Source organism: Pleurodeles waltl, chromosome 2_2, assembly GCF_031143425.1.
Source record: "Pleurodeles waltl isolate 20211129_DDA chromosome 2_2, aPleWal1.hap1.20221129, whole genome shotgun sequence".
Taxonomy (NCBI): Eukaryota; Metazoa; Chordata; class Amphibia; order Caudata; family Salamandridae; genus Pleurodeles; species Pleurodeles waltl.
The window spans coordinates 838,318,582-838,390,670 of NC_090439.1; positions in this window are offsets into that span (position 1 = coordinate 838,318,582).

Below are 72,089 nucleotides of genomic sequence, written 5' to 3' on the forward strand. Positions count from 1 at the left end.
AAATTGGGAAAATTAGAAGGATTTCAGCATAAGATATTATTGAAAAGGAGTATTCACCCTGAGGTACACAAAGGTAGGAGTATTCCCATGCCAGTAAGAGAACAAGTAAAGAAGACATTGGTAAGATATTGGACAATAATATTATAGCGATGGAATCAGTAGATTGGTTGGCACTTATTGTGATGGTGTGCAAATGGATTTATCAGTGAGAGTATGTATTGATTACTAATATCTTAATAATGCAATTTGGTTACACAGACGTCCCTTACTGATTATTGGATAGATAATGACAACATAAGGGAAAGCAAAATAGTTTCCTACCATAGATGTATCATCTGTGTATCATCAGATAGAGTTGCATCCATCATCACCTCAATACTTACCAGTTTAAATGCATGCGTTTCAGGCATGGATCAGCATCATCAGTTTTCCCAAAAATTATGCAGGCCTTGGCACAGTATATTGTTGGGGTCTATTATTTCCAAGACAACATCCTAATATATGCTGAAACAGAAAGTGGTCACAATATTAGGCTGCGCAAATTATTAAATATTTTATGGCATAAGGGTCTAACAAGAAAGGGAGAAAAATGCAAATTGAAAGTTGGTAGTATAACATATTTGGGACATTCCTTTGTTGAACAGCGCCTTAGTCCAAGAGACAAACTAGTGGAATCTATTATGGATATTGTGGAATCAACATGTAAAGATGAATTAAGATAATTTTTCAGTGTGATTGAGTTTCACACTAACTTTTACCGACAAGGCAAAAAATATGAAAGATTTTTAAAATAAAAAAATAATTTGGGAAAAAGAGTGTCAGAAACAATGTGATCAAATAAGAAAATAAATTTGTGATGCCCCTCAACATCATATGTCAGTGCCTATGGTTTAGCTTCTGTTTCAAACACAGAATAGAGATGAGGTTATCACTACATATGCACCATGCACTTAGTGTAAGACATAACAACAATATTCTATGATAGAAAGAGACACTTTGGTGGTGTTAAGGCCTTAAAAACATTTTAGGATGTATTTGTTGGGTGCACCTTTTAAGATTCATACAGATCATAAATTTCTAGAACATCTATTAACCGCTCAAAGTTTGTGTTTGGCATTTTCCTGAACAGCAGTATGGTTAGTTATTTTAGAGGAATTTCAGATTTTAGTAGAGCATGTATCAGGGAAAGACAACAGTTTAGCTGACAGTTTATCAAGAATTAAAGGGGAGGAAAGCACAAATAGGAAAAATAATTATGAACAGGATGAAGAATATGGATAGATAGCAGTCGTAGGGTACATAGGAAAGGAGGACATTTCCGAAAAATGTAGAAGCAGGAGTTTCGGAGAAAGAGAGCAATCTAATAGTCATTACTGAATGGTTAAGAGAAGATTAGCAAGTTAATGAAAAGTTTAAGAGATATGGGCATGAGTTTAGTTGAAGATGAATTGAGTGAAGACATATGGGGTATTATAAGAGGGACTGATTCCACCTTGTCGCAATAAAAGTAAAATTGCAGTAGTGCCCCATGAGGATCACATGGAAAGCATTAGACCAAAAAAGAGGATTTAAGATCTATTCTGGTGGCCTGGCATTGACTAAGATGTTGGGAAGGCAGTTAAACAATGTAAACTGTGTAGTAATAGTGATAAAATGTACAAGACATTGGAACTACCATTGCAACCAGTTGAATTTCCACTGAAACGTTGGACCAAGATAGCCATTGACATCATGGGATCATTTGATATTCTAAGTGAGCAGAATATATTTTGATTAGTTGTAGCTAATTATTTTTTAAAGTGGTTTAAAGTATAATTTGCACATGAAGTGTCGAGCCAATAGGTGATTAAGGTTTTGGAAAATATATTGTTAAGTGAAGGTTACCCTGAAGAGACAGTTTCCAATCCTGGGCTGCAATTTTTCAGAAATTAAGGAGTTCTTATTCAGAGGAAACATCAAATATAGCAAAATTGTAATCTATGATCTAGCGCAAATGATGTTTTGGAAAGGGTTAACAGAGTGATTAGAGAGAGAATTCAGTTATCTATATTCGAATGGTAAGCTGGTCATACAAAGTCTACATCAGATGATACAGGCTTATGGAACTATCATACATTTGATAACTGAGTCTGCTCCCATTTGGTCTTCAGGGAGGCAGAAAACTGACAATGGGTCTGACAATCGAAGATATCAGAGTGCCTGAAAAGTTGAAGGAAGTGAAGATGAAAAAGAAGATTGAAAAAACTCAGGAGTGGTATTGTTAGACCTGTTGGCCTTAGGATGGCTTCCCCCAGACAATTTGCCTCTCTTTCTCCATTTTTGCTGGACCTATTTGTGTTGGCCTTAAGACTCTGAGCACTTTACCACTGCTAACCAGTGCTATTGTGCATGTTCTCACTACTTAAAACCTGGTGATATTTATCAACAACGGACATGTTTAATTTACTTATAAGGCCCTAATAAAGGCCACTGCATGTGCCCAAGGCGTGCAAATTAATTGCTACTAGTGGGCCTGCAGCACTCATTATGCCATCCACTTAAGTAGCCCTTTAAACATGTGCCAGGCCTGCCCTTGCAGAACCTGTGTGAAGTTTCAACTGCCATGTAGACTTGGCATTTAAAGCTCATTGCCAAGCCTTAAACTCCCCTTTTCTCACATATAAGTCACCCCCAAGGTAGGCCCTAGGTAGCCTATAGGGCAGGGTGCAGTGTAATTAAAAGGAAGGACATGTACTTTTAAGTTTTACATGTCCTGGTAGTGAACAACTCCCAAATTAGTATCACTATCCTATCCTATGAGAGGCATACCCCTCTCATAGGATAACATTGGTGATTTCTTATTACATTTAATAAGCTGTAATTTCTGATTGAGAGGAGGTAGATTTGTCATGTTTAGTACATATGAAACTGAAATGATAAATCTTTTTTAATGGTAAAGTCAGATTTATTGTTAAAATTTTGAAAATGCCACTTTTAGAAAGTTTATATTTTTCTTTTCTTGTCCCTGTGTGTCTGCAGCCTGTCTCTAATACATGTCTGAGGTGGGATGGCATCTGGGCTTTGTGCATTCCCTCTAAACAGCCACACACAAAAAGGTGTGACTGATGGGCTATCCACATCCTGATGGGCCATCTTGGGCAGGATCGGAGGGAGGAGCTAGCCACAGCCTCACACTTACACCTGAATAGGCTTTGCTCTGTCCACACACAAAGGGCTTAACAGCCCTGTATTGTCACTCTAGCCAGTTTGGAGCCTGAGCCGGGGAGGAAGGTAATTACTTGCACTTCAAAGCCACTGTCTAGGAGCTTCTTCCACCTTCCAGAACAAGGGTACAAAAATATAAATACTGGACCACAGACACCACCACTTCAGTACACTTCTGGACCTGTGGATACTCTATCAGGAAGAAGGACTGCTACAAGGACTGACACACTGCTGAATTGCTGCTCTGCTGGACTCATTCATTGAATGCAGCTCTACTTTTCTAACCAGGTGTGGTAACGTATTGTGTAGTGTTTTCACCGTTTTACTGTTGCAAGAATTCTCAATACTTTGCCTTCTATGTTAAGTCTGACTGCTCTTTGCCAAACTACCATGGGGTGAGCACAGGTTAATTCAGGGTGTGCTTGTGACTTACCCTGACTAGGATTGTGGGTCCAGCTTGGAAAGGGTGCACACCTCTGCCAACCAGAAACCAAATTTGTAACAGGTATAAACAGAATTTTGCTAAGAAATGGATTGTGAAATGTATGAATGTATGAGTTGGACAGAGGATGAAAATGAAACACGCAGGGTACATATGCAAGGGTAGATCATTGTATTCAAATCCTATGTCAGTGAGGAGAGTGGGAAATAACTATTTTGAGGTGGAAGATTGTACAATATGGAACAAAAGCAGAGTTATGATATGTGATTCAATGACGGGTTTGAATAGTTTGAGAAATGTTTATGATACAGGTATATCTGATGGTGAAAGAAGACGAGGTAGTGCACAAGTACCTAAAAGTTTCACACCTACAGATTGTTTTAAAAGGTAGCCTTAACATATGTATTCAAATGCTTTGTCATTTGACGTCTTGCTAAATATGGTATTATTGCTTGATATGTGGCACTCAGCAAGTTGACTAGTGCATGTATATAGTTAATTTAGTGTTTTTTTCAAACACCGATGTGCATATACATGCACATATAACATAAAACATTAGTGCTGCTTATGACATTAAGGGCCAGATTTAATAAAAGTGGCACTACATTAGATGTAGTGCCACTTTTCTTGGGGTCCCTTGCACTCCCCTAACGCCACCATGTATGTGACATATTTAAAATATGGCGTTCCATGGTGCAGGGTACGGGACAATAGCATCAGAATTTCTGACGCTATTGATGTAATGTGCAGGATTACCACCAATATTTTGGCACTTACCCTGAACAGTACATAGGGGCCCACTGAAAACCATGGCATGCCCCCTTGTAACACCTGCTCCTTGAAGGCGGCAAAACGACAAAAAAATGACACAAAGAAATCTTTTAGATTTCTTTGTGCCATTTTTTTCAGCACCCTAACTGGGGAACACCCCCTTGCATACATTATGCCTAGCACAGGCATAATGTGGCGCAAAGGGTTACAAAGTGGTGCAATGGATGCATTGCGCCACTTTGTAAATTTGGCATGGCGATTTTGGTCTTGTTGGGCCATATTAGCTTAACCCCTTAGCTGCTGGGCCTTTCCCCCCCAGTGCTGAGCCCTTTTTTGGCTATTTGGGGTAGTTCGCGCTTAGGGCTTCATAACTTTTTGTCCACATAAGCTAACCACGCCAAATTTGCGTCCTTTTTTTCCAACATCCTAGGGATTCTAATGGTACCCAGAGTTGGTGGTTTCCCCTGGAGGAGACCAAGAAAATAGCCAAAATACAGTGAAAATTTTGTTTTTTCCAAAAAAATGGGAAAAAAGGGCTGCCGAAGAAGGCTTGTGGTTTTTTCCCTGAAAATGCCATCAACCAAGGGTTTCTGGTGCTGAAATCACTATCTTCCCACCTTTCAGGAACGGGCAGACTTGAATCAGAAAACCGAATTTTTCAACACAAATTTGGCATTTTACTGGGACATACCCCATTTCTACTATATTTGGTGCTTTCAGCCTCCTTCCAGTTAGTGACAGGAATGGGTGTGAAACCAATGCTGGATCCCGGAATGCTAAACATTTCTGAAAACTAGACAAAATTCTGAATTCAGCAAGGGGTCATTTGTGTAGATCCTACAAGGTTTTCCTACAGAAAATAACAGCTGAAATAAAAAAATATTGAAATTGAGCTGAAAACAACAGCCATTTTTCTTTATGTTTTACTCTGTAACTTTTTCCTGCGATGTCAGATTTCTGAAAGCTATATACTGTTTTGTCTGCTGGACTCTTCTGGTTGCGGGGATATAAAGGGCTTGTAGGTTCATCAAGAACCCTAGGTACCCAGAGCCAATAAATAAGCTGCACCCTGCAGTTGGTTTTCATTCTATACTGGGTATACAGCAATTCATTTGCTGAAATATGAAGAGTGAAAAAGAGGTATCAAGAAAACCTTTGCATTTCCAAAATGGGATCAAGATAAGGTTTTGAGGAGCAGTGGTTATTTGCACATCGCTGAATTCCGAGGTGCCCATACTAGCATGTGAATTGCAGGGCATTTCTCAAATAGACGTCTTTTTTACACACTCTCTTATATTTGGAAGGAAAAAATGTAGAGAAAGATAAGGGGCAATAACACTTGTTTTGCTATTCTGTGTTCCCCCAAGTCTCCCGATAAAAATGATACCTCACTTGTGTGGGTAGGCCTAGTGCCCGCGACAGGAAATGCCCCAAAACACAACATGGACACATCCTATTTTTTTTATAGAAAACACAGCTGTTTTTTCCAAAGTGCCTACCTGTAGATTTTGGCCTCTAGCTCAGCCGGCACATAGGGAAACCTACCAAACCTGTGCATTTCTGAAAACTAGAGACCTAGGGGAATCCAAGGAGGGGTGACTTGTGGGGCTCGGACCAGGTTCTGTTACCCAGAATCCTTTGCAAACCTCAAAAAGTGGCTAAAAAAACAAGTTTTCCTCAGATTTCGGTGACAGAAAGTTCTGGAATCTGAGAGGAGCCACAAATTCCCTTCCACCCGGCGTTCCCCCAAGTCTCCCGATAAAAATGATACCTCACTTGTGTGGGTAGGCCTAGCGCCCGCGACAGGAAACGCCCCAAAGCGCAACGTGGACACATCAAAATTTTTGGAAGAAAACAGAGGTGTTTTTTGAGAAGTGCCTACCTGTAGATTTTGGCCTCTAGCTCAGCCGGCACCTAGGGAAACCTACCAAACCTGTGCATTTCTGAAAACTAGAGACCTAGGGCAATCCAAGGAGGGGTGACTCGCGGGGCTCGGACCAGGTTCTGGTACCCAGAATCCTTTGCAAACCTCAAAAAGTGGCTAAAAAAACAAGTTTTCCTCAGATTTCGGTGACAGAAAGTTCTGGAATCTGAGAGGAGCCACATATTTCCTTCCACCCGGCGTTCCCCTAAGTCTCCCGATAAAAATGATACCTCACTTGTGTGGGTAGGCCTAGCGCCCGCGACAGGAAATGCCCCAAAGCGCAACGTGGACACATCAAAATTTTTGGAAGAAAACAGAGGTGTTTTTTGAGAAGTGCCTACCTGTAGATTTTGGCCTCTAGCTCAGCCGGCACCTAGGGAAACCTACCAAACCTGTGCATTTCTGAAAACTAGAGACCTAGGGCAATCCAAGGAGGGGTGACTCGCGGGGCTCGGACCAGGTTCTGTTACCCAGAATCCTTTGCAAACCTCAAAAAGTGGCTAAAAAAACAAGTTTTCCTCAGATTTCGGTGACAGAAAGTTCTGGAATCTGAGAGGAGCCACAAATTTCCTTCCACCCGGCGTTCCCCCAAGTCTCCCGATAAAAATGATACCTCACTTGTGTGGGTAGGCCTAGCGCCCGCGACAGGAAACGCCCCAAAGCGCAACGTGGACACATCAAAATTTTTGGAAGAAAACAGAGGTGTTTTTTGAGAAGTGCCTACCTGTAGATTTTGGCCTCTAGCTCAGCCGGCACCTAGGGAAACCTACCAAACCTGTGCATTTCTGAAAACTAGAGACCTAGGGCAATACAAGGAGGGGTGACTCGCGGGGCTCGGACCAGGTTCTGTTACCCAGAATCCTTTGCAAACCTCAAAAAGTGGCTAAAAAAACAAGTTTTCCTCAGATTACGGTGACAGAAAGTTCTGGAATCTGAGAGGAGCCACAAATTTCCTTCCACCCGGCGTTCCCCCAAGTCTCCCGATAAAAATGATACCTCACTTGTGTGGGTAGGCCTAGCGCCCGCGACAGGAAACGCCCCAAAGCGCAACGTGGACACATCAACATTTTTGGAAGAAAACAGAGGTGTTTTTTGAGAAGTGCCTACCTGTAGATTTTGGCCTCTAGCTCAGCCGGCACCTAGGGAAACCTACCAAACCTGTGCATTTCTGAAAACTAGAGACCTAGGGCAATACAAGGAGGGGTGACTCGCGGGGCTCGGACCAGGTTCTGTTACCCACAATCCTTTGCAAACCTCAAAAAGTGGCTAAAAAAACAAGTTTTCCTCACATTTCGGTGACAGAAAGTTCTGGAATCTGAGAGGAGCCACAAATTTTCTTCCACCCGGCGTTCCCCCAAGTCTCCCGATAAAAATGATACCTCACTTGTGTGGGTAGGCCTAGCGCCCGCGACAGGAAACGCCCCAAAGCGCAACATGGACACATCCAAATTTTTGGAAGAAAACAGAGGTGTTTTTTGAGAAGTGCCTACCTGTAGATTTTGGCCTCTAGCTCAGCCGGCACATAGGGAAACCTACCAAACCTGTGCATTTCTGAAAACTAAAGACCTAGGGGAATCCAAGGAGGGGTGACTTGCGGGGCTCGGACCAGGTTCTGTTACCCAGAATCCTTTGCAAACCTCAAAAAGTGGCCAAAAAAACAAGTTTTCCTCACATTTCGGTGACAGAAAGTTCTGGAATCTGAGAGGAGCCACAAATTTCCTTCCACCCGGCGTTCCCCTAAGTCTCCCGATAAAAATGATACCTCACTTGTGTGGGTAGGCCTAGCGCCCGCGACAGGAAATGCCCCAAAACAGAACGTGGACACATCACATTTTTTCATAGAAAACAGTGCCTACCTGTGGATTTTGGCCTCTAGCTCAGCCGGCACCTGGGGAAACCTAGCAAACCAGCACATTTTTGTAAACTAGAAACCCAGGGGAATCCAAGATGAGGTGACTTGTGGGGCTCGGACCAGGTTCTGTTACCCAGAATCCTTTGCAAACCTCAAAATGTGGCTAAAATACCACGTTTTCCACACATTTCGGTGACAGAAAGTTCTGGAATCTGAGGGGAGCCACAAATTTCCTTCCACCCAGCGTTCCCCCAAGTCTCCCGATAAATATGATACCTCACTTGTGTGGTTAGGCCTGGTGCCTGCGACAGGAATAGATCACACAACGGTCAATGTTGGTCCTTACGTGAGGCAGCTGTTGACCCTGGGGTGATCCATTCCTGACACAGGCACTAGGTGTAGGCATTCAAGTGGGGTAGTGTTTTTATCAGGACAGGTGAGGAGTCACTGGGTGATAGGAATGTTGTGGATCCCAGCATATTCCTGTAGTTTGTGTGACAGAAATGCGAGAAAAATAGAGTTTTTTCTCAACATTTCAGCTTTGCAGGGTATTCTGGGTAAGAAAACTTTGGGGAATCCACACAAGTCACACCTCTGTGGACTCCCCCGAATGTCTAGTTTCCAGAAATGTTTGGGTTTAGTGTGTTTCTCTATATGGCCGCCGAATCCAGGACCAAAAACACAGGTGCCTGCCTTACAAAACCAGTTTGTTTTGCCATAGACAATTTTGATGTCTCCACAATATGATTTGGGTGGTGGAATTTGGGGCTGAACTAAATTGGTGAGCTCCCAAGAGAGCACTCTCTCTCTGCTTGCCGCCGCATTCACCTGCTCTCTGGGTTGGCCTAACCCACTATTACCCAGTTGCACGAACAGCTTGCGAAGGGACAGCAGGACTGTCCTCATCACCTCCCTCATAATGTACTGGAAGAGGAGTTTTCGAATGGGACTCCTCTGACTGAAAAATCACTCCCAGAGTCTGCGCCGTTGTCCTATCCCTCAGATGCTGTCTCAGTATCTGATGTCTCAGTCTCTGATCCTATGTCAGAGCGGTCCTCTATAACCCGAGTGCAGGCAGCAGTCATCCATCAAGATGCCATCTCTGCTATTGGCTAAACTGTTGCTCTAAAACACTAGCCTACGTAGACAGTCACAAAATCGATGGTGTGTGTGAGATACGTGCAACAGTAGAGGCCACCTTACCTGCGCTTCTTCCCTCAATCAGCACGTACTTTCAAGACACTCAAAAAACACCTTGTCACACACCATTCGTCACAGTCTTTAGCACCTCCTGCGCCCAGTCCAACAATCATTATTGGTGCTCCCACTCCCTCCTCCTCGGATTCCCTCATTACCACCCAGCAAAAGTGCCCTTCATCTCTCCATAGACTTTACTAATGTACTCAGCTATTTACATAAAATACAGATGTGCTCTTTGCAGTAGGCATATAAACCTTCTGCGCTTCTTTATGGCACTAAAACTGCCACTAGACAAGTCGGACCCTTTTCCCCCCAGGGAAACCACACACATATTGACAAAAGTGATGTATATATGACAGCCAACCACCTGAAACTCAACTCAAGCAAAACCGAAATAATCCTCTTTGGCCCTCACCAAAAAAACCTGGGACCCCCCATGGTGGCCCACCACGCTAGGCCCTGCACCCACCCCCGCCAACTACGCACGCAACCTCAGCATCATCCTAGACTCCTCCCTCTCTATGACCCAACAAATCAATGCTCTTACCTCCTCATGCTTCAACAAACTCCGTATACTGAAAAACATTAAAATGGATCCCCACAGAGACCAGAAAAACTGTCACTCACGCACTCATCAGCAGCAGGCTTGATTACAGAAACGCCCTCTACGCCGGCACCACTCTAAAACTCAAGTGCAAACTACACGCATCCAGAACTCAGCAGCACGACTCATCCTCGACCTCCACCGACACGAACACATCTCTCCACACCTCAAATCCCTCCACTGGCTCCCCATTGACAAAAGGATCACCTTCAAGATCCTCATCCTCACACACAAATCACTCCACAACACAGGCCCTGCCTACCTCAACGAGAGTCACCTTCCACACCCCCACACGAAACGTCCGTTCAGCTGACCTCTCTCTCGCCTCTGACCCCCGCATCAAACACACCACCACCGGGGGCAGATCCTTCTCCTACATTGCACCCAAAACATGGAACGCACTCACAACCCACATTCGCAAGACCCAAAACCTACTTCTTTTCAGGAAGGGCCTCAAAACCTGGCTTTTTGAACAGTGAACCTCCTAGCCCCTTTCCCTCCCCCCCGTCCCCCCCCAGCGCCTTGAGACCCTCACAGGTGAGTAGCGCGCTTTATAAATCTCTTTGATACAGATCTACCTATATATATATATATAAATATATATCTACATAGATATATCTATAGATATATCCATGTACCTAGATATATCTATCTACATAGATATATATATATAGATATATACATATATTTTTTTTTAGTTGTTGTATGGTTTCCTTGGGGGCCAAAATGGCCCCCAGGGAAACCCTACAACATCTAAAAAAAAAATTGCCCCCACAGGGGGTCACCCTGCCCACGGGCGACCCCCTGTCATTTCATTTTTTTTTTTTTTTTTTTTTTTTTTTTAGATCGCGCCCCCCCCCCCCTCCCCAGGGGGCACCTACCTTTTTATTTTTTTAGGAAAATTATCCGGGGGGGGGGCGGCCCGTTTTCCGGGGGGGGGGGCTGCCCCCCAAAAGTGAAATCCCTGGTGTCTAGTGGGGTTTCCTGGCCCCCGATCGCAGCTGTGCAACCGTTTCAGAAGGCCTCATAAGAAAGTGGAGAGTCTCCCCTTTCTTACGAGGCCTTTTCAAAATATTTCCTGACCCCCCCGATCGCAGCTGTGCTGCGATCGGGGGAGCCAGGAAACCTGAAAGTGTTTCCTGGCCCCCGATCGCAGCACAGCTGCGACCGGGGGCCAGGAAACACTTTCAGGAAGGCCTCGTAAGAAAGGGGAGTGTCTCCCCTTTCTTACGAGGCCTTCCTGAAAGTGTTTCCTGGCCCCCGATCGCAGCTGTGCTGCGATCGGGGGCCAGGAAACACTTTCAGGAAGGCCTCGTAAGAAAGGGGAGACTCTCCCCTTTCTTACGAGGCCTTCCCGAACGTGAAAAAGGCCGTTTTCCCCATGAAAGCAGGAAGCGGCCGCAAGGCTGCTTCCTGCTTTCATGGGGAAAACACCTTTGCAACGTCAGCGCGCCTCGCGGCGCGCTGACGTCACAAAGGGGCGGGTGGGGGGTGGGGGGCGGGGGGAGACACGGTAGCTTCCGTGTCTCCGGGGGGGGGAAAAAAAATAAAAAATAAATCCTCGGGTGCGACGCACCCGAGGATTTATTAATGCCCTTCCTGGTGTCGGCCACTGGTCGTGACCCGCACCAGGGAGGGTGTGTGGGCGTCGGCCAGTGGCCGACGCCCGCATTTAAGAGGTTAAAAAAAAGATTACGCTATTGTGCCGCAAGGAGGCGCCAGGGGCTCTTAAATATGCCCCTATGTATTTTGAAAGGGAGCTGTGTATTGTAGTCTGATGCATTCAAAGTTCTATAGAATGTACTGAGGGAGTCAGAATGCTGGAGGCAGAAGTAGGGAAAGAAGAGATGTTTTTTCATGAAGGAAGATGTACCTGATGACTGCTCTGGGAAAATGAAATAAACCTTCATTATATTAATACAGTGTACAGCACTTATACTAATGCAGTGAGGAACGTACAGTAGGTAGCATAAAGGTTCCTTACAAATTACATCATAGCCATAGACTGTTAAAATATCTGCAGAATAAAATGCAAAAGAGTGAAGTGGGAAGCTGAGCTGTATCTTCTGGAATGAGCCACTGAGTGAGTAGAAAGTTGAACAAAATCTACATTTTCTGGGGCAATTCCAAAAAGAGCCCTTATCTCTTTTAATATAAAAGGGTATCTTTCTTTTGTTTTCACCATAAGAGTTGGACACAGGTTAACTTCCAAGACACTGAAATCCCTGCTCCTGACAGAACAGAAGTGGTGTAACTCTCCACTGGTGGCTACCCAAAGATGTGGGTTGTGCTGTATGTCACTGTAGACTCCAATGAAGGAGACCTTTAAGCAATCGAACACCGCAGTAGGGCCTCAAACAGGTAAAAATGCCCCTCAACTTGTTTTGCTGATTGTGCGCTTGGTCTCCATTGTGGTGGTTGAGGTATCACTTTCATACTGGTTATATACAGCAATTAACACTGTGGGCCCTTCTGTTTTACTTGACAGACTACTTTACATAGGGCATGTAGGCCAGGAGTCCATGCAGGCCCATCTACATTATTGCTTACAGGTAGTTCTTTGGGTCCTTTTCTCTCATAAGACATTGTTCCCACTTCTTGTGATCACAGGGTTCACCTTTGTCTCCTATGTTATTTCCTCTATTTATTCCTCGTCATTCAAGATTTGTGAGGAGTCACAAGTGCATGTGCAATCATAACCACGACACACACGTTTTTATTAAACGGACCCCAGATTGGTCTCCAAGAATGGTTTCATAAACTGGAAAAGAAAACGTTGTATAACTTTTTGCAGTTAAAACAATCAAGCAAGAGATAATCCTGTTTCGGGTTAAGCGGTTTTCTAACTTGACTCTTTCCCATCCCATTCCAGATTGGTTTGGTTATATATTCCTTACTTTAAAACCTTAAAAAAATCATGAGGCTTGGTTACTTTCTCAGATGAAATTAAATGCACAAATGGGCTCCTTTACTACCAGCTGCTTCTTCCAGCATACCTGTCATGTACTTCACCCTTTTCCTACACTTCCTACCCTTATTGCATTAATTTATTCATGTACTTATTATCATTTACATACATATTTTAAATGCGTGCTTTATAGTATAAAATACTTTGTTGTAAGTTACATCAATATTTGGAATGTTATGTATTTCATATATGACTTGCAGATGCAATAGGTTTAGTAAAATGTGTGGAAGAATTCACACATTTCTTTTCACCTCCTATAATCCAGAAGTCGTTGGTTATTGGTGCAGCAGTTAAGTCAAGGCTAGATTACTGCAACAGCCTGTATGCTGGACTCCTGGCTTTTCATGTCCTGCATCTACAGAGGGCACAGAACGAAGCTGCCATCCTGATTGAAGTCATGAAGAAAAGAGATCATGTCCCCCAAGCCGAAAGTCACCGATACATCCCAAAACAATCAGATACATCTCTACGAGCCCCCAGGCTTGTTTAAAGAGCTCATATGAACTCTTTATGCCTATTCCTCTAATAAAACACAAGAATATAAGCTGGTGGGACTCTTCTGTACAATGATTCAGCCTGTGGAATTATTTCTCTATGTGTTAACGGAAAACTCTTCCTGCGCAAACTTTTAGAAGGGTAAACCCTTTCTTAAGGTTCTTTATTTGCTCCCTATTGATAAATACACCAAATCCAAGATTCTGTGACAAGTACACAGGACCTACTAAAGCCAAGTCAACCCAGGTGTTATGGCATACTACAAAGATCTGTATAGCCTGTGTTTTGCCATTAGTGCAGCACAGCACTTCTTGAAGGATTTGTAATACCTTTGCACACTGGTCTCGAGGATGCTGTTTGAATTCTGGTTGCTTGAGATGCATTATTAGCAATGTGAGTGTGAATAATGTGTTGCTTTGATGTGTATGTGTGACTTAACAGTGGCTAGCAGAGTTAGACGTGCATACTAGGAGATATATAACAATTAGTGCAGCCCATCAGTTCATGCCACCTGTAAAAATGATATGTGCACAGCCCGGCTTCAAGCATCTAATTGATGTAATTGAGAGTTGGGTGCTTTATTAGGTCTTACAGTATCCATTTAACTAAACTAACTGTGTGGTGGTGGATAGATCATGATTTAGCAACATGATACTTTCTGGTGTTGAAGGGCAATAATTCAGAAACATATGCCTAGAGATACACACGTAGCACTGGCTACACCAGCAATGGTGAACATTTATAAACTTGTAAGTGAACTTAAGTAACTGTTATCTTGCACTCCATTTGCCATAATGCCTCTGGGGGAAAGTATGAACTGTCATGACAGGCTATGTGCTCCCCTATACCCTTGTATTGTTCATCTAACTAACGTGTCCTGTCTAGTGTTTCCTGTTGAATGTGAAAACTAGATGTCTAGATCATCCAAAAACTAAGCTCTGCTAAACGTAAGGTTCAGCAGAACTGGGGGAAGATATACATTTTATGTAGCATCAAATTAGAAAGGCCGCAAGGGAGTGCTCCGTGTGTTTACAACAAAAGGGCATCATTACAGATGGCCCAGTCACCCAAATGTTAAAACACAAGCCTGTGTAATTGCCAGTGGAGAAAGAGATGTAATACCAAAATTGCATTCCCAGACACATTTCTGGTATAAATATTGATTCCTAAATATCATTTACAAAAGTATCGCCACATTGGAGTAAATAGTGGAAAATCTACCCTAATTGGATTATATTTAAAAAAATATGTTTAGGACATATTAGTGTCAGGTGACATTTGTCTGTGGTATTTTATAATGTTGTAAGCTTTATTAAGTGCACTTTTCTGTTCATTTAACTGTTTTCATGAAAGCATTGCTTTAATACTGCATGCAGTAGTGCGAGGTAGCCATCTCCTTTGTTCTCCTCCCGCTGCTCATGAAGGTTCTATATTGTTCGGTTACTCAACGTTGGAACTACCAGGCGAGTCAGTGGTTGAGAGTCACCTTCGTGGATGCATGTCCTGCCTTTTGGGGACCACACTTCTTCAATAAAAGAAAACTTGCATCTGCGATGTTAATTGTTTCTCCTTAGACCAACCTCTATTGGTAAACTCCATTACCTGCAATAACTCCTCATCTTGTTGGGTAGCTTCCAACCAATGTTCTTTTGAAAATTTTCCAGACCACCCATCCAACACATCATCCAGAGTTGCAACCATACACTCTTCGCCATTTCCGGAAGATCAGCTGGGCAAGTTCCAAGCAATCTGGATAAGCAATCAGCATCGACATTGTATGACCCAAGAATATAGTTGGCAGTGAAGTTGTATTCATACATTTTGGAAAGAATTCTAACTAAATGTGCAGCCGCCTTTCCAGTGCCATTGCCTTTCAACAATGCTAACAAGGGTTTGTGATCAATCTTCACAATGACATTTTTACCCCACCAGTAAGTTTTAAAATGTTGAATACCCCATACACAGGCTAACGCCTCGAGCTCCATGGTGGAATATTTACTTTCTGCTACTGAGAGTGGTCTTGAAGCAAACGCAATAGTTTTAAAGTGTTATTGTGCTTTTTGACTTAAATGACACCCAAACCATCCAAACTTGCATCAACATTCAATATACACTGTTCTTTGTATTTAAAAGGTGACAAACGGGCAGCATATATAATGGACAATTTGATTTTTTTAAAGCATCCTGATGTTCCACTAACCATCTGAAATGTCCACCCTTCTTTAGTAACAATCTGAGTGATGCAGCAATTTGAGAACATTTGTTGACAATTCTGGAATAAAAGTCACAGAGACCCAGAAATTATCTTAATTAACCTTTGCCTTTGTGAGCAGGCATAATTTCAACTGAGAAAAGTAGTTTGCGCTTAGGACAGATACCTTTGCTAAAAATCAAATGTCCTAGATACTCTACTTTTCGGGTGAGAAACTCACATTTCTCCATTTTAAGAGTGATGCCTTTGTCATGTAAAACTTTTAAAACAGAGCATAACCTAGAATTATGTGTATCCACATCATTTTCAAAAATTAAAATGTCATCTTGTAATGCAATAACAATTCCTGGTGGAGTTTAAATAGACTTGCCAAAGTTCATAAAGATGTTCTGGACAAGAGTTCCATGCAAGACACTGGGTATTTTAAGAGTTTTGATTATTATTCTGGGTCATTCTCAAATTCTTCTCTTTCAGCTGATTTGATGATATCTCAGTCATTCTCCAGTGGGGAATCTTCTAAACAAAATTATTATACTGATATCAGGGCCCATATTTATACTTTTTTAGTGCCGCATTTGCGCCGCTTTTTGACTCAAAAATGGCGCAAACTTACAAAATACAAGTTTGCGCCGTTTTTGCGTCAAAAAGCAGCGCAAATGCAGCGCTAAAAAAGTATAAAAATGGGCCCAAGTATCTTCTGAAGCTAATGAGGATCTTCTTGATAAATTTGGACCTCTGGGTTTGGATGAGTCTAGTGAGAATGCCAGAGGTGTTGCTCATGATGCTATAAGTGAACCCCCTTCTTTGGAAATTACTGTCAGTTCAGAGCGACCACGGAGAAATTTTGTGATTTTCCTATGTTTTAATTAATTTGTGTATCATCCATTTTTTACTTCTTCTTTTCTTTTGTTATTTTCTTTATTTTTTTCCTCTTTATAGTAAAGGGAAGAGGTGTGTGGTGTCTTATAATGTAAGTTTTATTTAGTGTACTCTTCTGTTCATTTTACTGTTTTCATTAAAGCATTGCTTTAACACTGTGTGCAGTAGAGCGAGAAGCCCATCTGCTTTGTTCTCCTTACACTGCTCATGATGCTTTTATATTATTCAGTTACTTAACGTTGGAATTACCACACAAGTCAGTTGTTGAGACTCACCTTCGTGAATGCCTGTCCTGGCTGTTGGGGACCACATGTCTTCAATAAAATAATTATTTTCGTCATTTCATCGTCTACCTGATTACTTCATTCCCTATGTGACATTCTCACATATTTTCGAGTGATACAATGCCAAATGAGTGAAATAATAGTTGAAACAAAAATTTAAGCTGGCAACATGAGTAGGATCCATGCAGCTTTTTAGGAGCAGGGATTGAACCTCCTGTTGTACATTTACCTGCTGTGAGTGAGATAACAAGTGAAAGAGCAATCAAGGTAGGCAGACTAGTCATCTACATTCAACAATCTAACCAGAGGTGCATGAAGGGAGCAGTGTGTGTTTACACCAACAGGGTGATGACAGAAAGGCCCAGAAAGCAATATGGTAACATACACAAGGAAAGAATACTGAAAAATAAGTGGAATAAAACCAAATGATCAAACTAACATTTGGATCAGCAAACAAAGTTGGTGAAATGGACAAGAGCCATAAAACGATTTAAAGGAAGTCAGTGGGCCTAATAAAGTAAACATGTAATGTGAACCTAGCTAAAAAGCAGCAGAGCAGTATAATATTGTATCACAAGTGATATAGCAATTGGAAGACCCAAAAAAGTGGGAAAATTAAGCAGAAACTACACACATTTTTAAAAACCCAGATTTCAGCTACCTCTTGGACACGGTTTTGAGCAAGAGTTCATGTCCCAAGCCCTAGACAGAGTCACAGTGTGCAAACTCTAGGCAGGATATATTCCTGCACATGTGAGGGTAAGGCATGATATACATAGAAAAACAGAACAATACTGATCTGGACTGCTGAATGCTACTGTCTCTTTTGTCCTCAAATATGCATGCAAGTACAATACTTTATTTTAGATGTCAGAGAGCCATCTACTTTACACGAGGAGGAATCTCTCTGCCCTCCTGAAATTTCCTCCCATGACACTTACATTTTAGTAAGGAATGACCCTTGAGGGTGACCAAATGGAGACTTCCTGACAGAAGACAAGTTTGTGGCAACATGAGATTTACCCTTCTTACATTGGTTTGACACTGGCATGACATACATTTGACATAGGGCTCATTTATTTGCAAAAAAGCCTACAGTCGATCTAGTGCAATTAAATATCAATTCAGAAGATATTTACAGTCAAGAACTAGGTCAATGTAAAATACAGCCATTCAAGAGAAAATGATAAGGTGGGAGATACTTCACTACAAAGAAGCTGTGTGAGCTCTGACATTTCAGGAACACTTTCTTTTTGAATTGCTCTCTTTTTCAAGTAGCAAGTGCTGGCATGAACCTTGGACACCATTGACACTTTACAAATTACTATTCAACATTATTTTGAAACAACATGAATCTGCAGACATTTCCCTTCCATAAAGATTTTTGGGGGGTGCTTTCTCGAATAACGTATTAGCCATGGTTTGATGACCTCTACCTGCATTTTGTTTGGGTAGGAATCCTGGGTCCCCTTTCATGCTCTAGGGCATACTAAGTTTCCAACTTCTTCACTTCTTTTTATTGAAGAGTTTAGAAGAAGTTGCTGTGTCTCCTTTCAAATATTTCATGCTAGCAGAGAAGGAGACCAGTAATGGTAAAGAAGAGGGTAGTGGGGGGGGAGGGGCACACGTCCAATCAGTTAAGTAAGTCTGATATTTGTAATGCTTACCACACTTCTGTCCAGAGCTCAATTAAATAAATTGAATAGTTAATTTTCAAATATTCCATGAAACATATAGTTGGGCACAGATGTCATGCTGAGATTAAGAATGTTTCAAGGTCTCGGTTCTTGTGCACCCAGTTATCTGCCTACATGCTTCATCTGCTTGAAGAATACGTGGTTGATTTGATGAGCAGACCAACAGCAAAGGTCTCCGAATGGTATGTGATAAGATGCTAGTTTTTGCAGGAATAGGAGGCCCATTTTCACTTATACTTTATGGTGATGCACAAGACTGTAAACGTAATTCTAGCATCATCTGGCAGCTGATGGAGTGCTTTCAGTGTGGGTTTAATATACTTCTACTGCCATAGGATAAGGCACATTCTGGCTACTGAGTTCTGCTTTTTTTGGAGCCTGGGATTATATTATTGGGCTCAGGAAGTACAAAACATCTACTAGAGCCTTTTTATTTTTTTTGAAAGCATGAAGCATGTTATTCTTCATGTAACAATACAAAAACAAATAAAGTCAGAGAGGGGAACCAATACACCTATCACCTCATCAAATTTCATTACTTCAGCTTAGTCCTAGAGCAAGTTAATCAAATGCACTCCAAACCATTTTGAACTTCTTTATAGACCCATTTCACTTAGCATAGCATTAATCTAACTTCCTTATCTGATCCATTTACAATCAGATGTTTGACAAGTTCAGCCCAACATGCTTGCTTGTGTATTTGGTTCTGAGATAGTCTCTTTGCCAGTAGATGATTAAACAATACCCTGAGGGAGAAAATGGTTTTAGTTAAGAATATCTTAGAGAAATGAGTGAGGCCATCTTCACCTCAGGCATGTCCATCCAGATGCTCAGTCACCACTTTCAATATTTTGTTATACAGTATTGGTAGTACTAAATAATGAGTCTCTTCCTCAGCAAGCTTTATAATCAATAACCTAGCTATCTTTGTGTGAGATATTTTCTGATATGAATGGCAAACCCCTCTTTAATGCAGTAGGAAAACCCCTGCAATTTCCTCCAAACATGAGATAGTAGTCAGTTTTAGGACCTTTAATAGTGTGAATGTTGTTCTTTAGTCTCTTTACTCTAGCTCTCAAGGCCAACATGTTGCCAACATAGTCCCCTTAGTCATAGTATTTATGCCCTATTGAGTCAGTGTTAATTATGCTTTGCTATACTGTGCTTTATAGACCATAATATTCCGTCCATTCATCTTTTGATTGTTCTCAGTTGTTCTATCCTCCAGACTGAAGAAGTCTGTACTTGTACCACAGAGGATTGTAAATTTAAAAGAAAAGTCAACTGAATAGGAGATGTTCCTTTCGCTTAATTTAGAGTTGAAGCCTTCCAAGAGAAGATATATCTTCTTAGGTTCCACTCTCTGGACACACCTGAGGGATGAGTTATTTTATTCCTCAAGAAATTCAGTCTGCTATAGTGATAGCTTATCTAGTGCCCATCTTTTTGGAGTTATTGGCTTATTAATGTATACTGTGAGATGTAATATTATATTAGAGTGATTAGAAAAGCTAACCAGAAATCTGTTTATTGTGGTTTTTTGAAGACTTGATCTGTTCCGTATTTAGTTGAGACTCATGTGAATTCCTTTACCTCTAGCTTGGCTTGTCTCCATAAGTCAACTAACCCCCACTTCTGTAATGATGAAGATGATGGATTGAGGAGCTTAAGGTTTGTTTGTCCCCTGCTCTTTGTCGAAGAGTCTAAAGTATGTGTCAGTGTATAGTTAAAGTAACCTCCAACATTATTTCTACTCTTGCAGAAGCTAAATCCAGGTGAATATTGTAGAATGGGTTTTGAATGTCCTTAACAGGATACAAGTAGTTAAGAACTACTACTGTTCTCTTTCCCACCGGACTTGCTGATCTGCTCAAGAGGAAAGTATTTTTATATTATAGACCCATCTTGAAAAATATAGCAACTCTGCTCTATGTAACTGTTGCTGATGAAACAAAACAGAAGCCTTATTGATTTTGGATAAAAAGACCTGTTCTGTTGTTCAGTGGACTCCTTGCAAGAATGTGATTGATGGGATCTGATCTTTTACCCATGATAGTATGGACTTCTGTTTTCCCTTACTAATTAGCTCATTCACATTGTATGATATTATGCAATTAGATTCTTGGGGAGGAGTGTGAATAAGAAGTCTAAAGAAGAGACAGCTGCATATGCATAACTTGTGCTGCTCTATTCACTTGAGGTGTGAAACTGAGTTTGATATTACAAATAATCCCCATGCTCCTTGATTTTGATGCGATGTTATAACTTATGTGATAATAGGTGCTGTGCCTTCTGTGACAGTAGGACTTTTAGTGATAAACTCACTAGCTTCCATTGGACATTTTTGAACCTCACCTTAACAATTGCATATTGATATTTTGTTTTTCATGACCTATTTCAACTTCTAAGAGTCTGTGTTTAAATCAGGAGGCTCAGGGTTGCATTGATTAACACACCTCTGGGGGGTTTTCCCTGCACCTTACCGGAAAAAGGGCCTGATTTAGATCTCTGTGGAGGGGTTAGTCCGTCGCAACGGTGACGGATATCCTGTCCACCTAAATATATCTTTTGCATTCTCCGACTCGGACGCAATGTCTTTTCTTCCTGATTTGGCATAAAAATAATCACGAATATTTCCAAATACTGTCTTTTTGGACAAATTCTTTCCAGACGAGTGATCTGGCAAAATGACATTTGCGTTCCGTTGATCAGGTCAAAATGAATTACGATGCAACCAAAAGGATTACAGCAAGGTAACTAAGAATATGACATGGAGACATACCCATGCAAGGAGCCTTGAGGAAGTCCAGAATAGGACGAAACACGTGTCGGCTGGAGTATTTGGCTGTTTTTTTCTTTCTTCAAGCAGAGTGAATTATATGGTTACAAACGGAACTACTGATTATTGAATCTTATGATTGGATTCTAACAGGACCTTTTTTTGGATGGACTGACCATGGATATTATCTATATTTTGAATTATTAGATGAAAAGTAAACAATTTGTTTTCTATGTACCGCATCCCCTAATGTAGTCATTTATACTTTTCTTAAAATTGTATACAGTTGTCTGACTTCCATATATATATGACTGCTTCGGTCTCTTTTTTGTGACTACCCATAGATGACTATATTAATTGAATAGGAGTGCCTCACATATTTTTCTATTTGATCGCCTAAATATAAATACCATTATTTTCTATGGTATTTAGATTTCAGCGAACTGGATATCTTTTACCATTGAGACAGAGTAACCCCTCGGCTGAGATCTAAGTCAGGCACTATATCTGTCAGAATTAGTTGCAGGGAAAAATAGACCATTTGGTGTAGCTCTTCCTCAATACCATGGCAAATACATGGCTTCCCCATTCTGAGGTGCAAAATTTCAAAATGGAGTAATATATATGAGAGCAACCATATCTTTTTCAAAGCCATCATCAATCTAAAGCCTTGATTCCCAAGTCATGATCTGCAGGCCAACCATTAATTTATTTTGATCAGATTTATCTTGAATTTGATACATTCACCTCTTCTGTGAATAATTGTAGTGACAGATAAAAAACGTGCTGTCCCAGAAAAGTGTGTTCATAATTTGTTCATTACTTTTTACCAAACATTTACACTGTGTATCAAATATCTTAAGAGGAACTTTAACCAGAGTTGTTATTTCTGTCTCTTTGCCTTACATATGTCCATTAAATGTAATTTCTATCAGAAACAACCTTTTAGGAGAATAGGCTGGAAACACGGACAACTGATGAAGCTGGAAGAGAATTGGTTGAAGTGTGGAACAGTGAAGAAGTGAGAACATATACATAACTAAAATCCAAGTAGAAATAAGACATCCATAGCGGTTTCTTCATAACTGGGAGTGCAGGATTATTCCATCACTTACAGTGTAAGAGACACATTGCGTAATGGGCAGAAGCAAATTATGATTCACAGTAGAATAGCCCAATGAAACAAGAGGTCTGACCCTGAGTGCATATATGCATGTATTTCTAATTTTTTAATTATTTGCTTAAAAGAGTCTGATGGGAAAGCTATATCACGGTGTTAAGATGCCGATACAGGTTAGATTTAACCACAGCTTTATTCCAATACCACCAACCCAGGACAGAGCGGCTACACTCGACGCTCACTCTGTCCAACTGCCAAAGAACCTCCTTTGCTCATCACTCGCACAAGGAACACTGATGAAGTGAGGGTTCTAATATGTGCCTTACATTGACAGAATCATAACCAGGTAACTATAACACATCCCCCTTACCCCAAATAAACACTAAGAAAAGATAGGGAACATGTTTTAAAAGGAGAGAAAAATAATATTTACATACTAGGAAGGAAATATAACTTACTACATATTGCTAACAAGTTTCCCCTATGATCTACATGTTACTATACAGTACAGATTATATTATGTTGCAATTATAAGCAAGGCACCATGTGTTAAGCACAGTACCAATAAATTCTAATGCACAAAATCTTTTAACCATTTTGGTTCAGAGCGTAACCTGGAAGAAACCTTGGTTTGAACCCCGCCCTCGGACTCATGACTATTTTTCATTCCTTGGTTCTCTGGAGAAGTGGAATCTTTCACAATCCTGGACATACTCCACACATCTCCATTATCCAAAACGACAACATTTTTTCTTACTTCCTTAATACTGTAAGGACCCTTGAATCTCGATCTTCCCTTTGTTACAAAAGTAGGATCCTTTACCAGCACCATGTCACCAATCTTCCATTTAACATTAGAAACGCCCCATTTTGAGTCATAACGCAATTTGTATTTCCCTTGATAGTTCCTCTTACGGTCATACGCCTTATCGACCCTCTTAAAGTCAAAATGATCAAAATCCTCCAGCTCCAATCTATTTTTCATCCAAGCTGGAAACATTTTGGTGCACCCTGACCTGCCTCTCATATACTCAAAAGGAGCAATGTTGGTAATACTATTAGGGGTATTCCGATGTGCCCACCACAAGTCTCTGAGCAAACCGGCCAATGGAGCTCTGGTCACAACAGCCTCTTGTACACATGATTTAACCATTCTATTCATACGCTCTGCAAGACCGTTAGCTTGAGGTAAATAGAGAGCTGTCCTTAAATGTACCACAGCCAAAGATTCCAAGAAAAGTTTCATTTCTTGAGATGTCAGCTGTACCCCATTGTCCGTGACCAAATGACTTGGCACACCTTCCCGAGAAAATTCTTCCCTCAGAAACTCAATAACTGTTCTGGTGTCTATTGAACACACACACTTCGTTACCACCCATTTCGATGCATAATCAACCAACAACAATACATACCGTTCATTGGCAGGCAAAAGATGAAAAGGTCCCATGAAATCAAGACCCAATTTCAACCAGGGCATCTTGGGTGTTTCTACAGGGTACAGTGGAGCTTTCCTCATAACCTTACTTTTGTCACTGCATGCGCAAGATACACAATCCTTCACAACAGCCTCTGCATCTCGGTCAAGCCCAGGCCACCAGTACACAGCTCTCAATCTAGATTTGGTTAAACTTCTGCCCAGGTGTCCTTCATGAGCCAAGTTAATTATTTTACTTCTCAAAGCAACTGGAGGTATGGACTTAGAACCCCTAAATAATCCTTCTTCACTCAAACTCAGCTCATCTCTTACATTCCAATATTTCCTCAACGAATCAGAGATATCTTTATACTCTGGCCAACCTTTCATAATGAACTCTGCAAGAGATTTCCTGTCAGGATCCTGCTCTACTGCCACCTTCCACTCGTCTTGAGTTATAGCCATTTCTCTCACCCAATTGATCACCATCGATACATCAGAAGAATCATCAATGGAATCATCCTTACAGCTGACAGAAGCACGGGACAAGAAATCCGCTACCACATTCTTCGGACCAGGTATATATTCCACCAAAAAATTATATTCCATCAGCCCTTCCACCCATCTTCTTATCCTAGGTGTGAGGTCATCTCCTTTTTTTGCAGAAAAAATTTGGACAAGGGGTCTATGATCTGATCTGACCACAAAAGGTAAACCCCATAAGTAAAACCTAAAATGTTTGATTGCCCACATACACGCTAGTGCCTCTCTCTCTATAACTGAATAGTGTTGTTCAGCTTCTTTAAGAGAGCGAGACGCAAAGGCAATGACTTTTTCTTCCTGGTCTATCCTTTGAATCAAAACAGCTCCTAAACCCTTGACACTTGCATCCGTGTACAGGAAAGTTTTTGCAAAGGCATTAAAATGCCCCAAAGTGGGCATTTTACTGATACTATCTTTGACAGAGGTGAAAGCAGAAATGCAATCAGCAGTCCAATTAAACTCACACCCTTTCTTCAGGAGAGATCTTAGTGGTTGAGTTACACTAGAAAAGTTAGCAATGAACTTGGAGTAATATTCTGCCAATCCCAAAAAGGATCTGACGCCATCTTTATCCCTGGGCTCAGGTGCTCGGATGATGGAATCAACTAATTCTATCTTGGGCTTAATTCCATCACCTGATATGGTGTGACCAAGGTAAGCTACTGAAGTGACCCTGAATTTGCACTTCTCTTTCTTAACAGTGAGACCTGACTGGGCAAGCTTCCTCAACGCTTTCCTGAGAATTCCATCATGGTCACTTACAGTCTTACCATGGATCAAAATGTCGTCTTGGAAAAATAAAATCCCAGAGATCCCTTCAAGAGTCTTCTTCATAACCCTTTGAAAACATGCAGCTGCTGAAGCCAATCCAAATGGCATTCTTAAGAATTGATATGCTCCCACTGGTGTTACAAAGGAGGTGAGATGCCTAGATTCAGGATGTAAGAGAATCTGATGGTAAGCAGAGGATAAGTCTAACACACTGAAGATTCTCGACCCTCCCAACCGCGATAATTCCTCAGATATGTTCGGAAGAGGTTGGTGATCTACCCAAATATGTCTGTTCAGATCTCTAAGATCCACACACATGCGAATCTGTTTTCCATTATCCTTGGGAGCCAAAACCACAGGGGCAAGCCATTCTGAAGATTCTATCTCCTCAATTATTCCCGCATCCAACAACTTATTCAATTCAGCTTTGAGAGGCTCCATCATCAGTCTCGGAACCCTCCTTGCCTTGTGCACGGATGGGACTGCACCCCTTTTTAGTATTATTCTGTGCTTGAAATTGGTTAAACACCCTAACAAGTCACAGAAAACTTCAGGAAATTCTTTGAAAATCTCTAGGTCAGCATTATCATCACTCACCACTGAAACTTGAGAATCAGAGTTGGGATCCAATCTAATTCCCATGTCACGCTGGTGACGCCAACCCAGAAGATTATTCCCTCGCTTGGCTACATAGACTTTACCCATAGTGGATTTATTCTGAAACTGGATTTCCATAACCTTATAACCAATTACATCTATTTTCGTACCACCATAACTGACGGGGTTAATGTCCGATTCAATTAAGGAATTACAGTTCTCACCAAATACTGCTTGCCAATTCTTGTCAATTACCATGGTGTACGGGGAACCTGAGTCTGCTAAAACTTTAACAACCTTGCCATCAAGACGAATTGTGCATTCAGGCAAAATAATGGGCCCATCATCAACCATACCCATGCTAATTCCTACATGATTAATATTTGGCTCAACGCATAGAACCATCTTATTAATATTATCAGTAACAGCATCTACCGTACTCTGTTTGTCACTATTACAAATTCTTGCATAATGGCCTTTTTTCCCACATTTCCTACATGTTGAATTGCGTGCAAAACAGTTTGGGCTATTCGCTGAGTGCCCAGTATTGCCACAACGATAACACCGTAGTCCTGAATGTTTCTTCTTCTCCTGGGATGATACATCAAAACCAACTCTTGAAATCTCCTCCTGAACGCGTGACGCTTGTGCTAAGCACAAATTATCTCCTTCATAATTGTTCATTTCTTTGATCCAGCTATTGGTGCTCTCCATACCTTCTACGATCGCAATAGCCTCTCGCAAATTGGGATTCTTTGTTAAAAGCTTCTCCTGAACCCGCTTGCTGTTAGTACAGCGAACTAATTGGTCGCGGATAAGAGAATCAGAGATGTCTCCAAAGTCACAGGTACGTGCTAGAGTACGTAAGGCAGCAACAAAGTTCCCAACACTCTCCAATTTACCTTGAGATCTCGCAAAGAATTTGTGTCTCTCTAACACCACATTAAGTTTGGATTCAAAATGAGCTGCCAACATAGTTATAGACATGTCATAAATATCTCTTGGTTCACCTTCCGCTCCTCCAAAGGATAATGTTTCAAGACTGTCATAGATGTTCCTTCCTTCAATGCCCAAATTGTGTAAAAGAACAGCTTGTTTCCTAGCTGGGGAAAATTTTTCCCCACCTATTGCTATTAAATATGAGTCAAAAAGATTTTTCCAACGCTTCCAGGGTAAAATGGGCTCACCTTTATCCGAGAGAAAAGGAGGAGGTTGAGACATCGAGGTTGCAGACATCATTGTAACAGTCAGTAAAATTCCTAACAAATTCCAATAATAAAGAAGCTCACAGAGGTCAGCAGTCTAGTTCCTTTTTCCAGTCCCCTTGGTAACAGGAATACAGTATCAAACAGTTGAATGCAGAGACTCTGCAGTGATTCTTGGTGGTTGCTAGGCAACGCAAGTGCATCGGAAGCACACAGACAACCGTGTCACGAGACAGGATTGTGCGCAGTTGCCTCACGCGCAACAATCAACAGATGGCCCAAAAAAAAACTTCAATGTTCATGAAATGCCATGAAATGTCGGAAGGAGACGCCAACGCCACCACGGACGAACATATGGCCACAGGAAGAACTGCTTCAACTCGCGGCGGACGCACAGAAAGTCTTACCGCGAACCGCAGCAGTAAACCGCAGCGGCGTCTCTTCTCAGGCAGCAGGCAAGAAATGGATGGTCCCGCAGGGACAATCACGGACCGGAACGACGGCCCAACCGGAACGGCCCTACAGGACCCGCTCACATGCGGCCGCAAATACCGGAATGAAGCAAGGCAATTCCAACGGTGGGTCCAGGGTTGGTGGCAGCGCCGGTGACAACCAGGCCCTCGTCGCCAGTGTTAAGATGCCGATACAGGTTAGATTTAACCACAGCTTTATTCCAATACCACCAACCCAGGACAGAGCGGCTACACTCGACGCTCACTCTGTCCAACTGCCAAAGAACCTCCTTTGCTCATCACTCGCACAAGGAACCCTGATGAAGTGAGGGTTCTAATATGTGCCTTACATTGACAGAATCATAACCAGGTAACTATAACACACGGCTAGACCTAAGAATGATAGGATGGTTTTAGTTTTATGGATTGGACGTACTGATATGTGGCGTTTTTGATTATATGCATACTCCCTAACTCAAGCTTCATGTTACTAAACCCGTGACACTAAAAAATAGATCTAATTTTCAAAACCTGATTCTAAATCAATTGAAGGTATGACATTGGGTATGATGAGTTTGACAGTTGTTCCCAACGCTTCCATATCACAAACAAATCTGTGTTACTCTCTTGTGAATTCTGACTTATTGTATGTACATGTATGCCAAAAAGGGCCCAAAATGCAGTGCCAGGCAACTACTTCATTATTTTGCTCAACTTACGTACTTGCTTGCCTTCTATCTCACTTTCCTTCTTGCATTCTTTTTTTCTTTCTCAATTTCATTCTTATTTTTATTCATCCTTGTTTTAACTTTTTTTAGACACCTTTGTGTATTTAAACTGTGTTCAGGTTACTGTAATTCAAAGCCAATAGTAACTGTTTATGACAACAGTAAATATCCAATTTTCCTGTGATGTGCAGTAAAGCTAAAAAGGGTTCTGCCTGGTTTAAGTAAAACAACCCACTAGAAAGCACCTGTACTGTTCAATCATATGCAATTGTTAATTTATTTTTAAATTGTTAATTTTTATTACAAGCACATGTCCATCATGTTTAATGGCGGCATGCTCTTACATTTGTGGCATATGCTTGCATAAAAATAAGCATTGAGACAGTTTGTCAAAGCCTTACATTTTGGATTCAATAATACATGTATTTGAAGAGGTGAATATGTTTTGGTTAGTGATAGCGGTTACTAACTAGTCCCTACTTTTTTATTGTTTTTATGGACTCCCCTGTGAATCTGTATTAATTCACTCACCAGTCTCAGTTTCCCAATGAAGTTTCCCGTAAGGCTTCTTGGCTCAATAGTCATGATCATTGTGCTAGTGATTTTAGAGTAATTAGCGTGGCACAACTAATGATATACTATCAACATTTAAATATGTGGCAGACAAAATATTTCACCAAAATATCAGTAAGTATGTATCGGTAAGCATAAGTTTAGTTAACTCAACGTTTATGTATCTTGACAATATATATCATCAAAGTATGTAGATTTGAAGTTAACTATTATCAGACTTTACTTACCTATTGTAGCCAATATTTAAAGCCTTGATTTTTTGGCGAATTGATGTTTTATCCTCAATATTCTGACATATACCACTGCTCTCCTGATTACTCACTATGGAATTACATTTTATACAGTTTAAAAAATTAAATTATTGCTTTAGATACTGACTTATATGGTGCATGTAGATTCCAAGACCTGTCCAAAAGTAATCAGGGCCATGGGTGACAGGTGATAGCTCTGCAGTAGGAAATCCCCTCTGGCGAGAGTAACAGCCTGTCAAGCTTAGTTGGTGGGACGGAAAACCCTCTTCTTCTTGGCAAGTACCCCATGCAATCGAAGTCTTCCCAATCACTCACTCACCAGTAAAATCCAAGTGAGAATTATTTTGTGGAAGTCGAATAAGAAAACGTTACCTAAAATTAGACTGAAATTTAGCTGATTGACACATGAGTGGTGTGATCAGGGGTCAAATGCCCAGTCACCGAGGACCCTTAGGCCTGTGTGGCATTCCAGAGGACCCTCTCCAGGAGAGGTGAGAGATGCCCCCTCCTAGAGAGTTGCACCATATCTCTCCACCCACTGGTGGAGATAACTCCTCTTGAGAGTCAGGTCGCCTGTCAAGTGGCATGCACGTAAATTGGCAATTTAGCCCTGGTTAGCATTACTGGGTGCAGATAAATTAGCATTGTTAATCCATTTGCACTTTAGCATAGGCAGTGAGCTGTAAAATATATTAAACTCTGCATTTGACACATTTTTTAAACCTAAATGTTTTTTTTAGATGTTTCGGATTTTAGTGTATCTGTTTTATAATAATACATGGAATACTCCGACTAGGATTAATTTGTTGTAGGAAATTTGGCAGTTTTCTTTATAAAAAGAACTTGTATTATAGAATCTCCATCAAGGCATATGATCATCTGTTTCCTTTTTTAGGGGCGAGCGCAAAGCGCTCCGTCCCTCTTCTAATCTCTCTTTAGGGGGATTTTAAAAAACACCCATGTTACGTGAGTCACTTTCATTAGTTTGTGGGTGATAACACAGCTATACTAATTAGAAATTATTAATGAATGTTTAAGTAGGAGTAATTAATGTAGAAAAATAATCTGTACATTTAAAAATGTGCCCTCGAGAGTGGCTGCTACCACTCACGAATTATATTAAAAAGTGACTAAACATGTGAAATGTTGAAAATGCATAGAAAACAATGTAATAGTATGTCATATTGAGATATATAACATATGTTTTGCATTATATTGTAGAGCTAACTTAGCCGAAGTTGTGGCCTAGTTTTGCCAGGCTTTGTGCATAAGTCAAATATTAACGCGCAATGTAGAAAAAGTTAATGTGCTGGACTGACCATGAACCGCTCATTGTTTAATAAAATCTGCTCAGCTAAAATCCTATGCGTGAACCACGAACAGGAGATGATGGAATATTTTTTTTTATCTAAACTGGTGTAAAGAATACTGGAAGTACTTTTCCAGGACTTGAACAATGGAGACACTGACTGATGAAGAAGATGCAACATTTTCGATACCGGACGAGTCGGACGACATCGTACAGTGAACCAATCGACATCCTGAGAACTGTGCGATATTAGACTTCATAGATTTGGAAAATTAAGATAATTGGACGGAGTCATAACTGGTGATTATTTGACCAATTAGGAATTGGGGGATAGTCTGGGCGACTTTGATATAATGTTGAGACAAAGGGCGAAAACAGGAGATGTTGAGAGAGATGTTAGAGATTAGGTGTGGATGTTTGAAGAGATTCGACAGTCTGTCATTGGGTTTATTCTCTTGATGCTGATCGACTGATGACCTGAAGACAATGACTGATTTTCTTGCTGATCCATATTGTGGATAGGAAGCTATGACAATGTGACTGAATCACATTTTGAGCCTTTTCTTTCTAGGTACCAACTGCGCTGTTTTCATAAATGTTTCTCTTAGCTAGATGTTTTTCCAAAATTATGTTCTAAAACTATTTTTGCATGAAGTCCCACATGCAGATGCTAATCTGGGTTAGATGAGGTCCCTACCTTATGACATTGACAAACGCAGAGACAATTGACTGACAAACTGATTTGCTGAACTTCGTTATTCATGTTGACTTATTCATTCCTGATTCAATTATTGACTTATTCTACTGCTTTAGAATGTACTCTGATGCAAGTTTTGATTAGATTATGTTTTTGGCACCTTCTAATGAATTAATATGGATTTGCTTTAAATAAAGTTTGGATTAACCCCATGACTTAGTATTGTAACTAACAGGGAAATAAAATTGATAAAACTTATATTGAGTTGTGGTCCTTCATGACTGAACATCATGGGCAAGATGTTATTAACTGCTGATTGATGTTTTACACAATGGTTATTGATTTGTGTATTGATTATTGATGAACATTGGTTACACTGTAGCCAGGATACTCCATGAGAATCGAAAGGTTCATCGACCTATACGCATCCCCTTATAAGTTTACTTATTAAGGACCGGGCGCGCTAGCAGTTTTTGGTAGCAGTTTGATGGTTAGTTTCCTTGGAGAACAAGTTATGTGGTGACCAATGGATGTGGTGGTAGTTTGAATTTGGATTAGTTGTTCATTATGATTGTGATTTGGATTTTGTTTTTAGTAATGGCAATTGTAGCAAGAAGGATGTCCCCTTAAGCCCAGAAATGACTTTCCCAGATCCTGGATCCTGCAAGTAGAGTTGGATATGTTCTCAGTGTTTTAGTTATGGTGTGAAAGTGGTAGGTTGCGCTTGCAAGGCTTATGCAAATCGCAGGTGAATTGTGACGTATGTGAGGGAAATAGGGAGTCTGCGTACTACAGCTGAATTTTAGTAGGAGTGTGCATACTCCGCACTATGAGAATAAGGAAGTTGACGAACTTCACATGTGTGTGGTGCTTTGTGTTAAAAAATTGTCCAGGTAGTTGTTGGTGATGTACGGACCCTGCGTGGTCTAAGACTCTGGAATATATTGACAAGTGTAGGAGGCACTTGGTTATATGTTGTAATCTGTCTGGTTTAGTAGGTTGATCGGGCGTGGTCAACAAGTTGGTGTGTGAGTTATGTGAGTAAGAGAGAATTTTGACTGAGATTTAGCGAGTCCTATGTGCACCAGGACAGACCCATTGATCAGTTGAGAGTAAAATTTGCGGGTCGAATTTGAGGAATAGCTGCATGATTGAAAGGGCCATCAGTGAAAATCCGTAAGGTCTCTAAAGCAATTGTGTACCTTCCTGTAGTAAACCAGCAGGTTTGTTTATGGTTATTGTTTTTTGGTTAGTGCTCACAATAATTTGCATTAGTTTTGTGTGAACTGACGTTGAGGAGGACGAGCCGCAAGATTTTGTCAGCCACAGTGTGTGAGTGTGATGTCAGAGTGAGCCGCGCTGGGATAGGTTGGTTAGTAAGAAGAGTTGCGAGCGGATTGGCAGCCGTTCGTGAGAGACAATTGGTTGAGAAGGCGGGTGAAAGTAATCCTGGGAGTAAAAGTTATTTCCTTATTGAATCAAATAAATACAACAGAGAAAGATGAAGTTTTTCAAAGCGTTTAAAAGTGTCATGAAGGGTGATACATACATTAAGGTGACAGTGGAGGAGACTACCCCACCAGAAAATTCTCCGGCTTATTTTGTGATGGAGGACTAAGGTGTCGCGCCATGTCATTGGTTAAAGCAGTGGTGCAGATTGACCGAGAAACAGGGAGCTTTAGCGTTTCCAGAGCATGGAACGTTTAATTTGAGATTTCTGGATCAGTTGCAGATGACATTGTATGAGACAAAGCCTCTCCCAATACCAACACAGTTTGAGGCATTAGCGGTTTGGGAGCTCATAGCGAGACAGCAACAAGAAATCAAATTCCAGAGGAGAATAAGAAAGGTAGAGAAGTCTCTAGCAGAGGCAATATATGATTGGAATCAGGAGAGGTGAAGAACAGCGACATTGCAGGATGTTAAGTTGTTTCCTGCTATCACAGAGGAAGATGAGTCGGAAGGGAAAGAGGAGACTGGCAAAAGTGATAACAGTTTGTCAGGGAGTAAAATTAAGAAAGATTCTTACATAGTAGAAGAAGATTCAAATGTAGAGGATCTTATCACTCAGATGTTGAGGGACTGACCTCCGCCATATGCGGTGCATGAGGGGGGTCCAAGTACTAGTTCTGCTCCAACTGCCCCAGCTCGTGTCGGGGACAGCAGGACCAGTGCAAGCAGATATTGGACAGGTACAAGGGGTAATGCAGAGTACTCCTAATACAGTGACTACATCAGTAGTCCAGGCGCAGATGCACCCACCACCTGTTCAGAGAATTTACCCAGAGATACTGATTCTCGAGACAACCTCGAACTTAGTGGTACATACGGAGCAAGTGGTTCCAAGGCCGATGCTAGTTCAGACTGAGCTGACTCCAATATTGATGCCTCAGGCACAGCCACATGGTTTGCCGATGTTCATACCAATGACCAATGACAGGACACAGTCAGATGTGACACCAGTAATGAATCAGAGTATGGAAGTAGCCCTTCCACAAATGCGGGTGTCAGAGTGGCACCAGATGCCATATCGCTGCCAATTACTGTTGGTCCAGCGGTACCATTGTTTGCGCAGAAGAAGACGATTACAGGGGAACAGGGTGAAATGTCGCAGAGCCTCATGAGGAGAGGGGTGAGAGAGCATGTGCAGGTGGTTTCATCTATGGGTCAGACCTTTGATGGATCTAGACCATTAGTGGACTTTAGTCCCCTTGCTGCGCTTCTAGATGCTGTAAATGGCCCAAGTGTAAGTCAGAGCTTGAAACTTTTGACACTGCAAACTCCAGGTGCAGTGGAACAACAAGTGCCATTGCCGAACGCAAGTAATGTTTCATTAAAGGGACTGGCAACACAGCAGTTAAATAAGTGGTTAGATAGTCTGAATACCCCATGAAACACGTCCAAGGGTGAAGAGCAGATTGATTGTGTGATGCTTGCTATGGAAATGACTTAACTGGATGAGGGATCAATGAGAGTAAATAGGTTAGATTACTATACAGAAGAGGAGCTGAGATACTTGTGTCCGAGAATCACAAAAGGAGTGGGCAAGATACACCAGAAATTGGCAGATTTGGTAGAGAAGCATGACATAGAAATTGAGAAACCTAAGCATTTGTAAAGGAGTTACAGGTTCGATTTTGAAGCAAAGGATTTTGAGCACATGAGATCGGCAGGGATGAAAGCACATCTTAAAGAATTATTACAGAGTGCCCAGATCTGGGGAGCATTAGAGAAGTGGGAAGGCAGATGGGCAAAGAAGAAGATAAACAAAAATGAGATTCACAAGAAGGTTCTGAAAGTGGTCAGAAAGAAAAGGATCCAGTAAAATTTTTACCAATGAGGGAAATTCCAGAAGGACAATTTCTTCATGTTCCTTGGCACAGAAGTGATATTCTGTCACAAATGATTATCCAAAGCTGAGGGAGAAACCGGTTGAATGGTATCAGCAGACAGATAGATTTGTGAAGCTTTTGAAATGTCTGTGGGAAGACCTGAATACTCTGTTAGAGACAGTGCTAGCTGATTTGTGGGTTGAATGCAAGACAGCAGTAGATTGGCCGATGAGTGAACCGAAAAGAGATAGAGTTACAGGTGCACCATCACCCCAAGTGATGAAACATTATTATAAGGTGATTGAGTTCCTGAAGACGAGAATCTCGCCTATTTGATCTGTTTGCAAGCAAAGCCAATTGATGAGGTGCTGCAGTATGCAAAATACTGCAGTGATGAGATCGAGTTGAAGCAAAAAAAGTTGAAGGAGAAAGCAATGGTGATGCAGATTAAGGCAGTTCAAACAGGAGTGTAGGGCGCTTTAGTGCAGCAGATACCGCAGCAGCAGGGAACTGTTATGTTCAAACCCCAGGTGAGCGGTAGAGGACACGGAGTCAATATGAATTGTTGTCCAGATTTGAATACGGTAGTACAGTAGTGGTTCAAAATGATGTGCAAGGGATGAAGAAGATGTTACCATGTCATCTTTGCGGAAAAGTGGGACACTGGAAGCGGGAGTGTCCGATGATGGTGCAGGGTGGTGTTGTTCAGCAGAGTGGTGATGTCAATACATTGTTAACTGTAAAAGTTCCAAGAATGAGAGGATTTAATCCGAATTTCCAGAATAACATGAGCAAGTGCAAAATTTTCAACCCATGCAGCAGGTGCAAATGCCTCATACACAAATGACACAGTTGCAACCAATGCAGCAGCAGGTTCCTTTGGTACCTAGACAGCAAATGCAGATACCTCAAGCCCTGATGGAATTGCAACAGGCGAAGCTTACTCAGCAGGTCACAGGCCAGAGATAAGACAGAAGTAGTGACACACTGCACCAATTCCCATTACATAGTGAGAATGAAATAAACGATGAATAGATGTGTAATAGTTTGGATGAAGACCCATGCATGCTTGCAGCATCTTTAGAGGTAGATCAGAGAGGACCTTTTGTGAGAGGAAAAGTGATGGGTCATAGGGTCTCATTTCTAGTGGATACAGGAGCTACACGCTCTACAGTAAGAAGTGCAGAAGTTCCGAACTTACCTCTTTCAGGCAGAACAGTTCAGGGTGTGGGGGTAGCGAATAGACAATTTATAAATCCAATTACAGATCCAGTACAGGTTGAGAATGGCATCTTCCAGGCACTGCATAAGTTTTTAGTCTGTGATTCAAGTCCAGTGTCCCTACTGGGAAGGGACTTATTGTGCAAGACCAGATGTTCAACTAATTGTTCAACTGCTGGAATAGAGGTTCAGACGAATAGTGATGACGAGGAAGAACAAACTCTTGAAACTGAGAATGAAACCACTAATGAAGAGTACCCGTTGATTGAGTTTTTTCCGATGTTTACTGTGGAAGAATTACATGCAGACTTGCAGGGAACAGTGCTGCAAAATGTGTGAGACCTGCCAGGTAAAGAAGTGGGTTTGATTAAGGGAGTGGAGCCGCTTAAGTTCACTTTGAAGCCGAATGTAGTGTTCCTGCAGCTTCCACAGTATAACATGGCACAACATGTTCTGATGAAAGTGGCGCAGATATTTGGAGATTTTCTGAAACAAGGGTTTTTGAAAGAAGTGTTAACCAGTCCATGTAATTCACCGATAATGGGCTTGAAGAAACCTTGTGGGAAAGTACGAATTGTACAAGACTTGCGAAAAGTGAATGACATGGTGGTCAAGTGTTGTCCTGCGGTGCCAAACCCAGCGTAATATTGTTTCAGATTCCATGCGATGCAGAATGGTTCACAGTGGTTGATTTGTCACAAGCTTTCTTTTCTGTGCCTCTTCATGAGGATAGTCAGTTTCTTTTTAGTTTCAAATTCCTAGACAGAGTCTACAGCTGGTGCAGGCTTCCTCAAGGGTATACGGAGTCACCGTCCTTGTTCAATCAGATTTTGAAAAATAATTTGGAGTCATTGGAATTGCCATACCAATCTACTCTGGTGCAGTACATTGACGAATTACTGATTACATTCAAAACGAGGGACAAGTGTAAGTATGACTCGATTGCCCTGTTGAATCATTTGGGAAAATTCAGACATAAAGTGCCATCTTCGAAATTGCAGTATTGTCTGAAGTCAGTGAAATACTTGGGACACCAAATTGAGAAAGGGTCAATGAGAATTTCCAGAGAAAGGATTACAATGAATTTGTAGAGCAATGTGGATTCCAAATTTTGCTGAGGTTGCCAAACCATTGCAGCAGTTAACACATAAAGATGTCACAGATCCCATTACTTTAAACCAGGATCAGATGAAAGTGTTCACTGAGTTGAGAGAGAGTTTGTGCATGGCTCCAGCGTTGGGAATGCACAAAACCATTCACATTGTTTCGTCATGAACGTGATGTTTGTCTTTGTCTGTCTTGACACAGGTCCATGCAGGTGCTTATCGCCCCGTAGCTTATTTTTCAGCTACCTTGGACCCAGATGCAGCCACCTTACTGGGTTGTTTGCATGCAGTTGCCACAGTTGGTCAAAGCATTTCACAATGTGAGGGAGTAGTGATGGGATACCCTCTGACGGTAATGGTCCCTCTCTCTGTTGAGATCTTACTGACAAGGACAAATACACAGTATTTAACTGGTGCCAGACTGACAAGGTATGAGATGAGCATTCTAGGTGCACCAAATGTAACATTGAAAAGATGTACAGTGCTGAATCCAGCAACATTACTTCTAAGTGATACTATTGAAATTGAAAAAGAAGAAGACATTGAGCATGATTGTCTTGAGGTAACTGAGTTGTGCACAAAACCCAGACCTGATATCAGAGATACACGATTGGAAGAAAATTACCAAATTGTCATTGTTGGTGGCTCATGTCTCAGAAATGGTACAGGAACATTGAGAGCAGGATATGCTGTGTACAATTACAGATACTTTAGAAGCTTCTAGGCTTTGATGTGTATACTCTGCACAAGTAGCAGAATTGGTAGCTCTTACTAGAGCGTGCCATGTATCTGCAAGATTGAGAGTTACCATTTGCACAAATGTCCATGATTTTAGTCAGTTGTGGTCGCAAAGAGGTTTCCTAACCTCTACTGGTACACCAGTAAGAAATGGCGACAGAATAAAAGAGTTGCTGTGTGCAAAACAGCTACCTGAAGAAATTTCCGTGGTGAAATGCAGTGCACATCTAAAAACACAGGATTACGTGTCACTGGGAATTGGATATGCGGATCAAGTCGCAAGGTTTTGCGCATTGAAATGTATATTATTCAAAGACAAGTGGGAACTGATGTCAGAAGAAGATAATACATGTACAAGTTTTGCATTAAAAGTGATCGATACATTAGAAGAGTTGAAAACACTACAGAGTAATGTTGTCAAAGAAGAGAAATGACTTTGGTCCAAATTGAAATGTGTTCAAAGGCATGATGCGATATGGGTTTCCGAGGAAGCTCAGATGGTCCTGCCAAATAGTTTACTGTCACCAATGGCCAGGTACTACCATGGTCAGGCACTCATTGGGAGGGATGCCATGGTACGTCTCTTTAAAACTGACTGGTTCAATCCTAAGTTTAGACAGGCAGCAGAAGCAGTATGTCATCGCTGTATAATCTGTCAACAATTGAACGTGGGAAAAGGGACAGTGGTAAATTTGAGCCACATTAGAAGAGCAGGAGGTCCATTCAGCAGAATGCAATTGGATTTCATTGAGATGCCTGCGTGTGGAGGTTTGAAGTATATGTTGGTGAATGTGTGACTTTTTAGTCACTAGATTGAAGCATACCCCACAAGAAGGAATGACAGTCTCACAGTAGCAAAGTTGTTGCTTAGGGAGTTGATACCATGTTTTGGGTTTCCGATCTCTTTAGAATCAGATAGGGGAACTCACTTTAACAACGAGGTGATTAAACTCTTGTGTACAGCACTAAACATTGAGCAGAAGTTGCATTGTAGCTATCGCCCTGAAGCATCAGGACTAGTGGAACAGATGATTGGTACCTTGAAATCAAGAATTGCTAAGATGTGCGCAGCTATGAATCTGAAATGGCCAGATGCATTGCCTTTGGTGTTGATGTCGATGAGAAATACACCTGACAGGAAGACAGGGTTAATGCCCCATGAGATCCTCATGGGCAGAGCAATGAGATTACCAGCAGTTCCAGCCAATGCACTTGTGAATATTACAGATGATATGATGTTGGATTACTGCAAGGGTCTGGCTGATGTGGTTCGCTCTTTCTCTCAGCAGGTGGACGCCACTACTCTGCCACCCATCCACGATACAGGGCATGATCTGAGAGCCAGCGACTGGGTCGCTGTCCGAAAACATGTTTGCAAGTCATGTTTAGAGCCACGCTGGAGAGGGCCTTACCAGGTGGTCCTAATAACTACGACAGCTGTGAAAGGTGCAGGACTCCCGAACTGGATTCAGGCGAGTCATACAAAGAAATTGGCATGTCCACTGGATCATGAAGAAGCATTGTTGAGAGCACCAACAACAGTAAAACAGGTTGTGATACATGAAAGAGAAAAAGAACCAAGAGAGCCGTAAATTGAACAAGAGCTTGTGGAAGATGGTTCCATTACCACTGTAAGAGACGAAAGTGAAGAGTTATAGGACGGTGTGGAAGAATCAATCTCCACTGATACAGCAGGACAGTATAGCTCAGCAGGTGTTCTCCCAGAAGCAGGCGGTGCTGAGAAGCAGACAAAGCAAGTGCCAGACCATGAGAGGGAAGGAATTGAGACGGATCAAAGTCAAGGCGATCTGACTCCTCCTGAGCCTATTGCAGGTCCATCAAGAGAAAACACCATAGAGAAGGAGAAGGAAGAGAGTCCCATTCTGAAAAGAATATTAACAGAAGGATAGAGAAAAGGCGATAAGTGGCCTGAATCACAAGTAGAGAAAAGAAAGGAAATGGTCATAAATGAAACAATAGAGGAAGAAGTAGATACTACGAGGAAATACAAATTGAGTGAAGGAGAACTAAGTGGTGATCGAAAGTTGAAAAGAAAGAGGATAGCAAGTCGGCGTTATGCAGGCCCTGAATGGACATATGCAACTACTAATGAATAGCAACACAAATTTATGTTTTTTTCGTTTTGATAGAGAGGTTCTGAGTCAGTATTTTGATGTAATCTGTAGGTGAACAGGGAGCTGAATTGTTGAATCAATCTGAAAAACCTTAAAGAGATTGTTGAAAATAAACCGAATTGATAACCTGCTTTGACATTAAAACCCTGATGTGACAAGATCCGAATAAATTTTGACAAAGGAAAAGGGTTCCTGAATGTGAGTCTGATCTGTGAGAGAAGAATGTTTTCCTTATTTTTTATTTTTATTGCACTTATATACGAGTTGCTTCTGCTTTCTGATTCTTTACAGATCATGGCTGAGTTGAATAATCAAGTTAGGGATGGTAGGCGCTGTAGATATATGAGCATTGGATTGGGGATTATTTGTGGGATTTTGTTCATTGTATTGACTGTGGGTATGTCTGTTCTTGATGCAAGAGGATCCATCCGTACTTCTGCTCCTGAGACTACTACACTAACGGTTTTAGAGAAGTTTAAGTTAGATGAAAAGTATTTGCATGACTATACTAATGCTCAAGGAGAGCTTTCTTCCAATGTCTTCTATTGCATGTTGAGTGAATATGTTGAGACAATGTTTGCAAGTGATTGTCTTGTGTGTACGCAAATTCCTTTGTCATTAGAGGAAGGAGTTACGTACTACAGTCTTCCACTAACCTACAGAATAAGTTGCAGTCTGCTACTAACAAGGTTCTATAATCAAGAGTATATGCAGTATTTTTATTCTAATTATGACCTAGTGTTTTGTGTGTTCCTATTATTAGGTATTTGTGTAGAGTAGCTAAGGATCATGATATAGTATTGGTTAGAGGATTCTTTGAGCCTACACTAACATTTGGAACTGCTTACGCACATAGAAATAATCTCACATGCTTGCTTACACCTTTAGAGAAAAGCTTTTTATGGCATACTGATGATAGGAGAAAAGCATTAAAAGAAAAATTAGAAAAAGGCTTAGAGAAAAGGTCTTACAAGAATGATTATGCTTACACTGCAATTAAGACTCAAGGGAAATTAGCTTTAGATGCATTACATGTAGGGAAGCTTTGTATATATAGGCCAAAATCATGCACTGACACTTTATTTGTGGGAACGGGTGAATCTAGGCATGTGCTTTTGTTTCAGAGTAAATGGACCTTTATGTTGAATGGTCAGGACCCTGCGATTACTGGTATCTATTATATGTGTGGACTTAATGCTTATGTCAACACCAGGACAATGCACGCTCTACGGGCAACATAATGCAAAGAAACAAAACTTGTGCAATGTAATAATTCATGCATTGTGTGCTGATATTGCATATTAACTGTTTGCATTGCAGGTATTTATATTGATATGTCTTTAATACTGTTTGCAATGTTTTGTTCCTTTTCAAGCCTTTCCTGCAGCCTGACTAGGTGTGGCTGGGTGTGGCAGTGGGCGGGGCTTGGGTCTATTTAAGATACCCAGCCCAGCTCCACGTGCTCACTATTCAGAGGTCCCGTTGCAGAGCAGCAACAGTTTCCAGGGCTCCTGTTCTGGAGGCCTACTTGGAAATTTCCAGGCCCTGTTCTCATTACCTTGGTGATCCTCAAGCAGGCGGTAAGGCGGAGGTCGGGTTAGGCCCCTGACACCGTTTCTTGAGATTTTTCAAGTTTTGGTCTTTGGATTAAATCGCATGTGCAATTGTTTCCTGGCATGTGAATCTTGATTGTTGAATTGGCAGCAGTGTGCGTGATTCATTCTTGGCCTTTAACCCTTGCATTTCAGATCGGCAGAGTGCGCGATCATTTCCTGGCATTTGAATCTTGATGGTTGAATCAGCAGCAGTGTGCGCGATTCATTCTTGGCCTTTAGCCCTTGCATTTCAGATCGGCAGAGTGCGCGATCATTTCCTGGCATTTGAATCTTGATGGTTGAATCAGCAGCAGTGTGTGCGCAATTCATTCCTGGCCTTTAACCCTTGCATTTCAGATCGGCAGAGTGCGCAATCATCTCCTGGCATTTGAATCTTGATGGTTGAATCGGCAGCAGTGTGCGCAATTTATTCTTGCCATTTAATCCTTGCAGTTCAGATCGGCAGAGCGCGCGATCATTTCCTGACAATTAAATCTTGATGGTTGAATTGGTAGCAGTGTGCGCGATTCATTCTTGGCATTTAACCCTTGCAGTTTAGATCGGCAGAGTGCACAATCATTTCCTGACATTTGAATCTTGATGGTTGAATCAGCAGCATTGTGCGCAATTCATTCTTGACAATTAACCCTTGCAGTTCAGATCGCAGAGTGCGCGATCATTTCCCGGCATTGGAATCTTGATGTACAGTTTAGCAATAAGATGCATATTAATTCCTGGGCAATTGAATCCTGAAACACAAATCAAAACAGAGTGTGACTTTACAATATTATTCATGAATCTTTTGCTGTTCATGTTTTGGGAATGAATGTGTTAATTAACTTTTGTCATGCCATAGTTACTATTCGAAGAACTAACTTGAGAGAGTTCCATGGTCAGTGCATAAGGTGTTATTCTGGAAATGCTTAAATGAAAGTTTGCGTAATCCTTCTTTTACTTCCAGGTATCCAGAACTAAAAAGTCATGTCATTGAAAAGCTTTTGATCTCTCATGTTATCAAAGTATAGATATTTATTAACAAAGTTCATGAAGATTAATGTGAATAACTTTGCTATTGTGTCCCTAACTCTTGTTTCCACAGGTCTCCTTCCCCACTGTTCCCAACCTAAAACCCATCCCTCGCTTGGTCATTCTTTAACTCTGTGCTATAACGGCTAGTAGAGTTTGGAGCTGCCAAGAGGTGGACATATTGGGAACAGGCGCAAACCCCGAGGATCCGGTCTCGCTGACAGCTTATTACCATCTTCCAAGAGGATGGTATGGGACATGTTATTTGGGGATAGTTTTCCCAAAGATTTATCAAATAGATGACTTAAAGAAGTTTCCGAAATTGACTGAATTACATCATAAGTGACAGAGGATGGAATCCTCTTCTGCAGTTGTGGGAGATATATTTGGTGCGGTAATTCCTTCAATAGGAGTCATCCTGAACTCGATCAAGATATGAAAGTTGTCTACTATTGTGGATAACATGTTGACAAATTTTACAGAGGCAATACTCCTGATAGATACTGAATTGGCTGCGGAGAGAGCTATGACTCTTCAAAATCATCTTGCTTCAGACTACCTTCTAACGAAGGACGGCGGAGTCTGTAAAATGTTTAACTCTAGGCATTGATGCTCATACATACCGGATAACAGTAAAGAGATGGGAGACGTACTCACTAACCTGACTAACTCAAGTAAGGATTTTAAGGAATTGAAGGAACCAGGTGCATGGGAAAAGGTTGGAAAGGGATTTGCATCAGTGGGAAATTGGCTTAGTAACATTTGGAATGGGGTATTATTAAAAATCATACAGGGAATATTAATTGTGATTGCTTGTATATTAGGATTATGGGGTTCATGTAAATTGTGTCAAACAATTAAATTGAAAAAGTCTAAAAATAATCAGAGGAGGGAAGAACGAAACAGAGAAAGAATTTATAGGGAAGATTAGAGGGGAAGGCAAAATGCTGAAGAGACGGAGTTGTGAAACTGTTGAGGGTAGTGTGATGACATATTTAGTCATCAGAGGTGGGACTGATAACACAGATATACTAATTAGAAATTACTAATGAATGTTTAAGTAGTTTGAGTAATTTACATAGAAAAATAATGTGAACGTTTAAAAATGTGCCCTCAAAGAGTGGCTGCCACCACTCACAAATTATATTAAAAAGTGACTAAACATGTGAAATGTTGAAAATGCATAGAAAACAATGTAATAGTATGTCATAATGAGATATATAACGTAGACAAAAGTCTGATCCTTTTGTAGCAGAAACATAATCACAAGACTTACTTTACTTTTTTATTGCTGCCTAAAAGCTACAGTTGAAATGCGTCAGTTGAGGTATGCACATTGCTGTGAAGACGCAAGCTGCAACTGCAAGACAACTGGTGGCAAATATATATATATATGTATATATATATATATAAATATAGAGAGAGAGAGATCACTTTTGTATGTGGGTCTGGTTTTCCTGGGGGCCGATTGCAGCCCCCAGGGAAACCACACATGCATTGACAAAAGTGATCTAGATTTAGATCTATCTATAGATATATCCATGTAGATAGATATATCTATCTACATAGATTGACATATTTATATATATATAGATCTATATATATATATTTATATTTATATATATATATATATATATATATTTTTTAGTAGTTGTAGGGTTATCAAACTGGCCCCCATGGAAACCCTGCAACTTCTAAAAAAAAGTATTGCCCCCACAGGGGGCTTGCCCTGCCCACAGGCGACCCCCTGTCAATTTATTTATTTTATTTTATTTATTTTTTAAACTTAGCCCCTCGGGTGGTGCAATCGAGCGTGATCGCGCCCCCCCAGGGGACACCTACCTCCAAGTAAAAAAATATGCCCCCGGGGGGAGGTGGCCCGTTTTCCGATGGGGCTGACCCCCCCCAAGTGAAATCCCTGATGTCTAGTGGTGTTTCCTGGCCCTCGATTGCAGCCCTTTCATATGAGGCCTTCCCGAACATCAGGAAGGCCATTTGGGGCCATTATCCCCATCGGAGCAGGAAGCGGCCTTATGGCCGCTTCCTGCTCCGATGGGGAAAACAACAATGTGATGTCAGCGAGAGGTGCGGGTGGGGGCGGGGGAGACACGGAAGAGCTTCCGTGTCTCCCGGGGTTTAAAAAATAAACTTGACGCACCCGAGGATTTTTTAACCCTCGCCCTGATGTCGGCCACTGGTTGTGACCCGCACCAGTGAGGTAGTGCGGGTGTCGGCCAGTGGCTGACGCCCGCTCCTAATGGGTTAACGCGCAATGTAGAAAAAGCTAATGCGCTGGACTGACCATGAACCGATCATTGTTTAATAACATCTGCTCAGCTAAAATCCTATGCGTGAACCACGAACAGGAGATGACGGAATAAAAATTTGTATCTAAACCAGTGTAAAGCATACTGGATTTACTTTCCCAGGACTTGAACAATGGAGACACTGACTGGAGAAGAAGATGCAACATTTTTGATACCTGACGATATGTTTGAGGTTAGACGTGGATGTTCGAAGAGATTTGAGGTTTTGTCATTGGGTTTATTCTCTTGAGGGCCTGATGAGATGCTGATTGATTGATGACCTGAAGACGAAGACTGATTTTGTTGTTGATCCATATTGTGGATAGGTAGCTATGACAATGTGACTGAATTAACTTTTGTGCTTTTTCTTTCTAGGTACCAACTGCGCTGTTTTCATACGTTTTTCTGTTAGCTAGATGTTTTTCCAAAATTATGTTCTAAAACTATTTTCACATGAAGTCCCACATGCAGATGCTAATCTGGGTTAGATGAGGTCCCTACCTTATAACATTGACAAACGCATAGACAATTGATTGACAAATTGATTTGCTGAACTTTGTTATTCATGTTGACTTATTCATTCATGATTCAGTTTTTGACTTATGCTACTGCTTTAGAATGTACTCTGATGCAAGTTTTTATTAGATTATGTTTTTGGCGCCTTCTAATGAATTAACATGGATTTGCTTTAAATAAAGTTTGGATTAACCCCATGACTTAGTATTGTTACTAACAGGGAAATAAAATTTATAAAACGTATATTGAGTTATGGTCCTTCGTGACTGAACATCATGGTAAGATTTTAATAACTACTAATTAATGTTTTGTACAATGGTTATTGATTTGTGTATTGATTATTGATGAACATTGGTTACACCGTATCTAGGATACTCCATGCAAATCCAAAGGTTCATCGACCTATACGCATCTCCTTACAATTTTCATATTAAGGACCGGTCGCGCTAGCATGGGCTTGCCTATGTTACACCAGTCACTTTCATTGGTTCGTGGGCTTGCCTTTTAAAATTCGCTTGTTTTCATTCGTGAAAGGCATGCATACGACATGCCTTTTCCAGTGTTTAGCCCTCCTCGAGAGCACCAGTAAGCTACTGGAAACCTAAAAGGCTCCATGTTTTCCGTTTGGTTTCTGGACTACTTTTTCACTTTATTTTGCAGCGCAATCGTTTTTTTCTCCATTTAATGTGGCAAGAAAAGTCCGGTTAGGAGTTTACACAGTTGATAGCTCTAACTCGACGTAATCCGAGACCTGTTGCATTGCAAATTCTTGTTTCTATATACTTTTGGCCGAGGGCATAGCGCTAAATTGTATGGTATGGACTAATACAAGAATACGTCGACTAAAACGACAGATTATCATTGAGAAATGTGACAATAATATTGTGAGACATGTTAGACTGTAGGTTGTTCGAGCAGACAAACAGCCAGGCCATGTCACCTTGATTGACGTCGTCACAATCCCCGTTCATGAAGTGAGACCAGACTTCCGGAATCACGCACCAGATGGGCTCGCTTCGTAAACTCAGACACTTGATATGAAGCCATCCGTCACCTCATAAACCGATCGCAAGGCTGCAGCCGGGCCGGCGCTCGGCGGCCAGTACACACATGCGATGAACTAAAGCCAAGGAAAGAAGCGCAGTCGCGAGGCCGTCCCTCGGTAGGCTGTATTCAATGGACCAGAGAGCAGGTGGAGTCAGACCAGGTATGAGCAAATTACAGTGTGCTGCTGGGATTAGAGACGACACAATCCCCTCTTCACATGAATATCAATGAGAGCACCACCATGAGCTACGTCAGAATCCGCGACCGTACAGCATAAGAAGGCCATATGAGTAACCTGAAAACTTTTTTAATAGGCAAAGAACATGCAAAAGGTTTTCGAGAAACTAATATTTTTTTTACAGGAATAAAGAACTGTCATTCAGAAACGCGCCATCTTTTTACAAAACATCCCCAAAATAAGAGTGCTATTTTAAAATTCTTTATGCAGAGAATGATAACAGATTTTGTTTCATTGTATTCACCACAAAGGAGGGCTTGCCGCGGCAGAGAGCTTCACACAAAGAGGCAAATTGCTCCCAGTTACAGAGAAAGCATTTACCAAAATGTGAATTATAGTTATGCCAATTAAAAATATTCAGATTTGTTGAGACAGAATGAGACGTATCATGGGTAAATCGCTGACCTCTCCTACCTGCCCATGTTTATCTGCTACCTCTAATTTCGGTTTCTGCGGTACTATCTAATTCGTAGGTGAACAGCAAACTCTTAAATCCCTCACAAATAAAGATGTAAAGTGCCAGCGGAAGGGAGAGTCAGGCTCGAGGTGTCTCCTCGCTGTATGTCATTACTGGAGCATTGGAAAGACTTTGCCTGTATAATAATATTGTATGTGCAGACTGGAGAGCTTATTGCGCCATTGGAACTAAGGGCCAGATGTAGCAAAGGGTTTTTCCCATTCTGTGTCAATGGGAAAATGTGTTCGTACATATGGCCCTAAGTCTGCAGGAGCACACGTGTCGAAATACATTTCTTTATAGGTCCATAATAAATACATATGTTGCACAAATAGATAATTTGTTCAGTCATCTACAATTAACCGGCATTAGTAAAGGGATCAATCGAAAAGTTTCTCTAACCCTGTCCACTGCAGTGTGCAGCTGCGGGAAGGGGGCTGCAAGAAAATAGACACACACAAGTGCGCTCGCGCGCACACACACACTTAAACACACACACACTTGCGCCATCTTTTACATTGCGACCTCGAGCAATAAAAGATCCATACTACTGTTATGACAATTGGTTGTGCTTGTTATCTGTGAATAAATGTATATCCCAGTTCAGGTCTATCTCTATACCTCAATAGGCCGCCCAGTCTACCCAGAACTTTAAGTGCTTTAGTGGAAAGGCTCATGATCTCTAAATGGGAATCTGAAGGGTCAAGCGGTGATCCATTCCCATTGCCGAGGCCCGAACATCATCACCACATCCTTTTGTTTCCTTGTAGATGATCTTGCCTAACCCATGACTCACTCCTCCGATAATGGCTTTAAGGGCCTCCCAGAGTGTCACCTGTGGCATTACAGAGCTGGATGAAATCCATTTTGATAGTCTTAAAGTGTCATGCCAAAAAATATTCACAGTAGTCACCATTTTCCTGCAGATTTGGCACAGCGATGCACTTCACAAATTCAAAAAAGTTTTAGAGTTTTCTATGGACCTTTATGAAGGTTGTAAAAAACTTTACAACTTGGCATACACCTTTAATAATTATTATTTTTTATGAAGACAGGCATGTGTCTGGATAGTCATTGTGTGAATTATTACAAATATTGACTATATTGAATTCTTAATCCTACATCAGCCTCCTAGAATAATTATTGACTGCTCAAACTCAGTTTCCTCTGGAAGTCAAAGCCCAAAAGAGGGTTTTTGGATTTTGGTTTACTACAATGAGAACCTAACCGAGAGATTCACTGACAATATATAGTGCTTGTCACTAGATTTGGCATGCACCTCAGAATCCTTAGATCTAGAAAAGTAGTCTGGCAGATTAGCTGTGACAGTGGCGAAAATGGGTCAAATACTTAGAATCCCATATTGGATGCAGGGGGCAATGTGTGGCAGGAGAGAAAAGGTGGAATAATGAAGAAGGAAGTCATGAGGTACAGAGTTTGACAGACAATTTACATATTTACATTTTAAAAACTCTGTCCCACAACAGTTGATAACGAGGAAAAATGTGATCGTAAGTCTGTTCTGATTACTTTATTGTTCCCAAACGGGTTGCCATTTAAAATATATGATGGCAGTTAAGACAATTAAAGCAGAGAACACTGTGTACCCGCCAATCGATTTCCAGGTTGTAATAATGGGAAGATAACTGTGATAATTAATGCACTTGCTGGTGAGATCTGAGTATGGTCTAGTCACTGTTTTGAATCGTCATAAACTAGGGTAAATATGCCTGCTGCACAGCACAACATGTAACATGCAGTTCAATAATTTGTACCTCATGTGACAAGTTCAGTTGGTCACTCCTTTTCTCACAAGCATATTTGTCTTAACTGCAGGTCATAATTTCCAGTCCCTGTAATATAATAGAGTGTGATCTGAACCTGCATCAAAGAACTGCAGAAAAACGGAAATGCATACATTTAGAACTTGTTTCTCAATATTTCATTATTCTAAAGCTGCGAAGAAGGATTCCTTTGGGTAGTAAAAATACGTTTTATTTCAGACAACCAAAACTACATCTTAAACCCTAATTTTGTGTTACTTTAGACTAAACTCTCTTAACAGGAAATGCCTGCCTGCATGGCTATATGCGATTCCTGAACCTTGAGGCCCTCAATGTTTTTAAGTAATATTTTCAGTTTATTAACTTACACCCTTGCATGATTCACTGTCTTTGTGCATTATCTCTGGGATCTAGAACACTTTGATACCGTACATTGGGATGATTAGAGCTATACATGAAATAAAAAATAATTAAATTCAGATGTTTTATCTAAATGGATATTAGCGTAATGGCTCATACAGACAGATAATCTGGCATTATTACAGTACATGCATATCTCTTACATGCAGAGGTTGGATGCGTCAAAAACCTGCCTCCAAATAAATCATATTTTTTCTCCGAAGCACTTGTGGAGTGACAACAAGCTTATTGCCTTTCTTAACCTCTATGGCATTGAGATCAAGTTGATAAGTTTAAACTATCCCCCAGCCAGGATGACACTCGAACAAAAAGACCGTTGAAGACCCTTTAAGTTAGGCATTTATGTTGTGCTCAGCTGGAAATAAGAAACCTCTCTCACACCAGTAGGTTGCAGCGATGGAAACAAATGAAACTAAATGGGTGCAGCTTTATGTGTCCGCGTGTCACAAAATTACACTAGGATAAAGTCAACATATTTCATGGGACAGGCCTGGGTCTGGTTCCATGATAGCTACTCCCCCTGGTATCCCTGTGGATCCCCCATAATTTCCTTGTCTGGGAAGTGCTATATTTCATTAATTCATTAATTTACTGTCTCAAATGTCTGTCCTAGCATTCTGTGCTTTTCAGTATACAATTTCCTGCCTCCATTTTGCCTCTCGGTTGTTTACTGCTTGCTTTGTGTTGGACAAGAGATCTTTACTACTAGTGTGTTTATGTGTACATTCATGGCTTACAATGGAATGATAAAAATGGAGAGTCTCTAAAAGGGGCATGGCCTAAGAAGCATAGCTAGTAATCATTTCAAACAGATGCAATCTATATATTTAAGAGCGTGGCATACAACGTGAACTAAAGGCTGCGCTTTTCATGGGGTACCACACGGCCAGTATTTTGGTACTATTCTGTTTGCTTTTTGTTATTGCATCCTAACATGTCACACAGTAATGTACATGTACAAAAACCTGCCAAACCTATTGACTTAGTCGGTGCTTGTTAATATCAGATAAATGAGTAACAACAATTTTGTTGTGAATACTAAAACTGAATGTCTGTGGAAGGGGTCATAGTCTGCGAAGTGTCTCAATCAATGCTGTTCTTGTATTTACACCACTTTCCCCTCCCTACATAATTCCGGAAACCATCTGCATATCTCACAAAGAAGGCTTTTCCTCTTCAGCACTCTCTTTTCACTCTGTCCTCCATGAACATCCTTGCATCTCCTTCACTTCATGATCCTCCAACACACACAACACGCCCTGTCATCTGTAAGCATTGCATTTTCTTTTACTTCTCCTAGACAATATTACAACAGCTGTGTACCTCCTTTAAACACGTTCGCATAAAACCACAATTACTATTGGCACATGTGACCACTGCTCTGTGTAATCTGCAGAGAGGCCAAAGATTGAATGAATATGTAGTATGAACACTTTTATGAGCCCATAGCAGGCACTTTGAGAAACACACACTGCCTTCAGCCTCAAGACCAGATCTCTCAATTGTAGTCTGGTATAAACACCCACTAGCAGCCTCAACTCACACGTACACCTAAAGATGACTCATTTCACTGAACAAGAGTAGTATACTAGACAAAATAAACACTACAGAAGCACAACTTCCTGTAGAAAGCAGACCCTCTCATGAAATGCAAGCTCACGTAAAACGTGAAGCGTCAACAGAAACACGGCTGACCTGAATTGTCTTAACCTGATAAGTGCGGGCGTTGGCCTGGCTGATGCTCGCACTACCTGCCCAGTGCATCAGTCGGCCATTGGACAACGATGGGGAGACATTACATTATTTATTTTCTAAAAGGGTGGGGATGACGGAAAATTGCTTGGTCTCCATCTGCTAACCCCTCTTTCGCCTGTCTGTGATGGGAACGTGATGTAGCAGATCCTCACCGCAGGCAGAAGACCAAGTAAGTGACTGCTCTCTCTATAATCCAGTGGAGAGTTTTGAGCCCCCAGTGCCTCCCTAAGTTTCAGGGAGGCATCGTTAGAAATGGTAGAGTCTTCCTTTGCCAAAGATGCCTTCATAAAACAGTTTCCTGGTTGTGGATTGCAGTCGCGCTGCAATCCAAAACCAGGAAATCCTCACGGGCACCCAAGGAATGTATGTTTTGGAGGGTCAGCCCTTGAGGTGACTAGGCCAACTCCACTAGAAAAAAATGTATTTAACAAATATGTGTTTTTCTCCTTGGGGAGCAATCTCGCTCCAAGAGAAAATATATATATTTTTTTTTTAAAGCAGTTCTCTGGGGTTCGGCCCTCCTCCCATACGGTCAACCCCAGGTGGGCCTCAATTTATTTTTTCAAATGTGTTCTGATGCTCAACCCCATGTGTTGGGTGGCCCGATGTCTTTGGGGCCAAAAAAGGATACAAAAGGGTTTTTTTGCCCCTGAGAGGGATAGTTTTGCCCCCAGGGGAAATAAAAAAAATGATAGAAATTATCAGTGCCTTAACCCACTTCGGCACCAATTTATTTTAAATGTGTGTTTTGCCCGGAGGTCCGATTGCACATCCCCAGGGGAAAACACACATATAAATATATATCGTGTGTCTTTTCCCTTGAGGGACTGATTGTTCCCAGCAGAGGAAAACACACATTTAAAAACATATTATTAGGGGATTAGGGAAGTCTGTTGTGTCCTCCACGTGGTTTTCCTTCCTGTGCAGTATGGGGCAAAAGTAATTTTGTAAAGGCAAAAAATCAACCTTTTATCTCATAAAACACACATTCACATAGTAGCCTCTGCACCTTTGTGCACAGATGTGCTTCTTGGGAAAATTCATAGTGCTGTCACTTACAGTTAAGTTAGCCAATGGAAGAAGTAGCCATTGTGTCTGCTGCTGGCTAACTTCAATGTGATATTGCAGTGAAGTTTCTCAAAGAGCATGCCTGCACACAAAGTAGGAGTCTTCGGGAGCAAGGGCTTCTATGTGAATGTGCTCTTCTTGAGTTCAAAGGTAGATTTTTGCTTTAAAAAAATTACTTTCATACTGGCAATGGCCTAGGAGCTCCGCCAACATTAAAGTTTTGCATAAGCCATGACAAACGTATGCTGTGGTTTTGGGTCTGTGGCAAGATGAAGTAGTACTTATTTTTTTGTGTTTCTTAGTGCCTTTGGAGAACCTGCAGCTGCATGGAATAAGGTAAATGTTTTTTTGCCTAGTTACTGTTGCGCACATCGCACAGAAGCACACACCCACCAACTGATTTAGAACCGTACTTCTGCCTTCTACATAGGACAGTGTTTTAGAAGGAAAGATTTAGACAGTCAACAGAGATGGCTCTTTTGTGCATGACTGTTGCCCAGGTCCTGACGTGAGTTATGGAGGACAGCTCTGAGGCAGGATCACATACTGAGACAGCATCTGAGGGAGAGGAAAATGGAGCAAAATCTGAAAGCAATTTTGTAGTCGATGGACTTCCATTCAACGACTCGTTTTCCAGCGTTTTGGGAGGAACATGTTCATGGTAGTTGTAACCTGCCTTCACAAGCACCATCTGGGCAGTGGAGCGACTGTAGCAGAGTAGACCAACCCAGGTGGCATGTTTGGCAAGCACAGAGGCATTGCTCTCTTGGCAGGCTCCCCAATTTAGTGCAACCCCAAATTCATCCATACACTGCAAATGCTGGATGTACGCTCAATATAGCAAATGTTTTGCTGGTTGACTACATCTTTTTTTGGATATTGGCTTCCTTGAGGAAATTGTGCAAAAAGCACATTTATTTGCAGAACAATTTCTGAGGGAGCATGGAGGCTCTCCTCACCTCATTCTGGAGTAGCACACCAGTGGACTCCCACCTCAGTAGAGGAGATGAAGACATTTTTGTACTTACTTTTTGTTGTTGTTTTTTTTTTGTCCTCATCTCACTACCCCCGCTTCAGGAGGAGAGACCCTTGGATTGTATCTTCCAGGGACAGACCCTTCAATATCAACGAGCCAAACAGCCTGTTCGACACGCACCGAGTCTTCCGACATATGTCATTGGCCACTCACTGCCGTTTGCTCGCATATTGATCATACCAGAGCACCACCTAGTAGGTGGAGGGGAGCTTTTAATCATCGGACTTAATTGCTCAAGAAGAAGAACCACTTACCACAGTCAAGTCATGTTTGATGCTGATAAGCATTTTCCCAAATCGCCCAAAATTCATCCCTTTTAGTAAAAGGACCAGCTCGTTCCAGATTACATAATTGTTTTACCCACATTTGCCACTCCTGGGCTGTGTGAGGTAATGAACAAACCCATTTACAACAAATTTCATGTTGAGCCAAGAGCATCAATACAAACAACAAATATTCTTGCTGCACAGAGATTTTCTGGCCTTGAGACTCTAGATCACATAACCCAAATATAACTGATAAAGAACTTATCTCCAAGTTTCCAGTAAACATTTCCTTAAGAATTTTTCCTATACCTTCCCAAAATCTAACCAGCCTCGGGCACCACCAAAACATGTGAAGGTCATCCGCATTAGCATCCCCACAGCGCGGGCAGTTTTTTTTAGTTTTCCCAATGGCCGTCATTCTTACCGGTGACCAATATACCCTGTGCAGAGTAAACAAATAGTTTTTCCTCATTGCCGCGTATTTGATGGTAAACCAAAGTCTTGAACATGACTTTTGCCATAAATAAACAATGTCTAAGGTTGGGAAAACCTTCCCCCATTTCAACACCGTAAGAGGCGGCTCCTCTTCCGCCGCATCCAACAGCGCATGATACCACAAAGCAACTTCTTAATTTATGGGTTTCTGACTTTGTTTTTCCTCCCAAAGGCTTTTCGCAGTTTCTCGTTCCTGAAGAGACTTAACCCAACTAGATGGCTGATAGTACTTAAACTTAGAAATTGTCCTGCCTGCTCACTCCAGAAATGTAGGCCAGGATATCAATTCGGAATCTTCTACAATCTTCCCCCACTCAACCACCCCATTAGCTTTCACCAGGACTGATAACTTATCCAAAAGACACACAGGAGTTCCTGGTGAATCCCAAATGGGATCCGAACTACAATAGTAGGCTATCCCTAACGTGTTACGAATCTGTGCCCAAACTTTGCGCTTGTCTGGGGATCTTAAGACGAACCTTCTTGAAAAACTTTGGGTGACCAAATTTATATAGAAAATTATCGGCCCTTTCCGCAAGGTGCGCAGTCAAAGCTTTCCAAAGAGGAGTATACTTTGACTTCTTATTCAGAAGCACTCTAATGTTCTTCAATTGAAATGCCGGATGATACTCATAGAAATCTGGGGATGCAATTCCCCCCCACTTCTTTTTACATAACTTTTTCCATGGTATCCTTATTCCCTCTGATTCCCAAGTAAACGTAGATAGGTCACCCTGCAGTTTTTTAAACCAGCCTGCCTTAAATTCTAATGGGATAGTGTTAAATAGAAATGTAAACTTTGGAAGAATACACATCTTTAAAATGTTAGACCTGCCAATTAGAGAGAGGGGAAGAGCGGCCCATGCCTTAAGGAGTTTTTTGGTTTCAAAATAAGCTCTATCAAAATTAACCCTCGCCACTTCACTAAAGTTGACCGTGAGATGAACTCCCAAATATCTTATCTCATGTTTAACTAATGGGGAATCATAAGCCATATTCCAACACATAGGCCCTGCCGCCCGCCAACATCTGACCGCCGGGCGGCCGTGGTCATTTTGAGATCCCCGTTGGGCCGGCTGGCGGAAACCTGGTTTCTGCCTGCCGGCCCAGCGGGGATCTCGGCCGCAACACAGGAGCTGGCTCCAAATGGAGCCGGCAGTGTTGCGGCCGTGCGACGCCGCGCTTTTAACTGTCTGCTATGCAGACAGTGAAAAGCTGCCTGGGCCCTGTCAGGGGGCCACTGCCCTGCCCATGCCAAGGGGCCCCGCGACTCCCCATACCGCCAGCCTTTTCCTGGCAGTTCAAACCGCCAGGAAAAGGCTGGCGGTCGGGGACTTGTAATCCCCTTCCGCCGCGGTCGTATTGACCTTGGAAGCACCGCCAGCCTGTTGCGGTCTTGGACCGCCAGGGTTGTAATGACCCCCATAATCTCTGTCTTCTCAGTATTTACACAATAATCCGACATTCTGCCAAAATCCTCCATCAACAAATTAATGGTAGGAAGGGAAAGTCACATCTCTAATATAGATCATCAGATCATCTGCGTACAGTGCAACTTTCTTTTACCACTCACCACTCCGGAAGGAAAGGATATTAGTACTAGCCCTTAGCAATATTGCCAAAGGCTCAATATACAAATCAAAAAGTAGATGGGACCTCGTCCAATCCTAAATTCTTGTGACAGCTTATCATTAATCAATATTCTCGCTGTCGGGGATCTATACAGCTCCTTAAGTGCTCTAGTAAAAGAGTTCCCCAATCCATAGAGTTCCATCGCAATCTGCAGAAAGGACCAATTAACTCGGTCAAACGCCTTAGCTGCATCAAAGGTCAAACAGCCAAAGGAGCCTCCTCCTGCAATGCCAGATCTACCGCACCCAACAGATCATGAGTTAATTCCTGGAGCTGTCTACCTTTAATAAATCCTTTCTGATCCGGATGTACCAATCTACCAATGACTTTCCCAAGTCTCCTAGATAAAACCCTGGTATAAAGCTTGTAATCCGAATTAAGTAACAAGATAGGTCGGTACGATGTGCACTGTGTTTGGTCCTTACGTGGTTTCAACAATAAAAAAAATTATAGCTTCATCCCATGATTTAGGTGCTTGCACCCCTTCTAGAAACATACAATTAAACAGTTCCAATAAAATTGGAGTTAGTTCCTCCCCAAGTACCTTATATAGCTCATTCGGAAGATTATCGGGGCCGGGTGCCTTTCCTTTCTTCAAAGCCTTTATAACTTCTAACAATTCTTTCTCATTTAACTCCCCTCCCAACAACAGCCGTGCCGAGTCATCCAAAACAGGAAGATGAATTTCGCTCAAGAATTCTCAGACCTGCTCTACTCAATTCCCGAGATCCTCTGAATAAAGCGTTTGAAAAAAGAGACCGCTTCTATCTCTGTTGGCTCAATGCAAAGTTGACCTGTTACATCTGATCTTATCAATGAAATATTCTTCTTTGAATGGTCTGACTTGGCTTTCCAAGCTAAAAGCTTGCTACACCCTTCCCCATACTCATAATGCGCATACCGACTACTATCCCATTTTTTCCTGTTTTGGCTTTCTAACAAAAAATCTAAAGCGCTTTTTCATATTGCCGCTCCAAACTCGCTAATTGACACTTATTCTCATCCCTATGTACGTTGTGTATTAATGATTGTAGAGTAGCTATAGATGCTTCGATGCTTCTAAATTTCTCTTTTTCTTCTTGGTGCCTATAAGCCGCCAAACTGATAAGTCTACCTCTAATATATGCCTTATATGCATCCCATACATTCTGTAAACTGGCTGACCATAGTTGAAGGCAAAGTATTCTCTTGTGTCCTTTTTTGATGCTTCAACTATCAAGTCATCGAAAAATTACGAACAATTTATTGTCTACCTAAATTTAGAAACCTGCACCATAAAACAAAAATGTAGCTTTACAGCTGAATGATCCGAGAGATGTGCCGGGGCATGAGCTACATACTTGACCTTTCCACACAGACTTCTATGTACTAAGAAAAAATCTATTCTAGATTTGTGACCATATTTCTTATCATAAAATGTAAATCTAGAACCTTCACCCCCTTTCCAATGCCAAATATCTACAAGGCCCAGGTCTATCATGGCCTGCCTCACCTGTGACCGAGCTCTAGGGGAGTTAACCATTCCGCGAGGGGTAGATTTATCCAAGACAGGGTCCAACAATATATTGAAGTCACCTCCTAGCAAAACCGGATATTTGGCTAAAAGTAGGAGGTTATACAACTCTTGAAATGGTGCCGGATTGTCTATGTTAGGACCATAATATTCTGCCATCATAACCCAGCACCCATACAAGCACACTTCCACCACCACCCATCTACCCCTTGAATCTACTTGCACATCACCCAGTTTTACCCTTATAGATTTAAAAAAAAAGAATTGCCACCCCTTTTAACTGCAGAAGATTGATTAGTGCTCGTACTATAAACTGCCCATTTAATTTGCTTAAGCAAAGTATCCCATTCTTCTTGCAACAAATGGGTCTCCTGAAGAATAACTACCTCCTCATACGCCAATTTGAGAAACTCAAAAATCTTCCTCCTTCTTCACTTAACCCTCAAACCGTTAACATTCCACAAAGGAATCTTCGACTGAGAAACCTCATAATTAACCATTTTCAACAAAAAAAAGGACCTGCGCGCCACCCCCGCCACACCTTAATAAGCAAAATCTGAGGACACACCTATTTTTATCTTTTTGTTCCCACATGCTCCCACACCTAGTGCAAAACCAACCCCTAATTGTCACCAAAAAGCCCCCTCCAAACCAACCCACCTCCCCAGGGGAACCCTCCCTTCTTCCTCTAGGATAACCATACAGTTACTCCTATTGAGCACTCCACAGGACCGAGTTTCACATTTGCTATTGTGACGCCTTATCTGCTCTATAAAAGTCCGAACCCCCACAGGGTCTCTAATATTATGCATTTTATTTCTCCACATAATCCTGTAAGGCAGTCGGGAACTTCAGCTGAACTGTAGCACCTAGGGACCAAAGCTCTTGCATAAAATTCCCCAGTTCCCACAAGAAGACCAGTCCCCTTTAGAGAGATTTAAGAGCTTCAGAATTTTCTCCTTAATTGAATGCGTAGCAAAACTTATTAGAATCTTCCTAGGGGCCTTCCTTCCGGGGTTCTTCTTGAAAGGATCTCAGTGAGTTCTTTCAATGTCCTCCTCTAGATTTAAGTGGCTAAGCTTGGAATGGCATCCCTAATCAGCGATATCACGTACCCCTTCACATCTTCACCTTCCATGCCCTCGGGGAAACCTAACATCCTAATGTTATTCCTCCTCATATTATTTTCCAAGATATCCAACTTGTCTTGTAGTAGCTTCTCTCCGAGTTTCAGCTGTGAAATATCCTGGCTATTAGCCAACAGTCGTTTGTCCTGATCTTCCACCACCACTTCCAATCTACCTAGCCTATCTGTTAACAGGTTAATCTTGCTCTCCAGGACCGCGCAAGCTTCTCTGATTTTAGTTCGATTATGCTCAGAGATCTCGAACTTCTCTCTAATCTCCTTTGTTAAAGAGACTAACAGATCCTGTACTGCTGGACTGTGAGGTCTAGGGAAAACTGAAGGGCTAGGTTCAGGAACGACCAAAGTTAGTAGGGGGGGAGAAGCCTCCATTGGTCCCGAGAAATCTTACGTTATTTGAAGTAAATTATTATTATCACCTCTCGCAGACTCCTGAGTCATCATCCCAAAACCCCCTAAAGTCGAGTGAATATTATCTACGTCTTGTGGGGGCAAGACCACACTCACCCCTGCCTGAAAATATTTTGTAAAAGAGCCCACAGAGTCACCTTTTATCGAGGTATGTGTAAATCCTCCTTTATGCAGTAACTCCTTCTTAAGCTTAGTAGCGAGTTGGCGATCCTCTGTTGGACTGTCCGCTTCCAAAAGAAAACCTTTAAATCGAGCACTCAGCTTCTCTACCCCCCTACCACGAGTCTTCACCCTGCTTTCACCCCTTTCTTGTTAATAACAGTTGTGGGTGAAAAGGTAGCAGAGTCCGACCCCAAGGAACCAGGCTTACCTTTCTTTATGACCCTTGGTTTGTTAATATCAGCTTGGGGGCCTCTGGGCTGACGTTTGATCGGCGAAATGCACGGTATGCCTTCCATGCAGCCTCCAACCCCTTTTCCCTGGCTCCAGCCGAGCTTTCCCCCCAGGGGAAGCCCAGGACCTACCACGAGTGTTCCCCAGAGGCTGCAACAAAAAGCGCAGCGTCTTCCCCGACGCACGCCCCTCGCAGCCTCCACCCACACACCAGGAACTAACGCGCATCTCCTGCACGGCTCCTCTGCTGTCTCTGCCAGAGCATGCGCCGTCCCTGCCTCCACCGTCTCCGCCGCCGTCCCGGCTTCAGGAAAGCCGAAAAAACAGAATCAGCCACAACGCCTCGGCTCCTTGACACCTCCACTCTTCGCTACCGAAGGTCAGTGTCCCCGCGCTGCCGGGGTCACGCTACACACTCACTCACACGCCCTGTCCGGCAGAGCTTGCGGTTTCCAGCTCTCAACTGGCCTCCATGTTCCCCGATCTCAACCGACATTTTTGTTCTTACGATCAAAATGAGGCTAGTGCACAAACAAGCTTGCAGTCCTACTGGTCTACTCTCACAGTTGGGGTAAAATCCAGCTTCACACTGTACATGATCCAAGATTGTTTTTTGTGGTGCAATTTCAATGATAATTCTGCTGCATTACCCCAGGACCACCCATACCATGACAGGTTGTTCGAAATTCAGCCTGTTGTGGAACATTTGTATGCAAAGTTTCCAGAGATTTATACTCCTGGAAATAATATAGCTATTGATGAGTAATTGATCCTGTACAAAAGGCAGCTGCTGTTCAAGGAGAGCATATAGAACAAAAAAGTTTGTTATGGCATCATGTTGTACATACTGTGAGTGAACCCTAATGGCTATGTATAATGTTTGAAAGTATGTACAGGAAGGACTCCACTCTAAACCCTGTAGGTTGCCCTTCCATGCTAGGAGTCACGGCAAAGATTGTATGGGAGTGGGAGCTTTTCCAACCACATCTTCATAAAGGTTATAACATTTATGTGAACAATGTCTATATACGAGTAGAGCCGTTCAATGAGCTGTACATGGCTGGAACTGTGGTGTGCAGTACAGTTCGATGTCGCTGTGAAGAATTCCTGCAGGAGCTTGTTCATAAGAAGCTCCAAAACTCCTAGAGCACTGTGTTGTGTTCCAAAGAACTGCTTGCAGTCATTTTCTCTGATAAGCAGGCTGTGTACATGCTCACCAGAATCCATGATGAGAGCACTTCCCCCATCATGGTTTGGGGTCAGTTGACCAAAATTCACAAGCCCACTTGTATACTTGGTAACAAGTACATGGGTGGAGTAGATAAGGATGCCCAGGTTCTTCAGCCATAAAACACAAGTTGTAAATATTCCCCTCAGTATGAGAAGCTGTTTACCCACTTGTTCCAGATAGCAACATATAATGTGTATGTTGCTCATCATTAGACCACCATGGGAAGACCAATGATTTTCCTTGACTTTCAGTTGACCATCATTAAAAATCTTACTGCTACAGAAGCAGCAGACTCCAGTTCATCTGCTGTGCAGGACGTGGCAAGGCTGGAGGATTGATAGTTTGCCTACCGCATTCCTGCAACAGCAAGAAAATGTTGACCATGTTGTAATTGCAGAATCTTCTCTAATCAAGGAAAGAGGCAGGAGACTCCTTGTTACTGTCCCCAGTTCCCATCTCAGCCATTCCTATGTTTTCCAACTTGCTTTATGTTGTACGTACAAAAGTGGAGTATTTGGAACGTGACTGGGGTGGAGCTGCTCTAACACATACTTGTCAGTGGTGGTGCATGGTCTGGTGTTGCAATTGATACACCATTAACTCACCCCTCGTTACATTAAAAGAACCCCGTACTCCCTGTTGTGATTTTGTGGTGATTTTGGGAGCTGAGTACAGGTGTGTTCTTCTCTTGCCTCCCCCCTCTCTGCCACATTCTCTCTCATTGTGAATTGATAGTAGAGCAGCATTTTGGCTGCGAGAGTTTCTTCTCCCTAAGCGAGCACTTCTGGCTCACTTCGTCCCCACACAGTGCTAAGGTTCGTCCCCTCCACTTCTCCCCCCCCCCTTTTTCTACTTACCAACCCACACCTCTTCCCCCTAGCAAGATGGCAGAAGGCCTTTCCTTTAATGATGAGGAAGTATCAGCAATCCTCACAGCCCCCTCTCTCCTTGGGGACACAGCTCTATCCAAGAGTCTATCCCAACTGGGAGACTGGGATACTCTAGTGGAGTTGAAATGCTCACAGATCAAGACCATACTACACGGAGCTGTCCTAACGGAATACCTCCGTAGTAATTCGGCGCTGAACGGGCTGCAGGTCACCAATGAACCACGTATATTCTTAGATGACCTCGAGTTTAGGAAAGATTTGGCCCTTATAGCGTGGAAATGTACACGCATTTGGCTAATACTAATCATAAGAACAGCCACTAGGTTATCCGAAGCCCTCTTAATTCAGATAAAAACTAGTGAAAATAATCTGAAGTCAGGTGTGAGCATCCTCTCCTTTAAAAAGAAACTGGAGGCGGTAAATAGGAATATGAACGAATACAAAGAATACCTGACCCAGCAAAAAATAGCAAAATTCCAAAAAGATCTGAACCGGTTCTCCCTGGAAAGGGTGTACCCCTACACCAAACCCGATTATGTAGCCAAAACCTCCAATAACACGTCTGAGACTTCCTCAGGCAGCAACACTAGGTCAGACAATGAGAGCAATTCTTCAGGGAACACACTGCAACACCGCAGACGACGTGGACAACGCTGTGGTAGATGGAACTACCCACCTATGCCACCCCCTTGCCCACCATATTTCAACCAACAATGGGGCTGGCCTAACCAATATGGTCCTCCCACACAATACCAAGCACCCTACCTGCAGCACCCTGCCCAATGGTCCTTCCCCGACCCTCCGCCTCCTTTTTTAGACAGAGGCCACGGGAGGGGCAAAGGGAAAAGAAAAGAAGTGCAGTGGCGCCCAAAAGAGGACACCATGGAGAACCTAACACACAGGGAAGCCACCCCAGGGACAAGCAAGACGCAATAAAAATAGACTCAGACAAAACAATCAACATCATAAACTTGAGCAACCGGACACTAAGCGAAGCCAAAACCCGAGCATTAAGTAAAGGTTTAAATTTTGTACCTACCACATAAGTCGATCTGTTTAAAACCAGAACAGAATTAGCGGGTTTGTTCCGCAAGATTCACCTCAAAACCTTCTTCCTTGGTAAAGAATATGAGACTCCTGAACAGAACACAGGACTGCGCCCTAAGCCCGTCTTTTGTCCTACAGCAGGGCAAATGCCCCCCGAAGTCCTGGCATTCGAGAAATCAGTGTCCCTCAAGATTAAAGGGCTCACTAAGACGTCAAATAGAGTATTTCACAATATGAGTGAAGACGAACTTGAGGCACTTACATGTCTGACAGCCGACCCAAGCATCATTATCAAACCAGCCGATAAAGGTGGGGCAACGGTGATTCTCCCACAAAAGATGTACAGAGATGAATGTGAGCGACTCTTGGGTAACACTAAACATTACAAACGTCTTGCCTGTGACCCCACTCATGATATCCAAGAAGAAATGTATTTCTTGGTGACCAAAGGGATGAAGAACAATTGGCTCACAGAACACGAGGCAGCTTTCCTAATACAGACTAACCCTAAGACCCCGTACTTCTATATTCTGCCAAAAGTACATAAAGAAAAGATTCCTCCTCCTGGCAGACCTATAGTATCCGGGATAGGCTCAGCATTAGAGCCCCTGTCTAAGTTTGTGGATGTCTTCCTACAACCATTAGTTAGAAGAATCTCCACTTACCTCAAGGACACCACCGATGTCCTACTATTACTGGAATCCATATCTTTTGACAAGACTAAGGAACTCCTGATTACTCTAGATGTGGAATCTCTATATACTAACATCCCCCAGGAGGCCACACTGGAAGTGATAAGTAACCTTTTAAAAGCAAATATGGGTGAATCTAAAACCCCCCCTGAATTCATACTGGACCTAGCGCACCTTGCTCTCACGAGAAACTACTTCAAGTTTGAAGATAGTTTCTTCCTACAAACACAAGGGACATCAATGGGCAGCACCTTTGCCCCCAGCCTGGCATGTCTATATGTCGAAAACTTCGAGAGACTTGTGGTCCTTCATGATGACAAACCCTACAGAGACCAGATAAAACTCTGGAAGCGGTATATTGATGACGTACTGCTGTTATGGACAGGAAATAAGGAAGAGGCCCTTGCTTTTGCTGTCTGGCTCAACGGGGCCAATCCCTTCTTAACTTTCACCATGACCATTGGTGATAACAAACTACCTCTCCTTGACCTACTCATCTATGAGCACGATGGTAGCTTGGCTACAGAAGTATACTGTAAACCGACGGACTGTAATAATCTGCTACAATACCAGAGCTTTCATCCACGAGCTCTGAAGGACAACCTCCCAGTGGGACAGTTCCTACGACTGAGACGGAACTGCTCGTCCGCAGCTGATTACCAAAAACATGCTGATAAACTAGCCACCAAGTTACAAACAAAGGACTATCCCTCACACCTTGTCAGTAGGGCTCGCAAAAGAGCACGCAACAACAACAGGGACCAGCTACTGCAGCCCCGGGCAGTAAAACCAGACCTTGAGAAGATCGTGTGTGTCACCACTTTTAACCCCTTATCCAATACAATTCAGAAGATTATAAAAGATAACTGGAAGATTCTTACATCAGGTGGCTTACCCTTCCAACCGCCATTACATGCATGTAAGAGAGCAACCAATATACGCGACATGGTGGTCCATACAGGACCTAAAGATAAGCCTCGTCCCAGAAAGACTACACTCTGGCAGACCCCACCTCCAGCAGGCCACTACCCTTGTGGCAACTGCAGCGTGTGCCGCCTTACCTGCAAATCTACTACCATCAACCTCGACCTCTTTTTTCTCCTACCCTTCCCCCCTTTTTTTACCTTTTTCTTCTAATTAACCCCCTCCCCTTTATTTCCACTTTTCCCTTTCCCTCCCCTTCCCCTCCTTTCCCTTTTTCCCTTTATTTCTATTTCCCCCCTCCCTTTCTCCTTTTTTCCCTGTTCGCTGCCCCCCCCACTTTCACCCAGCTTCTTGCCTTTTCTTCCCCTTTTTTTCCCCCCTGTTTTCCTCTCTTTCCTTGGCCTCCCTGTCTTAGGCCGCGGTTTGCCGGGGATCCTCTCTCCCCCCGGTCTCCCGCCGTGACCGCCGGGGAACTACATTTCCCGGCGGCCCCCGCGGGGATCGCATCATTCTCTGACGCCCTCTTCACGCAAGGGTGTCTTTCTCGTACCGGCCGACCCCAGTGGAAGTACCACTGGTGTCAGCCAGGGAGGCTTTTCCGGGCCCACGTCCTCATGGCATCGGGGCTCTGGGATTCCTTACGCACTTCCGTTTTCCGCATCCAATCAGGGTCCGGACCTCGGGCTGCGACGTGATTACCACCACCTGGTCACAATTTTCGCCGGCAATTACAACTATATTAACCCGTCTCTCCCGGGCCACTTCATTCGAGCGGTCCTGGGAGAGGTCGGTTTAGGCACACAGAGAGCGCCCACCTTTGATGCAGTGAGTCAACCGGCTACCTTTGGACAACACAGATAAGAAATCCTCCCTTCTCTTCCTTTTCTTTTCCTTTTTCTTATTTTGTTCTTCCTTCTTCTACTTCCTCTCTACTCTTGTCTGCCCATTTTCTCTGTTTCCCCTGTTCAATATTTCTTTCTCCTCTTTATTTTCTCTCCCTTTCACCCATGCCTTCCCTTTTCTTTTTTTCTTTTTTCCATCTTTCCTTCCCCCCCCTTCTTTCATTGCTTTTTCTTTACTCTTCAGTTATCTTCTTTGTTCCTTTTCCTTTTCCCCTTTTTTTGCCTCCGCCCGCATCCCTTCTGGGTAAGGCGCCTTTTGCTTTTCGTTTTTTGGATCCTAGTAGGTGTCAACCCACCCCGGGGCCGCGCCTTCGCATCTCCAGAGGCCACCCCTCTTTTCTTGTCTGTTGTTTACTTCTCATAGTGTTTTCTTCCCCTGTTCTCCTCCTTCTGAACCTTAGAGTCTGACAATAAGGGGACACTCCCTCTCCTGGACACCAGAGGCCAGTAGCCTCTCTTAATAGGGTAAGAACTTTTTCCCTGGTTCATTGTCCTCCACCTTATTACGTTTTAGTCCATTAATTATGTGAATTATGCCTTGTGCACCCAGAACTTCTGTTTACTGCATGATTATCTGCTTCACGTGTGCTGTGGTTTGCTGTGCATTGCTGTGTCACTTTGTTACCCTCATTGCCGGTCTGTTTTATTTCCATTAGGCCCCTCCAGGTAGTTCCTTGGCAAGGTAGGCCCCCCCCCTATATTCAATTATACTTACACAATTGTTAATATTTTTTCAGCACCTAGTCTCACACTGAGCATGAGTAGCAGGGATCCTTCGCCCTGATGAATGCCCCGAGACTTTCCAGAGCTCATTACTGAGGGCAGAAACATGTCGGCTCCTTCCTCTTAGATAGGTGACCCTGTGAGTCATTGTTCTCACATTGGTGTCCCAATGTCCTTTTTTTAACCACATCAAACAGAACCTTCTATTAAATACCCACATAGGTATCTGTTTAAGTGTTTTTATTTCTTAGTCTAGCTGGATCCCTCCATTTCCAGAACCAGAATTAATTTACGCACTCCCTCCTGTTCCTTTAACAGTGAGGTTGAGTCCGCCCAGGTGGCACAGTCCTACCTGGGTGGGGCTAGGCGGCCATATGATGAAGCATGACACTATATAGTGTGTGAGACCACCTAGTCTGTAAAGAAAATTCCCCTCCTCCCCCCACCCCCCCCCTTCCAGGGCTTCCAGACCCTCCACAGCCCCATAGTTCACTGATATCTCTCCTCTAGTTGAGGACTACGAGGGGTCTGGTGTTACAATTGATACACCATTTTCCCACCCCTCTTTACATTAAAAGAACCCCGTACTGCCTGTTGTGATTTTGTGGTGCATGGATACATTCCTTTCATGGGACACTCCTTCACTAGGAAAGAGCCTTACAAATTGTTTTCCTCTATTTTCTCTACTAAGGAAATCATAAACTTAATTATGGCATGCTCCTCTCCTTTATCAACTGTTAGAACATGGTATGTGTTCTGGACACCACATGACAGTCACTGCACTAGACAGAATAGTGTACAGAACATACGCCAAACTGTCACAGAATACTCTGTGTAGCAAAAACAAAAAGCCTTTAGCAGTTTTTCAGTGCTCTTTAGGGAACTTAGGCAGTCTTCTCCAGCACCTTTGCCTTAGTTTCAAAGGCAGATATCTTTGTTCAGTGCAAGGAATGTGGCCTTGGAAGGCAGTATCAGACACCCCCAGCCTGCTTTCACAAAATGGAAGGAGTTGGATTTAGCACAATGAATGTGCTGAAGGTTCATGAAAGACATGTTGTTTTGGGCTTCAGGTAGCTAACAACAGAAGGGGTTAGTAAAGGTTCACTTGGCTATTATACAGGATTAGTCAGTGCTTTGAAGGGGACAGAGATATAAACAGGTAGGAAACGTTTAGTCCAGGTGTGCTTTCACAAGGATATCGCATAGGTAGATGGCAGATAGTCAAGGTAGAAGAGCTACACATGCCATCACTTCATCTTCCCCAAAGGACACAATCCCATTGGCACCGCACCCACCTGATACTCAATTAGTCCTTCAATTGACTAAGCAGATGACTCTTACCCATAGAGAACATAGCAGTCAGCCTCTCCCTCAACCTCCCACCGTGCACATACCCTGCACCTCTAAGAACTTCACTGGTCATCCACAGCTCTCTTCAAACTCACACATTCAACCCCTTACACAACACTGGTCCTGCATGCCTCAAAGCCACCTCAGATTTTAAAAACCTTCAAGACACATTTGCTTAGCCAGACTCAAACTCACAGACGTTCCATGCATACACAACACCAGAACAGACAGTAATAGCTTATCCTACCTTGCTCTGAAAGGCTGCAATGACCTGCCTCTACACATCTGGGCAGTCTTTAAAATTATTGCATTCTGCACAAATATGAAGACTTGGCTTCTCAACTAGGGGAGTCCATGGACCAGCCCTGGCTGATCCTGTGCCGATGGCAGAGTATCCTTTTGGGTGATGGTGTGTGTTAGAAATTGGGTCTCTAGTTTGCAGAGGTATACCCCTTGTCCAAGTAGAAACCACAATCCTAGTCAGGGTAAGTCACACACAATCCAAATTATCCTGTGCCCACCCTCTGGTACCTTGGCACTGAGCAGTCAGGCTTAACTTAGAAGGCAATGTGTAGAGTTTGTATGCAATAAATCATGCAATAACACAGTGCAAAACACCACAAAAAGACACCACACAGTTTAAAAAATATATGAGATATTTATCTGAATGAATTAAGGTCAAATTGATCAAGATTTGATAATCACAAGTTAAAATATAACTTTTGTAATGATAAGAAGAGTCTTTAGTTCTTTAAAGCAATAATTGTCTCTTGCAAGCACGAAGTACCTGATTTCCATCAAAATTACACGCACGAAGACCGCAGAGGAGGAGATGCGTGGAAAAAGGTAGGTGTGTGTTGGATTTCCGGGCGCACACAGACGATGCGTCGATTCTTTCCCTTGCAACAAGGGCTTTGCATCAAATTCCACCACACAGGCTTGAATCCTCTCTGCAATGCTGGGTCTTTTGATGCGAGGGATGATGAGTGGAAATCCTGGGTGTGCTGGACGAAGTCACAGGTGCTGCATCGATCCAGTGGGCGAAACGTCAGAGTTTCTGTTGCACCGCAGGTGCTGTGTCGATTCCTCATGCAGGAAGTTGGGTTGCGTTGTTCCGGCTCGGTGATGCGTTCATCTGGTGGGCTGTGTGCCGAAGTTCCGGTCGCAATGCTCGTGCTGCGTCGATCTCCACTCTGGAGCTGGGCTGCATCGTTCCAGTTCGGCGATGCAGTGATTTTCTCACCACTGGGCAGGATGTGCGTCAATTTCGGCAGGCTTTGTGTTGATTTTCGCCACACTAGGAATTTCTTTGCAGAGATGAAGTCTTTTTGGCCCTGGGACTTTCGGAACAGGAGGCAAGCTCAATTCAAGCCCTTGGAGAGCAGCTCTCAGCAGAGCCAGAGGCCAGCAAGGCAGCAAGGCAACAGCAAGGCAGCAGTCCTTCACAGTAAAGCAATCCAGGTGAGTCCTTTGGGCAGCCAGGCAGCTTCTCTTGGCAGGATGCAGGTTCTGGTGCAGAGTGTCTTTCCCAAGAAGTGTCTAAATGTGTAGGGTCGGGGACCCAGTTTATATGCCCAAAAGTGCCTTTGAAGTGGGGGAGACTTCAAAGTGTGGTTTTGAAGTGCACAAGGTCCCCTTTCAGCACAACCCTGTCTGCCAGGGTCCCAGTATGGGGTTTGGCAGTCCATTGTGTGAAGGCAGGCCAATGTCCTTTGAAATGTAAGTGTCAGGCCCTCCACCCTTCCTTCCCAGGAAGACCCATTCAGTATGCAGGTGTGATTGAGCATCATGTGTTTGTGGTTGTCTGGGTGAAATGCACATTGGAGCTGCCAACCAGCCCAGCCAAGACATGGATTGGAGACAGGCTATACGGCACAGAAGGATTTTAAGTGCAGAGAAATGCTCACTTTCTAAAAGTGTCAATCCTAAAATAATAATATAAAATCCAACCTCACCCGCCAGCAGGATTTTGTAATATCATTCTGGCCATACTAAATATGACCCGTCTACACCTTTCTGATCAGAACCTACCACTCAAACAGTATATGAGGGTAGCCCTAATGTTAGCCTATGAAAGGAGCAGGCCTCACAGCAGTGGAAAATGAATGTAGGAGTTTTCTACTACTATGACATATAAAACACAGAAGTATATGTCATGCCTTTTACCTACACAGCACCCTGCCCTGTGGGTTATCAAGGGCCTTCCCTAGGGGTGTCTTATGTGTAGAAAAAGGAGAGTTTCAGGCTTGGCAAATACTTTTAAATGCCAACTCGAAGTGGCAGTGAAACTGCACACACAGGCCTTGCAATGGCAGGCCTGGGACATGGTTAAGGTGCTACTTATGTGGGTGGCACAATCAGTGCTGCAGGCCCACTAGTAGCATTTAATTTACAGGCCCCGGGCACATGCAGTGCAATGTAATAGGGACTTACAAGTAAATTAAATATGCCAATTGAGTATGAGCCAATGTCACCATGTTTTAAGGGAGAGAGCATATGCACTTTAACACTGGTTAGCAGTGGTAAAGTACGCAGAGTCCTAAAACCAGTAAAAACAGTGTCAAAAAGAGGAGAGAAGCAAAAAGTTGGGGTGACAACCCTATGGCTGTCAGTTCTAACAGTGTATTTTACAAATACTCATAACGTCACAGAGAACTCTGCACCCAATGCTACACGTATCGGTCATATATTTGTCCTGCTTGCCATGTTCATTTTCCGTTACTATATAGTAGATGTTAAGATTGCTATATGATAAGTGTATTAGAGTCATATCACTGCATATAACAGTGGTAAGGACATATACCACATTCTCACTGATTGCCCTGTGTGTCAAAAACAAACATTCTTCATGGATCAGGATGTGCTCTTTAGGGAGCTTAGGACCATCTTCCTCATCATGTTTATCTTTCGTCCAAAGTAGATCTGCTCACTCAGTTCAAGGAATGTGGCCCTGGGATGGCTATAAGGAGTTGGATTTGGCACAGTAAGGGGCATATTTATACTCCGTCTGTGCTGAATGAGCGTCAAACATGATCTCAATCATTTTCTCTTTCAGCTGATCAGGGGTATGGGATCCAGCCATGGATTATGACACCATTTGGCAACCCAAGCACTGCAGCAGAGTGGGCCTACAATGAGGCACATAGGAGGACACACACCATAGTCAAGAGGACCTTTGGCATCCTCAAGTCGAGATTCAGGTGCCTCGACATCTCTGGTGGCAGCCTCCAATATTCACCAGAAATGGTCTGCAAGATCATTTTAACATGTGCCATCCTGCACAACATTTGTGTACGAAGGAACATTTCCCTATTAGAACCAAAGCCACAAATGCCTGAAGAGGAGGAAGAGGAGGATGCCGGCCTGCAGCATGAGGGGGATCAACAAAACACAGCTGCTGGATTGCATAGGCGCCAACATATTGTGAACAATTTCTTTTGCAACAACTCACCATCACCACTGTATCAACAAATGTAAATAAACACCTATAATAATCACCATATAATGGTCTGGGTAATCATTTTTGCTCACCTTTATCTCTAACTATCAGAATAAGAGTGTAGCCTCATGGAGCCGATCAGGACACAGATATTTCCAAAGCAATTGTGATGCGTATTAATCAACAGTTACATTCACGCACACTGTAAATGACATAAACCCTGTACATTTCACCTTTAAAGGGCAATAGCAGAGGACCATACCTATTTCACACATACATGTTGGCAACATGGTTCATCGCAGCATATGGCACACAAGTAAGACACCATCAGTCAATAAGGGGAAAACATGCCTCATACGTGAGGCAGTGGATGTGCTATTGCATTGGTAACAGGAATGTATGACTAGACCTTTGACAGCAGCTATCTTTGCAAGGACTATCTGTGACTAGAATTCCATCTAAGCAGAACATAGACAGCACAAGTGCCACACCTATGACAAGCATTGCGCACATGACATTCCATGTACATGTCGTTCCATGTCCTAAGTCCTGACACACCCATGCTCCTGGTCTCACCCCACCTGTCTTAAGAGGTCCCTGGAATGGTAATATGTGTACCCAGATATTCCCTCCTCTACACACACACAGACTAACAATAGTAATACAGTGTGCTTTACCGTTTAGTATGGTATGCCATAGTCATTGTACATCTGTCTGCATGGACGTCAGGTTAAATTATGCACTGGCTTGTAGTCTCTAAGCACTGTTCTCACCTGTAGTTTGCTTCCCATGTGAAAGGTACTGTTGGCCATTTGAACTAGAATCTCACCTACAGGACTTGTGAGGACTTGTGAGAAACTGATGCAGCACACACCTGTGAGCACCTCCATGCAGACCAGCCATTTGTACATGCACTGCCCTTGCAGATGCTTGGAACAGCATAGAAGCTGCCATTTTGTTGATTACACTGTTATGCATTGCTAGAAAAATAAGCTGTGTAACACAGCCCTTGGGTTTATGTGTCACCTTCCAAAACACAGAACAAACACAGTTTTCCATGTCAACTGTCTTGTTCTTCCTCCGAACAGTCTTAGTCAGACCACTAAGTATGTACCTTGTGAAATTGCTGGATCCTGATTGACCCTGCACCCTGTCAGCCTGACTGGCACCTGTCTGTGCGTTACCCTAAAGGTTCCTTGTGGCTACATATGTATCATACTTGCTTTCCCAACCCTCACATTCCTCCGGGGGTATTTTGTCAGGTGGTTCTTCAATGCATACTCAAATACATTGTATTGCATAATCTGCTTATTTATCGTACCATAATTGGGAACTTGTCTCCAAATACCCAAATCATGGCCTATCCCTTGTCTGGGTCTCATGTATGCACGCGCGACAAAGGGTGACAGTGTACTATGGCCGTGTGCAGGGATTGGGTATGGTGTCTCCAGCAGAACCAGCAATGTCAGATAATGTGCATGAAAAGTCCACACATGTTAGGACCCTGACAGTTCACACGCTGAATCACATTGCTCACAATATATTGATGGGCTGTGTGTGCTGAATAGGCTGAATAGCTGCAAGATTAATCAACACAGAAGCTATGATGTTCCCAGATGAAGTGGGAATTTTACAGGCCAACCTGCGTACAAATGTTGTAATGACACCTGCCGTAACAAGACTCCTGAGATATGATCTCACTCAGCACACCAAGGTTGCCCTGTGGACAGTCTCATAACACGTCTGCAGTGACAGGGTGGGACCATCCCCATGTAGGTTCTTATATCCTCATTGGCTTTACTTCCATTGATCTCCGAAGGATACTCAGTAGATACAGGAATAGCCGCCACTCATGATGAGACCTGGATGTAACTGTGACAACATAGACCCCTAAAAATATACAGGATCAACATTGGACCACACACATGAACCATAGGCATTGAGGTATTATACTTATGTGCGTCACCTTGCTATGCTCTCCTGATGCCAAACATGCCCAATTTGTGCAATAAAGATATGTAGGCCACACTTTTGGCCATCTAGTGCGTCAGTCAAGAGTGAAAATCCTGTCCATGAAGTAGCGGATCATGGTCCGCAGTAGTATGATGTCTCACATGTGCCCATACACCCTCATGACCAAAGTGGGTGCAATCAGCCTATCTCAGTTTTGTCACAAATGTAATATAACATTAAAATGGTAAAATGACCCAAACCCAGTTAATGCCTGAAAATTTGACGCATCTGCGTCAAATAATGACGCACAAGCATCAAAAACTGACGCTTATG